Consider the following 72,089-nt stretch of genomic DNA (forward strand, 5'->3'; position numbering starts at 1 on the left):
GACTATATACCATTGTTTACTGACACTCTGTGTACACCGCTCAGCCAGACTATATACCATTGTTTACTGCCACTCTGATTCTGCTGGGAACAGTAGTACACCGCTCGCTCAGCCAGACTATATACCATTGTTTACTGACACTATATAGCAGACTATATAGCATTGTGTGTACACCGCTCAGCCAGACTATATACCATTGTTTACTGACACTCTGTGTACACCGCTCAGCCAGACTATATACCATTGTTTACTGCCACTCTGATTCTGCTGGGAACAGTAGTACACCGCTCGCTCAGCCAGACTATATACCATTGTTTACTGACACTCTGTGTACACCGCTCAGCCAGACTATATACCATTGTTTACTGCCACTCTGATTCTGCTGGGAACAGTAGTACACCGCTCGCTCAGCCAGACTATATAGCATTGTGTTTACTGCCACTCTGTGTACACCGCTCAGCCACACTATATAGCATTGCGTACTCTGCCAGTCAGTGTGTATATTGCTGGGATCAGTAATACTCCACTCACCGTCAACCACTATATGAGCTCAACATGAGTTCCCCAGAGACCTCCGCTGTGAGCAGCACTCCCAACAACAGCAACAGCCAACGCCCCACGCAAGCTATAACATCCACCCCAGCAGCCAGTGGTCAGCAGCAGCCCTCCCCGGAGGAGAACGTTGTGTCCATCAGTCCGTCGCCAGAGCGATTAATGAGGGCTGCCATTGAGGAGATGATGGGGCCTGATGTGGAGGAGGAGGTCTGGCTCAGGCCAGCATCCCAAGTTAATGTTGAGGACGATGAGGGGTCTGTGTCTGGGGATGTTGGGGTGGCAGAGGTGGTGGGTGGGTCAGACTCAGGAGAAGAGTTGTATGATGAGGATGATGATCGGGACCATCTGTATGTGCCTCAGAGTCCGACCCCGGAAAACATGTTGTATCGTGTGTTTAGGTACTAAAATCTGCGTTCCCTCCCAGTAGTGTTGGGCGAACAGTGTTTGCCACTGTTCGGGTTCTGCAGAACATCACCCTGTTCGGGGTGACTATATAGCAGACTATATAGCATTGTGTTTAATGCCACTCTGTGTACACGGCTCAGCCACACTATATAGCATTGTGTTTACTTCCACTCTGTGTCTGCTGGGAACAGTAGTACACCGCTCACCCGCCACTGTATAGCATTGTGCTCTGTGTCACTGCTGACAATAGTGGTACACCGCTCACCCACCACTGTATAGCATTTCTGTACTGCCACTGTACTGCTGCCAGTCAGCGTGTACTTTAAGGATAAGTGAAATGAGGAAGAAATCCGGTGAAAGAGGGAGGGGCAAGGGAAGAGGTGTTTCCCCTGACGGTTCACGTACAGGCCACAGGGGAGCACCCAAGAAAACCCACTCAATACTGCCCATGTTGTCCAGGACAACAACCCTCACAGATCCAAAAGAACAGGACCAGATAATTACTTGGATGACCTCTCAAGCGTCCAGCAGTGGGTTAAGCAGCACCAGCACATCACGCACGAGGTCCGAGTCCTCAGCCAGTTAAAGTCTGGGCTTTCTTTGAAGACTGCACTGAGGATGTTACCATGGCGATTTGCAAGGTGTGCAAGACCCGCCTGAGCAGGGGGAAAAGTATTAACAACCTCTCCACCACCAGCATGAGCCGCCACATTCTATCCAAACATCCCACTCTGTGGGCAAACGCGGCAGGACAGGGTACCACCAGCAACACTGCCTCCCTTGGGTTCACCAGACTCACCACCAGACCCGCCTCAGCAGCAGCAGTAGCCCAGCCATTGCGTGGTTCACAACATTCACAAACATCAGACGATGCTGACACTGTCACTTTCCGGACTAGTGCTCTTGAGGTCTCCCAGTGTTCATCAAACACAACAACCAACAGCCCTTCGGTGTGCAGCGCTACGGTTGAGTTGTCTGTCTCTGAGATGTTTGAGCACAAGAGGAAATTGCCAGCAAATGACCCCCGGGCCGTGGCAGTAACAGCCAGCCAGCATAGCCAAGCTTCTGGCCTGCGAAATGCTGCCATATCGAGTGGTGGAGACAAACAGCTTCAAGGGCATGATGTCAGTGGCCATCCCACGTTACGTTGTTCCCAGCCGCTACCACTTTGCGCGCTCTGCAGTGCCTGAGTTGCATGAGCACGTGGTCAGCTAAATAACCCGAAGCTTGAAGAATGCCGTTGCCTGCAAGGTTCACCTCACCACTGACACCTGGACGAGTGCGTTCGGCCAGGGTCGATACATCTCCCTTACCGCGCACTGGGTGAACCTTGTGGAGCCTGGCAGCGATTCCTCACCTGCTACGGCGCGGGTGTTGCCCACGCCGCAAACAGCTGGATAACAACAGCAGCACCTACCTCTCTGACTCCTTCTCCTCCAACGCATCTCAAAGCTGTACCTCATCCGGAAATGCTAACCCAGCACCAGCAGCAGTAGGATCGTGGAAGCAGTGCAGCACAGCTGTTGGCATGCGTCAGCAAGCGTTGCTGAAGCTGATCTGCCTTGGGGATAAGCAGCACACAGGGGAGGAAATTTGGAGGGGAATAAAGGAACAGACGGATTTGTGGCTGGCACCGCTGGACCTGAAACCGGGCATGAAGCTAGACACCTGGCACGAACTGGCAATGTACGCAATAGAGGTGCTGGCTTGCCCGGCAGCCAGCGTTATGTCGGAACGCTGTTTCAGTGCTGCCGGAGGCATCATCACAGATCGGCGTATCCGCCTCTCCACAGAAAATGCAGACCGTCTGACTCAAATTAAAATGAATCAATCCTGGATTGGAAACGACTACGCAACACTCCTGGACCCCAACCAAGTAACATGACCGATGAACATCTGGGATGGTTTAGCGTTTCCGGTCCCTGTTTATTGAACCTCTCATCTGTATTACATTTATGACTGCATGGCGGCAAAAAGCATTGCTGCTATATCCGCACGCTTTTTGTCCTCATGCAAGGCCTGGGTTGTTGTGTCTCACAAAGCGTGGCCTTCTCCTCCTGCGCCTCCTCCTGTTCCATCACGTGTGCTGCTGCTGCTGCTGCTGCTGCTGCTGCTGGGTTACCGTTGCCGGTCCCTGTTTATGGAACCTCTTATCTTTATTACATTTATGACTACATGGCGGTACAAAGCATGCTATCCGCACGCTTTTTGTCCTCATGCAAGGCCTGGGTTGTTGTGTCTCACAAAGCGTGGCCTTCTCCTCCTGCGCCTCCTCCTGTTCCATCACGTGTGCTGCTGCTGCTGCTGCTGCTGCTGGGTTACCGTTGCCGCGTGGTCCCTGTTTATGGAACCTCTTATCTTTATTACATTTATGACTACATGGCGGTACAAAGCATGCTATCCGCACGCTTTTTGTCCTCATGCAAGGCCTGGGTTGTTGTGTCTCACAAAGCGTGGCCTTCTCCTCCTGCGCCTCCTCCTGTTCCATCACGTGTGCTGCTGCTGCTGCTGCTGCTGCTGGGTTACCGTTGCCGCGTGGTCCCTGTTTATTGAACCTCTTATCTTTATTACATTTATGACTACATGGCGGTACAAAGCATGCTATCCGCACGCTTTTTGTCCTCATGCAAGGCCTGGGTTGTTGTGTCTCACAAAGCGTGGCCTTCTCCTCCTGCGCCTCCTCCTGTTCCATCACGTGTGCTGCTGCTGCTGCTGCTGCTGGGTTAGCGTTGCCGCGTGGTCCCTGTTTATTGAACCTCTTATCTTTATTACATTTATGACTACATGGCGGTACAAAGCATGCTATCCGCACGCTTTTTGTCCTCATGCAAGGCCTGGGTTGTTGTGTCTCACAAAGCGTGGCCTTCTCCTCCTGCGCCTCCTCCTGTTCCATCACGTGTGCTGCTGCTGGGTTAGCGTTGCCGCGTGGTCCCTGTTTATTGAACCACTTATCTTTATTACATTTATGACTGCATGGTGGTACAAAGCATGCTATCCGCACGCTTCTTGTCCTCATGCAAGGCCTGGGTTGTTGTGTCTCAAAGCGTGGCCTTCTCCTCCTGCGCCACCCTCCTCCTGTTCCATCACGTGTGCTGCTGCTGGGTTAGCATTACCGGTCCCTTTTCCTGGAACCTCTTATATGTATTACATTTATGACTGCATGCCGACAAAAAGCATGTTACCTGTGCAAAGAAAACAGACATTTCCCGCATTTAAAAGACAGTTTTCCCTTTGAAACTTTAAAATCGATTTTCTCAAAAACTATAAGCTCTTTTTGCTAAATTTTTTTTTCCTCTTGTACCCACTCCCAAGGTGCACATACCCTGTAAATTTGGGGTATGTAGCATGTAAGGAGGCTTTACAAACCACAAAAGTTCGGGTCCCCATTGACTTCCATTATGTTCGGAGTTCGGGTCGAACACCCGAACATCGCGGCCATGTTCGGCCTGTTCGGCCCGAACCCGAACATCTAGATGTTCGCCCAACACTATTAGCAATACCTCACCAGAGGAGCTGGTGGGTACTATCAGTACAGCGCCCCTCACCAAAGTCAAGGGCCCTCTGGTGAGAGTAGAGTGGTCAGACAGATCGGGTTTGGCAACAGACAGACAGATGCAGTACAAAATCGGAAGGCAGAGACAGGAAGATATAAACAGGCAGAGTCAGCAGCAAGATCAGATGAGCAAATATATCAAACTACCAAAAAAGAGGATAGGCTCTTGGGTGCATAAGAAGCTACAAAACAGTTTTTATTGTTATACAAATTTAAATATACAAGTAAATACGTGAGTGATTTTACTGACTAGAGTTTCCCTTAAAATCAATGGGTGATCTCCCCAGGCAACAGTGTTCAAAATGGTGAGGCTGCAGTCCTCACAAAAATAGGTAAAACAGAGAGTCCCACTCCAGTACCTAGATCAACAGTTGATGGAGGTATATACAAATAAGTTTGAATTTCATTATCCAGACAAAGGATGATTGATAAAAAACACCTCGTATAGTGGAAGTTGAGCTGAATCGATCCAATCACATATTGATGAAGCTTATTGTTGGATACATATCACACCCACATCATAAATTGGTATGTTGTAGTTCATATGCCATATCATGAAACATTCAGGCAATAAAACATGAAGCATTCCACATAAGCATGCAAGGCCTGTATGTATAGAGCCAGAGCGCAAATAGCAGATGGAAATCAGCAGGTCTCAATGTGTGTGGTAACACAGAGTAGCTTGCACAGTCCCCCAATCGCAGGGATAGATAGCCATCAGCAAAAGCTAGAAAGATGGAGCGCAATGGAGACATCTCATTTTGCTGCCTGCCTTTGAAAAAGCCGCTAGTGCGGCAAAACATGTCAGGCACCCTGGCAGCTACCTTCTCCTCCAGGCTTACACATGTGAGCCACTCCATACCCACGTTCAAACATCTGGACGTCTTCCACGAATGACAGGATGGTAACTATGAGACTCCATATGGCTTGCCTATACACTGCTGGCTGTTGAACTCTGCTTCTGTCATGCTCCATTGTGCTACATCTTTCTAGCTTTTGCTGATGGCTATCTATCCCTGCGATTGGGGGACTGTGCAAGCTACTCTGTGTTACCACACACATTGAGACCTGCTGTTTTCCATCTGCTATTTGCGCTCTGGCTCTATGCATACAGGCCTTGCTTGCTTATGTGGAACTAACCGACCCGCAGCGTAGCATACGCCGCATAAGAGGGTAGAGGGCAGGAAGGGGGTATTGGGCACAGCGGCGGGGAGGGGGGTTGGACCCCTCTCAACTGGGTCCCCCATGCGTGCTCTACCTCCAGCTTAAGCTCAGCAGGAACCCCCCCCTCACCTGGGTCCCTCATGTGCACTCCTCCTCCAGCTTAAGCTCAGCAGGAAGCCCTCCCCTGGGCCCCTCATGTGCGCTCCCCCTCCAGCTTAAGCACAGTAGCAGCTGCCACTATTAGTAAGAGGCAGCGGGCGGGGATGACTCACCTCTTCCGTGTTCCATCGTGCGTTCCACTGTCGTCACTTCCTGCAATGCCGCACGCTGTATTGGTGTAATTTGCCGTTTTAGAACAGAAGGAAATCTGCAATAATTCAGCTATAAGTGAACATTTGTGGTTAACCACAATGCACTGCTACTAAATATGCAAATTACCCCTTTTCCCCCTTGGTAAGCCAAGCAAGTATCCAGAGCCACTGGTGTATAGCAAGCATATAGCTTTAAATTTTACACAGCCATATCAAACCCACATGTGACAGCCTGTTTCAGACTTTTGGTCCTCATCAGTACATGGCAGGGATTGATAAGGCTGTACGGGATTGGGCTTGGACCAGTACAACAGAGTAACAAAGCAGCTCAGGGTGACCCAAACCTCTCAGAATGTATAGGGGGATAAAAAGGACCAAAAAGACCTCCTACTAAAATAAGCAAAGCTTGGTGTAATTTGCCTTCCTAAAACAGAAGGAAATATGCAAGAATTCAGCTATAAGTGAACATTTGTGGTTATACACATGAACTGCTACTAAATATGCAAATAATTCCTTTTCACCCTTAGTAAGCCAAGCAAGCATCCAGAACAACTGATGTACAGCAAGCCTATAGCTTTAAATTTTACGCAGCCATATCAAACCCACATGTGACAGCCTGTTTCAGAGTTTTGGTCCTCATCAGCACATGGCAGGGATTGATAAGACTGTATGAGATAGGGCTTGGACCAGTACAACAGGGTAGCCAAGCAGCTTAGGGTGACCCAAACCACTTGGAATGTATAGGTGGATAAAAGGGACCAAAAAGACCTTCTACTAAAAAAATAAAAGCTTGGTGTAATTTGCCTTCTTAAAACAGAAGAAAATCTGCAATAATTCAGCTATAAGTGAACATTTGTGATTACCCACAATGCACCGCTACTAAACATGCAAATTATTCCTTTTCACCCTTGGTAAGTTAAGCAAGCCTATAGCTTTAAAGGTAACCTTAAGTGTGGCAAAAAAATGACATTTACTCACCTGGGGCTTCCCTCAGCCCCTGCAGCCGATCGGTGCCCTCGTCGTGTCTCGGAGATCCTTCCGTCCTCGCCGGCGACCACTTCTGGTTTGGCTGTCACCGGCCGACAGGCATGAGAACGTGAGTGATTCTTCGCGTTCCCAGCCATAATATCGCCCCCTATGCTGCTATTGCGGCCTCCCAGCCATAATATCGTCCCCTATGCTGCTATTGCGGCCTCCTGGCCACAATAGCAGCATAGGGGGCGATATTGTGGCTGGGAATGCGAAGAATCACTCGCGTTCCCATGCCTGTCGAGTCCTGATGGCGAAACCAGAAGTGGTCACCGGCGAGGACGGGAGGATCTCCAAGACACATCAAAGGCACCGATCAGCTGCAGGGGGCTGAGGGAAGTCCCAGGTGAGTAACTGTCTTTTTTTTTTTTTTGCCACACTTAAGGTTATCGTAAAGTTTTACACAGTCATATCAAACCCACATGTGACAGCCTATTTCAGACATTTGGTCCTCATCAATGCATAGCAGGGGTTGATATGGCTGTATGAGCTAGGGCTTGTACCAGTACAACAGGGTAACCAAGCAGCTCAGGGTGACCCAAACTACTAAGAATGTATAGGGGGATAAAAGGGACCAAAAAGCCCTCCTACTAAAAAAAGCAAAGCTTGGTGTAATTTTCCTTCTTAAAACAGAAGCAAATCTGCAATAATTCAGCTATAAGTGAACATTTGTGGTTACCCACAATGCACTGCTACTGAATATGCAAATTATCCCTCTGTGCCCTTGGTTTGATATGACACTACTTCTTCTTCTTGCTTGGACCAGCCCTTTCTTCTTGCTTGGACCGGCCCTGGGGGCAGGGCGCTACTTCTTCTTCTTGCTTGAAGGTTGAGGCATGTACTCTATTATATATATAGATGCTTCATGTTTTATTGCCTGAATGTTTCATGATATAGCATATGAACTACAACATACCCCTTTATGATGTGGGTGTGATATGCATCCAACAATAAGCTTCATCAATATTTGATTGGATTGATTCAGCTCAACTTCCACTATACAAGGTGGTTTTTATCAATCATCCTTTGTCTGGATAATGAAATTCAAACTTATTTGTATATACCTCCATCAACTGTGGATCTAGGTACTGGAGTGGAACTCTCTGTTTTACCTATTTTTGTGAGGACTGCAGCCTCACCATTTTGAACACTGTTGCCTGGGGAGATCACCCATTGATTTTAAGGGGAACTCTAGTCAGTAAAATCACTCACGTATTTACTTGTATATTTAAATTTGTATAACAATAAAAACTGTTTTGTAGCTTCTTATGCACCCAAGAGCCAATCCTCTTTTTTGGTAGTTTGATATATTTATATGTTGGCATGATGCATGAGGAGACATTTATTTATTTATTTATTTATTATTGATGTTATTAGAGTTATGCCCTAACTTTGGTCTTATTTGACCACATTCCCTATTCTTCCAGAGATATTGTGATTTATAATCAGATGAGCAAAGGTACAGAATCACTGAGCAGGAGAGTGGTCAGAACGAGCCAGAGTCATGCACAAAATAATACACAGTAAAGTATAATCTTTAAGGCTAACAAACAATTCCTATCTTGTGTGAAATCCCCGGTTTCCTCCCGGATCAAAGCACACCGGTACTATCTAAGGGTCTGAGCGCTAACACCAAGTATTCGCAACAGCAGACAAGTTGCGAGTGATACAGCTAGGCTTATGAAGCAGAGGAGACCCTTCTGGCACGCCCCCTCCTATCAACCAATGAGGAGCGGCGAGCATCTCCTCTGACGTCAGCCGACCGGCCGGTCAGCTGACGCGCCTCCTCCCTGCATAAAGGTCCTGTCTGTGCGTGCGCGGAGACTGTTATGGTTTGGATTCGGAGAGTGAGCATCCGTTAGAATTAGATATCAGTTGGGGAGGGGGGGTCAGGTATTGTTAGGCATTGATAGAGGATGGGCTTGTGTGAGAATATGGTTAGGTTTAGTGTTATATAACAGCAGATTTTGGGGTGAGGGTTGGATAGGGTTAGGCATCAGTTTGGGGGGGGTCAGTTTCGGGTTAGACATCAGTATAGGGAGGGCTCATGTGAAAATAGGGTTATGGTAAGGGATAGTAAAATATTGGTAAAATTACCATTCCCCAATAGAAGAATATCAGTAATATTATGCATGGCAGGGAGCGTGGTCAGAAGTAACCTATTCAACTGACACCAGTAGAATAGGTATAGAAGCACCCTAATCTGGAATGTTGGGATCTGCCATAAACCGCGTAATCTCTGGACCTTGTATAGGCTCCCTACTACTGAGGTATGTATCTAACTTTATTTTTATATCACTTGAAGTATGGTTTAATGAAGCTAAAGAGCCAGAGTGCTGTATGTGCTTATATTACATGGTCTGCCTGTCCATGAGCAAGTAAACTTTAATGCCGTGTGGACCATTTGAAAATATGCACTTTTTGATCGTTCACTTGGTAGCTTAATCCTTGAGCTTTAACTTCATATCTGCTTCATATCTACAGGGTAAAACATAAATGTGTCCATAGCATTTAACCAAGAGAAAAAGAAAAGCTCTCAGAAATCCTCATCTGATCCAGGCAGACAAGAAAAACCTTGAAAAGTGGGGGCTATTTTGCTCTAAAAGAGAGAAAATATTCCTTTCCAACTCCTTACGGAAATCAGATGAAATCAACACAGCAGCACTTTGCTGTTTTATTTTGACAGAAAGTTTTGAATTAGGATTACACAATTTGCAGGCAAGTGGCTACACTTGAGAGATTAAAAATGTCCCCTTTAGCACATAGTAATGCCTTCTTCAGATTCCTACATCCTGAGTGGGAAATAAAAGTAGCCCTCAGTTTTGTTCCTTAAAGGGAAAGTTCAAGCAAAATAAAAAAATGAGTTTCACTTACTTGGGGCTACTACCAGCCCAATGCAGCTATCCTGTGCCCTCGTAGTCACTCACTGCTGCTCCAGTCCCCCGCTGGCAGCTTGCCGACGTCGGAGGTCGGCGGGTCGCATTGCGTACATTTTTACGCATTCCTGCTAGTGTTGGAACATTAACACATATGTTTTTACGCGTTGAACCAGTAATGCGTAAAAATGTATGTGTTACTGTTCCTACACTAGCGGGAATGCATAAAAATGTACGCAATGCGTCCTGCCGACCTCCGAGGTCGGCAAGCTGCCAGTGGGGGACTGGAGCAGCAGTGAGTGACTACAAGGGCACAGGATAGCTGCATGGGGCTGGTAGAAGCCCCGGGTAAGTGAAACTCATTTTTTTATTTTGCTTGGACATTCCCTTTAAGAGAAAAAAAAGGCTTTTTTTTCTTTAAAAAAAACTCTTTACTATAACCAATCGCTTTTGAAGACTAGTCCACATTAGCTTAGTCCTCTCATGTTAAAGGACCCTTTCCACAGTGATAGAAACGTCCCAAGGTGTTCTCTCAAGTCTTTCAGGGTCTCACTGCAGTTTTTTGTATGAGCTATGAGCTATTTATATATGTGAGGTAATCTTATCCGTAATGTACACATTTATTACAGAAATATGAAGGCAGCTGTCTTGACATCCTTCTAGAAAATGCTTTTTTTCTAGGCATAATGCTTTCTGACTCTAGCTGGTAAAATGATGCAGATAGGAAAGTCATTGGAGAGTCAGAACCCCGGTTTTGTAGATTAGAGATTCAGAAATTGTTGTAGACTAGAGATTCAAAAATCTAAAGATGACCGGTTAAATGCTGAAAATTCCAGCTTGTTTGCAGATGTAATGCACATTGTATGCAGATTTGAATCGAGACAATAAAATGTGCTTTTTGCTGATCCAAATGATTAGTACGGCCAGAAAACAGGAAAAGAACATTTTTTAGAACAGCTGTCTCCACAGCTCTCTGATGCAAGGTATACTTATACTTGAATCTCTTTTTTACATTTACATTTTTTTTACTGGTACTGTATCAGAAACAAGTGATATGGTTCATATAATGTTTCTACTCTTGCTTACCACTGACGTCCCTGGGATGTTGCAGCAGATTTCTGCAGTCCTGGAGCTGAGTTCAGCAGATAACTGCAAACTCTTCACACCTTCATGTTCTGATGTGAGCAGGGAATCCTTGGACCTACTTTTCCATGTTATTAGTTACTCTGCATCATGTGATGTACTGAGACGAGACATTGGTGTAGCAAAAGATTGCGGGGCCCCATAGCAAAACCTTCATGGGGCCATCAGATGGTGGCACTCTTGAGCAATGACACCTGCCCCTACCGCTATAGCTGCCAGTGGCATAGCAGTAGGGGGTGCAGAGGTAGCGACTGCACCAGGGCCATTAGGCCAATGGGGCCCCGAGGTGCCCACCCTCAACAACCCTCAACAACAGTGATCATTAACACACTGTTCCCCATCCCCTTCTTGCACCTCTTCAACTGTGGTTGTCCTCGATTAATTTTGGTGCACCGTATCAATTGTTATGTATATAGAGTGCTTGAGGGGGCCCCAAGGTAAAACTTGCACTGGGGCCCTCAAATTCTTAGCTACACCACTGATAGCACTATGGCTATTGCTATGCCCTTGAGTCCAGAACTGAGGAGAATAATAAAATCAGCACCTTTGCTGCCAATCAAACTTAAGGCGAATGCAGGCAAACAAACAGGAAATTTGATGCCCATATGATCACTCTTATTAAATCTGCTGGGTATCGATTCCCCCACAATGTATGATTATTAGAATTTTGATCCATTTTGACCAAAAATTGATTAAAAGTATCAGTTGGACAGGACAAAGAATTTCCATAATATGGACGTGGGACAGGAGCAGCAGTTGAGTGATAGGCCATATAGCATTTGAAAGGGAACATAAGCTGTTTTTATGGCTAATGATAAATCATTCCCTAAGTCAGGGGCGCCACCAGCGTACAAGCTAGGCACGCCCCTGCTTTTTGGGCCTTGCTTTGGAGGGGTCCTTGCTTTCCGCTGGCGGCCTGCCCTGTGCTCTGCGTGGCCCCTGCAACTTACGTGCCAGCATTCCATCGGCAACTCCTCTTACCTCACTCTCTCCTTTTGCCGGGCTCGGCTGTGTGTCCTGTCACCATGGTTACCTGGCGGCGCCTCTCATGACATTGGAGGTGCCTGCCGGAAGTAACCACAGCGGTAGAAGCAAAGCCACGCCCAGTGACAGGAGAGAGTGAGGAGAGCACTGTGAGAGGAGTTGCCGATGGAACGCTGGCACGTACGTTTCTAGGGGAAGCACCTGTACCTGTCTACCTATACTGGGCAACTATAACTTGCTACCTTTACTGGGGCTCCCCCTGTACCTGGATACCTATTCCTGTAGCTCGCTACCTTTACTGGGGGCACCACCTATTCCTGGCAACCTATACTGGGCATTTATAGCTTGCTACCTATACTGGGGCTCTACATGTACCTGGCTACCTATACTGGGCATCTATAGCTTGCTACCTATACTGGGGATCTACTTGTAGCTGGATACCTATACTGGCCACCTATAGCTCGCTACCTATACTGGGGCAGCACCTGTACCTGGCTACCTATACTGGGCACCTATAGCTCACTACCTGTACTGGGGCTCCACCTATACCTGGCTACCTATACTGGGCACCTATAGCTTGCTACCTATACTGGGGGAACCACCTGTACAGGGCTACCTATACTGGGCACCTATAGCTCGCTAGCTATACTAGGGGCACCAACTGTACCTAGCTACTTATACTAGGGACACCACCTGTACCTGGCTACCTATACTCTGGGCATCTATGTCTGGCTACCTATAGTGGGATGACCTATGCTTGGATACCTATACTGGATGGGGAAAAAACTGACACAGCGGGGGATAAGAGGTGACACAGGTAGACAAAAGAGGCATGGGAGAACAGGGGTGACACAGAGGGAGACAAAATACTGGCTACCTATACTGGCCACCTATAGCTCGCTACCTATACTGGGGCAGCACCTGTACCTGGCTACCTATACTGGGCACCTATAGCTCTCTACCTATACTGTGGGCACCACCTGTACCTGGCTACCTATACTCTGGGCATCTATGTCTGGCTACCTATAGTGGGATGACCTTTGCTTGGATACCTATACTGGAGGCACCTACACTTGGCTATGAGAGGGCACGGGGAAAAAACTGACACAGCGGGGGATAAGAGGTGACACAGGTAGACAAAAGAGGCATGGGGGAACAAGGGTGACACAGAGGGGGACAAAAGAGGCACAAACTGGGGTGACACAGAGGGAGATAAAGGAGAATGGATTCAGGGTCAGAATAGAACTACAGTCCCTATCTCATTTGTTCACCTGGGGCCTATATTTATTTTGCAAGTATTTGGCTTCACACACATCATGTCATGGCCAAGCCAACTGCTTCCCCGTGGATTGCTCCGCGTGCCGCTTTTTTCGGTGGTTGGGCCACACCCATTTTTGTCACTTTGCGCCACACTCACTGGTGGGAGGGGGCCCCAAATGATGGGCTTCTTGGGGCCACCAAAACCTTAGCTGCACACCTGCCCTAAGTGACATAGTCTGAGTTTAAATGCACTTTCATTTGTATAGCTCCAGTGGCAAGTAAAATGAATGACTTTTTACAGGAAAATCTAACTAATGTTATTGTTGTTCAAGGCTCTATGCTCTTTGGATCGGTCATTCACTAAATCTTTCTATCTAGTTACCTCTTTCACTCATTTAAAAAGCATTAGTTAGAGGGATAACAAGAAAAGAAGTTGAAAACATACAAAGAATGTGCCATTGGTCTATGAATGAAATAATAACATTTTTCATGTATTATACATATTAATTTTTGTCCTTCAAAAGTTATAAGTTGCAAAAGTTCTGAACAGTGTTTAGGCTTTGAATTCATACTAATGACTAAGAGAGATAATTAGAGAAAAATATAGCTTCACTGATTGACCCAATAAGTACAGAAATTTAGAAAAATAGTTTATCTTGCTTATCTTTGTTAGTAGAGCAGTGGGAACAAAATACTAGCCTAGCTACTAGCAGGTCACTTAAGTCTTCACACTAGATGAAACTTACCCAGGTAACCTTTTGGGGCTGTCTCAGTCAAGAATCTGACATATGTATAGGTGCCACCCAAACTTGTTTAGAGATCTAGTGCATTGTTGCCCCTTTACCCCGTCCCTAAATAAGCCATTCTATCATTTGCTGCACTATTATCCCTCCATAGAAACACAACACTCAGGTATAACCAAGAAAAATGGTTTTATTGTACTTTTTGCAAGGAATCGTCAGAAATGTCGATTCCCAATTTCGACAGAATTCCTCATTCTGACAAGTTTCTTTCTGATTTTTGCAGAATTCCGCAGAAATCAGAATTTCCGATTTCCAACTTTTTATTTATTTATTATTTTTTGTCAATAAAGTTAGTTAATTGTATAAAAAAAGGAATTTTGCAGAATACACTATTTTTTTGTGACTGTACACTGATATGGCTAATCCGAATTTCCGATTGGCAAACACGGTACACTTCCGCATTCTGTGATTGGCTTAATAATCCCGAGTCTTGTGACTGACCATTTTCCGCATACCAATGTCCGCTTCGGAAAGCTGATTTCTGATCGGAAACTTGGAAATAAGAATTTTGCTGAATTCCGAAGCTCATCCCTACTCCTTACCCGCAGTGTCTCTTGAAGGATGGAGCTTGGTCTTTATGGGTGACACTTGTGCCACATACATATGCACCTTTATCCTGTTTTAGACGGGAGTTTGAAGGCAGTGTATTCACTGCCTTTCAGTGGCTCTCATGCACCAGCCAGGCACTTGCTAGTGTTTGGTATCGAGGGTAAAGAGATGCCCCCCACCCATGGAGTGACATCTAAGTGCTCAGACGCAACTTGTTGCAATTTTCTTTCACCAGGTAACACCACTACATGTCAAAAAATGACACGTGGTGTTACAAATGCCATTCAGTTGCATTTTAATTGCACTGGAATGGCCGGCAGCTGTGAGTATGAACTGCCCAACAAGAGCTTAGTTCAGCTCGCCGTGTCAAAGTGACCTTAGACTGAAAGCATGATACACTAGCTTTTCAGGGGGCAGAAAACGTATAGGTGAACAAAAGTGTTGAAAAAAAGTTGCCATAAAATACCGTAAATAACTTATGGAATTAATTTATTTAATAGTTTGTGATTTCTTCTATAAATCAGTAAATGTAGTTGCTCCCTTTATTGATCACTTTTATGTGCCCTTTGTAGTCATCCTCTTCCCACCAAGGACATGCCTGTCATGACTCACAAGGGAATAGTTCCGGACTGTTGCTGTCAGGCTATTTGGGAACTTCTGCATCAGAGACTGAAGGAGTAGTTAGCACCAGGGGTAGAGAGAGCTTGCTAGGAGTGAGACACCTGGACCAGAGCGAATGTGGACATATGACTTGCCTGCACAAGGCACCTCCACTGCACAAACAGAATAGAAGCAGAGAGAGATGAAAGAATCAAAAATTACAGGTAAGAATGCATTCTTTATAGTAAACACTGGTTTGCTCTTCCTAGCATTGCTGTCCAGTTGTGAAGTTTAACACATTCTGGTTACCCTCTGTTCTTTCTGTCACTGGTGTGGTAGTTCTGGGGGTCGTGAACTGCGAGCACCTGGCAGCAAAGTAGTCCGCCACCCACTAGGGGTGATGGCCCGTCATCCCTTGCGGGGTCCACTGGTGAAGACCCGTGCTCATTTAGACTCCACGCCCTGGGGCTGCTCGCCCTTGACACCAGTGATGGGATCAACAGAAACCGACGGTTCGCAAGAACCCTGACATTAACACTTCCTGTGCTGGAAACAATATGCGACTCACATCTTTGCTACTTATGTTCTATTTCCTAGCTGTACTACACATAACATTCATTATATCATAAGTTTTATTTTTATTTCAGTTCCCCTTTAATTGCTCTAATGAAAACCCATACAGCTGAATGATGCGTTGGAGCTGTGGCTACATTCATGTAGTTCAAATGATTCCCGGGGATTCCACTTTAATGAATACATGTTAAGAATTCTGCTTCAACCCAGACAATGACTCAGCAACATCAATCACCTTTTACTAATCAGAGAGATGAGGAATGTTCAAACATTCTTTAATGTTACGTAAAGCAAACCTGAAGCGAAAATAAAGTTATAAGATAATGAATTGTATGTGTAGTTCAGCTAGGAAATAGTACAGTAGTAACAAATAAAAAACTCTCATGTTGTTTTCCATTACAGAAAAAGTAAAAAAGAAAAAAAAAAGTCAGTTGTTATCTATGCAAAAGAGCTTCTCTGAGCTCTTCTATACAGTCCTGTTTTCTGAAGCACTTGAACAGCAAAGAAACAGTGAGAGACAGGTTGAGATAAGGTTTTACTGCAGGAAAGTTCAAAGAGTTATTATTTCTTCTTTGTCTTATAGCTTAAAAGATAGTAGAAGCAGTAAAGTATTGTACTATGTTAGCCATGAGTAAAAGCAAGAAGTTTTGAATCAGGATGATATCATTTATTGGCTAACTTAGAGATGGATAAACAGTGAGCTTTCGACTTATAAAAAGCCTTCGTCGGACTGGTTCCTAAGCTTAGAATTAATGGTGCATGTAACCAGGCCAGTTACCATTTGAATTCGGAATTTACGATGTCTCTTCATCACTAGAGTCTGCTTTATATCATGTTGAGGATTCTATTGATCTTATCAATTTAGATAGGATGCCTGGGAAAGCCTCCTCAGTAACAGTTAAGGCATCTAATTACATTTATGTTTGCTAAAGAATGTTTCTCCTCTGTATGTCAGTGTATATAAGCTGTGCTTTTCAGTTTTGGTCAGGAACCAGTCCGACGACGGCTTTTTATAAGTCGAAAGCTCACTGTTTATCCATCTCTAAGTTAGCCAATAAATGGTATCATCCTGATTCAAAACTTCTAGCTTAAAAGATAGAGTGTGGTTTCTATACTTCAAATATGACAGAATGATGCAATGTTATAAAACAAAGCTATATAACTGAAAATAAAATTATAAGACTCTGTTCTTTGCTACGAATGTCCTTAATATATTTATTGCAGTAAGTACGATGATGTCAGATGTCTTCCTATAGAAGATTGGTAAATGCTTTTAAATGCTTTCCATGGCACTTATCTAGCTTGCTATGTGATTTTATTTCAGCATTATTCTGCAACATAATGCAACCATCATGTAACAGGACAATAGATTTTTTTTACATAAGATTATTTCACTAGTGTGAAGTTAGCCCGACTGAGACATTGCTTGCAGCGTCTTCTGACAGAAAGAAAAGAAGAAAGCTGTTAGTCTGCTCAAACGATCTGTCTTCATCCTTCTCTGTCCTTAGGATGACAGATCTCACGAAATAAAAAAGCATCTCTCTAAAATAAAAACACCCATCTGACATTTTCTTTAGTAACTCAGTTGTAATAATTCCCATAAACTAGGACTGTGATAAATCACATTTCATCAATTTAGTACAAGTTGATGGTATTCTTGCTTGCCAATGACACCATCTCTATATTGGACTTAGAGCACTATATGCAGATACAAAGAACTGCATTTGCACATTGTTATTCTTAAAATATATCGGTATTTAATCAAATGAATCCAAGATAATGATCATTCAATGTCTGTCTACCCATTTCCTGCAATAAGGCATACTTTATTATGCTATGTTTTTACTTTAACTCCAATCACAATACGGCCCCAGTTTTTAATCTTCTGATTTTATATTGGTGACAGTGCAAAAGTAAATCACGCTAGTTTAATGCAGTATTAATTCAGTTTCATTCAACTGTTTTTTGTTTAATATAACAGATGTTCTTTGCCAGTAAAAAGTTCGTACAGAGTTTAAAGCCTGGTACACACTTTTAATTACGATTGGCCAATCACTGACCAATTTTACTACTTCCATGTAATATAAGGGTTTACCTATTCAATTTGCCCATAGCATTCAATATCTGTTGACCATCATACTACATGGAGATGGTAAATTTGGTCAGTGATGGGCCAATCATAATTGAAAGTGTGCACCAGTCTTTATTCATCAGCTACAGTTTCAATTTTTATTTGCCAATTATTGGCCATTGTACCACATCCATGTAGTATAGAGGTAACCATACATCTAGCGATGCATGGGCAGATTCGACAAAGAGACACATTTATCTCTAATCAAATCTGATTAGAGATATTTTTTTTATTTGTTGATTATGCCCATACACTACAGGCCTATTCTTGTCCGATTTCAGCATGCAATCTTCAGGGAATCATCTGAGTCCACACCGCCACTGCCCCAATGTACAATGTTCCCCACCCCCCGTGTGTGCCTTTATACGTTACCTGTCCTGTAGCAGCCTCCGCGCGGTGTCCGTAATCCTCCGGGCGGCTATCCGTACACGCCACTGGCGCTTTGCGTTTGACGTCAGATGCTATGCGCCGACATCAGACACTATGAGCCAGTAGCGTGTGCGGAGAGCTGCCCGGAGGTTACGGATACTGCGCGGAGGCTGCTACAGAAAAGGTAACGTATAAATGCACACACCAGGCACATTTATACACTGCAGCGGTAGCGGCGTGGGTTTCGTCGTCTCATTGCCTGTTCCGGAAATCACCATCCGCCGTACCGCCCCACACCCAACCAACCAACTTCGGCCCGACATCTTGTGGCATGTGTGATCGACCATGCGACCAATTTCCGACCCAAAATTGGTCGCTTTATCAGTGGTGCATCCAATTCGATTATAATAATCGAATTGGATGGTCGATCGGCCACCAAGTCGCCTGATGTAATGCCATCTGAAGAGTTTATCTATACATAGTATTTATTAAAATCTGCTAGCCCTCATACTACATGGAGGTGGCAAAATTGGCCAGTGATTGGCCAATCAAAATTGGATGTGTGTATGCAACATTGGATGTGTGTATGCACTCTAAGTAAATCGTTAATCGTGATAATTTCAGACGATAACCTCAGCTAACTGCTCTTGTTATTTTTGTTTCAGCTCTTAAGGCATGCCCCTTGCTTGTTCTCTGCTTTATCCATTCCATCAGGAAAGATCATTTTATGTGATGGACACCTCTGTGTACCTAGCTTTTCAGTCAGCATGCAATCGTTATGCCATGAAAAATATTCAGAGCAGTGCACATAATCATTGGTATAATCATTATTAAAATTGTAATTACAGGCACAAAATTCAATTTATTTCATTGCTTACAGTGTACAAGTATGTAGATCATCCTACAATTAAAATACAGTATCTGCTGTGATAAAGAATTTCATAGTCTGACTATGCACTGCCTATGGGGGGATCAGTTACTTAAGGTACCTCTGACCTCACTTAAAATGTGTGAGATAAATAGATTATCTTTTATTTAATGTCCTGGCATTGATCAATGTAGTTGGGGTCTTCAGAACTCCACAGCTGCCTGGAAGTTCTTCCAAGCAGTGCAGAGCAATTATGCACAGGCGCGAGTTTGGGACTGCACCTACGCAAGGAAGGAAAGAGCTTGTCAACTAGCGATTAGCTTTTACTGTGTCTGAGTGATTCAAAACTACGCCTGCACAGCTCTCTGTGTGCGATGCAGCTTGGGATCTTCCAGGAGGGTTAAATTTAAGATTAAAAGGCTCGGGCCCAGGAAGGAAGGGGACCCCTATGACAAGGAGTAATGCCAGGTCAACATACAGAGGTGTATGAATCCAGTATGAACATACCTCTGGTCTTACCTTAGGTAGCTTTTCTCCATTTTAAGGGATCCCATTAGTTCCTGTATCAACCAATAGGAAACCCAGGTAGCAAATTCAAAGAGGCTTTTGCTGGGGTTACCCACAGTTCAGTGGAGATTGTCTGCAAAGAACTCATGTGTCTGCATGCGGCAAGTGTAGCAGGTACCAGGGGTGGTGTCAGGGCAGAGTGCTGTGGATGCCCCGGGTGTCGGGGAGAAGGGGGTGGAAGGGGGTGTGATACGTAGTGATGGGAGGTATAGTAAGCTCTGGCAAAGCATCTTGAAAAGTTGTTTGTCAGGGGATCTTCAACCAAGATGTCCAGAGGATACTGGCGTGAGACATTTCCAAGGAGATTGGGATGGTGTTAACTAAATATACGAATTTATGATTAATTAAGAATAATATACTTCTATCTGTATCGTTTAAATTTATTTTTTTTAACTCTTTGTGAAATGGGTAAGGGGTACTTCAGAACTCGTTGGATATGTTCTGGTGGCTGTGGTCCCCTGCATGTATGAGCATAGCCGTACTGCAAATGGCTGCACCTGTGTCCAGTAAGCCAAATATGCATGGGAAGTATGGCCACGAACAAGAGCTTCCAGGCTAGAATCGATTGGGTCAAGGAGGACACTGGAAGCCTTTGGACCGTCCAGAGGCTTTTCTCTACTTAGCATTCATATTTTCTTTTTATACAGGTTAGCTTTGTTAACCTTCTTGCCGGTTATCCTGAGCTGAGCTCAGGGTAACCTACGCAGGAGGATTGCTCAGGCCCCGTTGGGCCGATTTTCACAAATTTTTTTTTATTGCACGCAGCTAGCACTTTGCTAGCTGCGTGCGTAACTCGATCGTTGCTGCTCGCCACCGATTCGCCGCTACCCGTCGCTCCGCCCCGACCCCTTGCGCAGCCTGGCCAATCAGTGCCAGGCAGCGCTGAGGGGTGGATCGGGACTCCCTCTGATGTCCCGATGTCCATGACGTCGGTGATGTCATCGTGATCATTGCCATGGCGACGGGGGAAGCCATGCAGGAAAACCCATTCTGAACGGGATTTCCTGCTTGTGCAGATCACCGGAGGCGATCGGAGTGGATGGGGGGATGCCGCTGCTCAGCGGCTATCATGTAGCTAGTGCTAGGCTAGCTACATGATTTTAAAAAAATAAAATAAAAAAAAGTGCTGCGCTGCCCCCTTGCCGCAATAACTGGAACAGCAAGGGAGTTACAAAAGTCTAAGAGTAGGGATGGTCATAGTCATCCAACTTCGCTACGCTGGAACTACACATAGTTCTATGCAATTACGCTTCTCAATCTACGTTTTCGAAATCCAAACATTCGCTACGTTTTCATTTCGTAGACTACACATTAAAATACAAAAGCTTCACGTAGTGCAAAGCGTAGTGTATGCGGACACTTATGCCCTTATGCGTAAGAATTTCCACATTAATCCGCTAAATATGCGCATGTGTGAACTAATATATGCGTACATTCCACCTTCCAATGTGGAATTGTATACGTATAGAAGGGCAATAATATTTCTGCGCATGCGCAATTACAAACAATGATCCGTATAGACGCGGTTACCGCACGCGTAGTTGACTTTGCAATACATACATCAACTACGCGTAGCCGGCGAAGCGTTGAATAGCGGTACTATGACTACGCGTAAATACGTAAGCATAATTTTTAAACTTCACCTACTAACTACAATGCGTAGTTGCGGACTATGACGCTTATATTCGCACTGGCGTAGTTTACGAGCAACCCTGTCTAAGAGCATTGATACAAGTAGTCCATGTGCACAATGATATATCACTTTTGGTTTGGTTGCAACTAGCTATGAGGTCCTTACTATTACATACTTGTCTTACCTTATCAAAGAAGGAGTCACACTTGCCAAAATTGTGGCCATTTTCCCGCATTGCAAAAGTGCACGTGAATACAAACATAATGCTTCCCAAAGTACAATCACAGTGCAGTGGGAGCAATGTGCCTTTTCCCGTTGTGGGAAATAAAATACCAGCCGTGCTGCTTTTTTTTCGCACAATTCATGCAATTCCCTATTGCCAAAAATCATGAGCTCTCAGCTGGCTGTCGGCCAATGCAGCAGATACGTCCTCGGAAAAACACTTCCGTTTTTCCTTAGACTCAAGTGTAACCCCTTCCTCAAAAATTAAAAGGTTTATTGTTTTGAGAAAGCTGAAAACTAAATTTCAGAGCAATAAAAAAATAAAGTGGTGGGGTCATCATTACGCTTCTGCTTGGTCTCTTTTAGTGGCATCAGTACTCAGAACCAGAGGAATCCAGGAGGAGGAGACATGGAGGTAAGTTAGGTAAGTATGAAGAGTTTTATTCTCCTTTCGGTTTTACATAACCTACCTATAAACATACTGCTTACTTGTGAACAAAGGCATAGAAACATTTCAGTAAACCAAGGTAACTGTTTATATCTACAGTTCTCTCAGCTGTTTTTCTTTTTTTAAATGTATTCACTGTAAGGGTCGTATGCTAGTTTGAAGTGGCTGTAATAGAGTAAATGACCTTGAGCACCGCGCACATAACCCAGCTTTTAAAAGAACATAAATCTTTGCCTGTATGAATGGGAACAGACGGAATGCACAGAGACCTCATTGAAACCTTTGCTCATGTAATGTAACTCTTTTGTCGGTGTTTGTTTCAAAACAAATGAATTGGCTTCTTTCCAGTCTATCTTTTTGACATCTTTTGTCTTGTGCCTTTTTATGCAGTCATTGTCACAATGTTTCAATTGAAATCAAAGACCACGAGTAAACCTATCCAAGTGTCTAGTTCCTGTGTAGTTTAGAAATTGCATCCCCGATTGATGGAGAGTGCTTATTTGAATTCAGAGGAACTCAATAATATTGCATAGCGTAGTTCCTAGAATGCTTTTTTTTTGTTGTGCATAATAGGCAAATAAAAACAGCAGCCTTTTAAACAGATGAAAATGAGTGATAACAAGACTACTTCAAGTCACGGTGTCATTTAAGATAATCTAAATCCCTTGTTTTACCAATGAATATGCAAATTCTATTAGCGGTTTCTGCAACAATGCTCTCGGGCATCTGTGACAAATGGGATTAATATGAATTTAAGAGGCATTTTCTTACTCTACTTAATGGGACAGGGATTTCATTAACAGTGATGGCATTTGCTGTCACAGTGACTCAACAGAGTGCATTTTAACTTGGGAAGAATCTATTGGAATTCAGGTGTTAGTTCTCCCCAATGATAAGCCTTATCATCATACTCCTTTTGAGAGCAAGAAAACCAAACATCATCCCAATGACACACTAATCCTATCCTGTCATTTCCAACCAAAAAAGCATGTGGCACATCTATTCCTTTATCATGCAAGGCACGATAACATTAGTGCGTCCTCATCATATCTTGCCTTAATTATTGTAAGTATTGCCTCTGTGACTTGCCAAAAAACCATCTAGAACAAAGTCATTCATTTACTCAGCAACCTTTTCTTAAATGTAATTGTTTTATTTATTAAAGCCCCCAGCATGTGAAGTAAACCTGTGTAGCAACAGGGGATGAAGAGGTTGCAACCACACTGGGGGCCCCTGGACCAGAGGGGCCCACTAGGGGCCCTTCTTCATCCATCTCATTAGCTTTTCATTGGTGCTACGCTATAAATGAACACCTCTATATGTGCATTGCAATGCGGTAACCCTAACAAACGGTTTCCTAAATACACCTCTCTTGCACTGAAGCTGTCCTTGGTAGGTTTTGGGGCTCCATAACAGTAGAGTTTTTTTGGGCCCCCTGTTAAACTCGCACTGGGGCCCCAAGCTCCTCAAGTTACGCCACTGGTCAAATCGAACACCTTAAATTTGTATTGCTGTTTTAAAAAAATGAGGGATGGTAGAGTCTTGGCAGAACTTTCTGCTTTGGAGTTCTACCTATGGAAGTCCCAAGAACATTATTTAATATAGGAAAAATGAGATGAAAAAAAGTATCCATACATACCTTCCTCCAGCCCCATCAGGTCGTTGGCTTCCTTACCATCATGCCTGGCTGCCTTAATACTCCTTTGGCTGTCCAGGTATATCTGTCAGTCGCCGCCAGTCACCACGTTCTATGCATGCGTGGCCTGGTATGAAATCAGCATAAATGCAGTATTCACTCAGATAAGGTAGTTAAACAGAACACAACCTTTTACATTTACCCACATGTATTCCACTTATAGACCTGGGATTCTCATTACCAGTGTTTTAAATATTATTGGAATTCAATGTTAAAACGTATGTGTTTTCTATATTTTCAGTTATACCCCCTGTGTTTATATGTTGAGCTTGCCATTAATTCATCCTTTTATATTCCCCAAAGGGAACCTTAACTCTAGAAAAAAAAAATGAGTTTCACTTACCTGGGGCATCTACCAGCCCCCTGCAGCCATCCTGTGCCCTCGCAGTCAGTCCTCCGGTCCCCGCTGCCAGCTAGTTTCATTGCCATGCGTACCTTTGCAGTGAGTGACTACGAGGGCACAGGATGGCTGCAAGGGGCTGGTAGATGCCCCAGGTAAGTGAAACTCATTTTTTTTTTTAGTTAAGGTTCCCTTTAACTGCAAAACTATTGCTTTCACAATTACATTATTTAGGAAGTTCCTGTGAGAAAGCACGGAAAAGCAGCCGCTTGCTCTCAGAGCGTGGAGGAACCGCCGCATGCCGCATAAACAGCGGTGAACGCGGAGAAGCCGCCGCGTGCAGTGCGGCGGCTCCTGCGGCAGGCATCAGGGACAGTGCTGGTGTGGCTGGGACTCATAGTCCACCAGGGTTGAGAGTGACGCGCGCACGCGCAGAGAGGCAGGCCCTATATGGCAGCCAGAAGAAGGTCAGCTGACTGAGCGGGTCAGCTGACATTTCCATCGATCCTCATTGGTCCAGCAATTAGGGGAGGTACTGGAGAGTCCTTTTGTATATATACTGCTGGCTGTTCACTTGCCCGTTGTCTGGCGTTGCGATCATTACGTGGTAGAATGCAGACCTGAGTCAGATCCGAAAGTGTGCCGGGACCAGCTGGAGCTGTAATCCTACACTTAGCTAGATTTGTTGATCCTGTACTGTGTCATTGTGATACTCTGTTGCCGAACCCCGGCTCGTCCTTAGACTCTGCATCTGCCTTCTGATTTTGTACCTCGATATTCTGATACCCTGTTGCCGAACCCTGCCTGTACTTTAGACTTCGCCTCTGCCTTCTGAATCTGTACTTTACCTGTCCGTGTGTTTTCGACCTGGCTTGTCCGACCTCGAGAACCAACCTTACTGTTAGAGGCGGTTCCCAGTCCTGATAGTGACACTCCCCCTTGAGTGTCACTCTCATTCTGTCATTCCTTCTCTCAGCCTGACTCCTCCCTCCGGGAGAGTCCAGAAGGAATTGGGCAGTACTCCTTACTGCTCTGAGGCTCAGTCCTCTCATTATTACTGTTTGTACCAAACACTCTACTCAGGTGTCCAGAGGTTAGCTAGTATATCGGATTATCGGTGATACTGCAGATCATCTATAATCTGGTATATATCTGTATTCCCGGTGATACTGCAGTTCACCGGTAATCAGATCCTCTCTGTGTTACACCGATCGTTACAGAACGCCAGACCCAAAACAAAATGGACGCACGCACTGGTCCTCTGGGTGAACTTGCCACTTCGGAGGATAATGTCAATCGAGTGCTGGGTGAACACAAAGCATTGATTGAGGCTCTGTCAGGGTCTGTACGAACCCTCCAGACGTCAGTGGATGAGGTGCGATCCCCTCCTAGCGTGGACATACGTATGCCTGTTCCTGAACGGTTTTCTGGCCACAGATCTGACTTCCGCAATTTTAGGAGTAGAGTGTTATCATATTTTGAATTGAGACCACGATCCTCTGGTACTGAGACCCAGAGAGTCACGTTTATCAAAACTTTATTGTCTAGTGACTCCCAGACCTGGGCGTATAGCCTGCCCCCCGGAGACACAGCCTTGACCTCTGTAGAGGAATTCTTTAAAGCCATGGCAGTAATTTACGACAACCCGGACCTTGCCGCGACCTCTGAGCGGAAGCTCAAGCTTCTACGGCAAGGCAAGGGTCCAGTCGAAGATTATGCGGCCGAATTTCGTAGGTGGTCAGTTACGGCCAGGTGGGACACCTATGCCCTGTTGGATTGCTTCCTGTCTGGGTTGTCGGATGAGGTCTCCGACTTGATGTTAAGTCAGCCCGAGCCCAAAACAGTCGATGAGGCCATCTCATCGGCCATTCGAATCGACCGTAGGCTACGCCATCAGAGACAGACTAGGGGCAGTCATCGTGTCAGGTTGACATCTTACGCGGCGCCTCCCACTGCACCCCTAGTAACTCCATCTCCCTCTGTCTCGTCTTCTCCGCTCTTGCCTCCGCCTGAGCCGATGCAGATCGGTCGGTCAAAGTTGACGCAGGTGGAGAGAAGACGGAGAATGTCTGAACAATTATGTTTGTATTGTGGTGAAGGGGGCATAGGGTACGAAACTGCCCTAATAAGCCGGGAAACGCTACCGCCTAGGAGTTGTAGGGGGTAACACCCTAGGCACCCGATTCATACCCCTAGAAGAAAAACGGTTGCTTTTTCCCTGTACGGTTACATGGGAAGATAAGACCGAGACCACGGAAGCCTTAATCGATTCAGGCTCCGCGGCTAATTTTATGAATATTGACTTTGCTAAAAGATTGGGTATTCCACTCACAGCGGTGGAACCACCCATCCAGGTTACGGCAGTGGACGATTCTCCTCTACAGAGGAATCGTCCGCTGTCCCAGACACCACAGATAGGAATCACGGTGGGGGTCTTACATTGGGAGAGATTACAGTTTTTTGTGTTACACATGTCTACGTCCACCATTATACTTGGTATGCTATGGCTACGCCTTCATTCTCCGCACATTGATTGGGCCACCGGGCAATTAGTTTCCTGGTCAGAACATTGTTTCCAACAATGTTTAGGGAAGGTAACTTTGGGCCAAACCAGGATACTGGTGGAGGGGGTTCCTGAGCAATATTTAGATTATGCTGACGTATTTTGTCCCAAGGCAGCAGATAAGTTACCCCCACATCGCCCTTTCGATTGTCCCATCGATCTCCTTTCAGGTTGTATGCCCCCCCGGGGGCATTTGTACAATTTATCTGGGCCCGAAAAATTGGCCATGCAAGAATATATCCGTGAGAATTTGGCCAAGGGCTTCATTCGCCCATCCCGGTCACCTGCCAGGGCAGGGTTCTTTTTTGTTAAAAAGAAAGACGGATGCCTGCAACCCTGTATTGATTATTGTGGCCTGAATAAGATCACCGTTAAGAATTGCTATCCGTTACCTTTGATAGATGATTTATTTACACAGGTCACGAGAGCTAAGATCTTCTCGAAGTTGGATCTGAGGGGTGCATACAACCTGATCCGCATTAGAAAGGGCGATGAATGGAAGACGGCCTTCAACACACCCGACGGGCATTACGAGTACTTAGTGATGCCCTTCGGGTTGTGTAATGTGCCAGCCGTCTTCCAATAATTAATTAATGAGGTATTCAGAGAGGTGTTGGGCAGATTTGTTCTGGTATATCACGATGATATACTGATCTACTCTGACAACCTCTCTGAACACAGGATCCATGTCAAAATTGTGCTGAACAAGCTGAGACAAAATATGCTGTTCGCCAAGTTGGAAAAGTGTATTTTTGAGGTGACATCCGTCACGTTTCTGGGGTATGTGATTTCTACCTCAGGTCTGTCAATGGACTCTGCTAAAGTCACAGCTGTCCTGGAATGGCTGCAACCTGTGGGGCTGAAAGCCCTCCAGAGATTCCTGGGTTTTGCAAATTACTATAGGAGTTTTATAAAAGGGTACTCCATGATCATTGCACCCCTTACCAGTCTCACAAGAAAGGGGGCAGATACTACCCACTGGTCTCCTGAATCTCAGAATGCCTTGTCTACTTTGAAGGAATTGTTTTGTTCCGCACCGATCCTGAGACATGTTGACACCTCTTATCCTTTTATTGTTGAGGTTGACGCCTCGGAGGTCGGGGTAGGGGCTGTGCTGTCTCAGCGGTCAGGGTTACAGGGAAGACTACATCCCTGTGCTTACTTTTCTCGTAGGTTCTCTCCGGCAGAGAGGAACTACGATATAGGCAACAGAGAGCTCCTGGCCATTAAACTGGCCTTTGAAGAGTGGCGTCACTGGCTAGAAGGAGCAGAGCACACTATCACGGTTTTCACGGATCACAAGAATTTAGAATACATCGAGGGAGCTAAGAGATTAAGTCCAGGCAGCAAAAACGTTAAGGCAGACGCTTTGTCCAGGTGCTTTGAGCCAGAGACAGCACAGCCCTCCATCCCTGAGACTATTGTTCCGCAGAAATTGGTGCTGGCTGCAACCGATACTTGGGAAGACTGGAAGGAGACATTAAGCCCCTTCCAGCAGGACATCCTGGAAGGGAAGCCTGAAGGGGTTATGTTCATTCCCCTGCCCTTCCGTCTCCAGATCCTAGAGATGTTCCATGCGCATAAAAATGCTGGACATCCCGGAGCAGCCAGAATGCAGGATCTTGTAGCCAGGTGTGCCTGATGGCCCTCCCTGTCAGCTGATTGCAAGGAGTTTGTTAGGGAATGTGCAATTTGTGCAAAAAGTAAGCCCTCCCGGCTGGCACCTGTCGGTACCTTACAGCCTTTGCCCGCCCCGAGTGAACCATGGACCCACTTGTCCATGGATTTTGTGGGTGAGCTCCCCAGGTCTGAAGGCATGTTGGTCATTTGGGTGGTAGTCGACCGTTTCAGCAAAATGGCTCATTTCGTGCCCTTGAAAGGACTCCCCTCGGCCCAGGAATTGGCCGACTTATTCATCATCCACATTTTCCGGCTGCATGGCATTCCGGAAAACATAGTGTCTGATCGGGGAGTCCAATTCATCTCTAGATTCTGGAGGGCATTTTGCCACCAAATGGGCATGAAGTTGTCCTTCTCGTCAGGCTACCACTCACAGACAAATGGGCAGACTGAACGGATTAATCAGTCTTTGGAGCAGTTCTTAAGATGTTATGTTGCGGAGGCACAAAATGACTGGGTAAAATTTCTGGCCTTCGCAGAATTCGCACAGAATAATTTAAAGAGTTCTTCTTCTGGTTTTTCTCCGTTCCAGATTGTGACAGGGAGGTCACCCAAATTCTCCCCTTTGCCAGTTGCCTCGTCTTCGTTTTCAACCCTGGAAGCTTGGCAGAGGGCATTTAAAGACATCTGGTGGACGGTGAAGAGTAATTTGGAAAGGGCATTCCGGAGTCAAAAGGGTCAGGCTGACAAGAGACGCTCGTTAGAGTGGAGGTTCCAACCAGGAGACTTGGTCTGGGTGTCCACACGTCACTTGACCCTGAGACAGCCCTCAGATAAACTGGGTCCCAGGTTTGTGGGTCCGTTCCCGGTAGCTAAGAAGATCAATAATGTTACTTATTCCGTTGATCTTCCCGCCAGCATGCGTGGGGTAAGGTCCTTTCACGTATCCCTGCTCAAACCAGCAGTCCATGTGGGCCCCACTCCTCCTCCTCCTGTGATGGTAGATGAACGACCTGAATACGAGGTAGAGAAAATTTTAGATTCATGCATTGTACAGAACTCAGTACAATATCTGGTGCATTGGAAAGGGTATGGCATTGAGGAGAGACAATGGGTACCTGGGAGTTGCATGCATGCGGACGAATTAAGGAAGGAGTTTCACGCCTTACATCCCGAGAAACCTGGTAGGAGTTGTCCGGAGTCCACTCCTCAGGGGGGGTACTGTGAGAAAGCACGGAAAAGCAGCCGCTTGCTCTCAGAGCAGGGCGGCTGCTTCCGCGTCCTGCATGGCGGCGCGGCATGGAGGAACCGCCGCATGCCGCATAAACAGCGGTGAACGCGGAGAAGCCGTGCGGCTCCCGCGGCAGGCATCAGGGACAGTGCTGGTGTGGCTGGGACTCATAGTCCACCAGGGTTGAGAGTGACGCACGCGCGCACAGAGAGGCAGGCCCTATATGGCAGCCAGAAGAAGGTCAGCTGACTGAGCGGGTCAGCTGACATTTCCATCGATCCTCATTGGTCCAGCAATTAGGGGAGGTACTAGAGAGTCCTTTTGTATATATACTGCTGCCTGTTCACTTGCCCGTTGTCTGGCGTTGCGATCATTACGTGGTAGAACGCAGACCTGAGTCAGATCCGAAAGTGTGCCGGGACCAGCTGGAGCTGTAATCCTACACTTAGCTAGATTTGTTGATAGTTTAAAGTACTAGTTTGATTGTGATTATCTGTTATGACCTTCTGCCTGCCTGACCATTCTCCTGAACTCTGATCCTGTACTGTGTCATTGTGATACTCTGTTGCCGAACCCCGGCTCGTCCTTAGACTCTGCATCTGCCTTCTGATTTTGTACCTCGATATTCTGATACCCTGTTGCCGAACCCTGCCTGTACTTTAGACTTCGCCTCTGCCTTCTGAATCTGTACTTTACCTGTCCGTGTGTTTTTGACCTGGCTTGTCCGACCTCGAGAACCGACCTTACTGTTAGAGGCGGTTCCCAGTCCTGATAGTGACACTCCCCCTTGAGTGTCACTCTCGTTCTGTCGTTCCTTCTCTCAGCCTGACTCCTCCCTCCGGGAGAGTCCAGAAGGAATTGGGCAGTACTCCTTACTGCTCTGAGGCCCAGTCCTCTCATTATTACTGTTTGCACCAAACACTCTACTCAGGTGTCCAGAGGTTAGCTAGTATATCGGATTATCGGTGATACTGCAGATCATCTATAATCTGGTATATATCTGTATTCCCGGTGATACTGCAGTTCACCGGTAATCAGATCCTCTCTGTGTTACACCGATCATAAAGAAGTGGTTGCATCCGCACTCCAAATGTTCAAAATATATATACATATATGCGGCGTGCTAGCCACAGGACTAAGAGACAAGTTTGATAAATATATCCAAGGATAGGATATTTGGATTTTTTTGGTTTATATCCCTTTCACAGACTAGCTCAGACCCGGGTCTCACATACACAATGGTGGGCTCAATTCAATGAGCCCACGTTGAGTAATTTTGTTGGCAGCCATTAGGGTCCATTTTTAGATATAAGAGGTGAGGCATTTGTGAACTGTTTCCACATTTTATTGTATTGTGGTGATTTGCTGGGTACAGCTATCGTTTTTAAATGTTTTTATGAGCGTCCTGTGTGCCTCCCTCTACCCTCACTCCGTGGCTGCCTCCGTCTATCTTCCTGGGCTATGTATGTATACCTCCTAACTATTTGGTATCTGTGATCCTCATATGCACTGGTCACATTCAATTACATCCACCATTCATTATGGTTCATGAGCATATTGCTACATCTTAGCACGACCTTTTTTTTTCACTTCACTGGCACATATAGGATATTTGGATTTTTTTGGTTTATATCCCTTTCACAGACTAGCTCAGACCCGGGTCTCACATACACAATGGTGGGCTTAATTCAATGAGCCCACGTTGAGTAATTTTGTTGGCAGCCATTAGGGTCCATTTTTAGATATAAGAGGTGAGGCATTTGTGAACTGTTTCCACATTTTATTGTATTGTGGTGATTTGCTGGGTACAGCTATCGTTTTTAAATGTTTTTATGATGTTTGTGCAGAATATGTAATAAAGCTTTTGTTATATTGACCATTGGTGGTGCAGCCCTTTGTGCAGGATTGCTTCTGTGTTACACCGATCGTTACCGTTCCTTTGCAATAAATAACAATTAAAAATGAATAGTGTGATTAATTTTTCACATTATTTTTCAAAAAAAAAATGTCCTTTATTGTAAATATTTTGCAAAAAGTAAAACACATATCAAGATAGAGGCTGACAGGCCACTAATAAAGCAGGAACTGTTCCCCTGTCAGTGAGCCTTGGTCACTGCCGATTAGCCAGGCAGCGCTCATTTCTTTTATATCAGATAATATCAAGCAAAGGCTAAAAAAAAAAAGTCACTAGTGTTATAAATAAAACTGCTCACCTTACATGCAGGGAACACTTTGCATTCACAAGTATCCTGTTACTGATGAATAACAAAGGATGAACTTTTACGTGAGGAAATGCTTCTTCCACCTGTCAGCTGCATGTAAAGTGGCATGAATCTTAATATCAACCATTAAGAACCAACTATTCGGAAACAAGTAGCAGTGCCTTCAGACTCTCTGTTGGAAAATACTCTTTTGGAAAAATATCTAAAGTCATCCATTTTTATATTAGGAGGAAGCAAAAGTAAATTTGTAATGGAAAATCGAGTATTTTTGCTCATCACTAATCAGCGCTATAATTGTAAAGTATGCTAAATAGTATCTAAATAAGCCAGAGGATGGGGAACAAGTTCAAGGGCTACTGCACATGCATGGCCCAGACTATGTGCCTTCTTGATTGTGTTCCCATGTATAAAGAAGGTGCACAGCTGGGGCTGCACATGTGCAGTAGTCCGCAAATGGTTCAGTCGGTGAGCATTTGATGAGAAACTGCATAACAACAGAGCAGGCTGGGAATAAACGGAGGGACCTGTTAGTTTACGGAGACTGGAAGAAGGTAAGTCAAATTTTACCCCGTTTCAGGTACATTTTAAAGATAAACTTTGGCTTTCATCTTGTTGCATTTTTTTTTCTTTTACTCTTTCCAACTTTTTTGTTGACATGCCCCATCTCAGGAACACTTTAAAGGGACATAAGTTGAATCACTTTTTAGGATGGCAGCCACAAGATCTAAATCCCCTTTTTTATACCATCAAGAGATGTGGAAGATTCACCCAGACACCCTTGGTCATCATGCTACTGCTCCTCCTTCTCCTAAACTTCCATCTCCTTCTCCTTGCCCTGCCTCATTGATAGGAACAACCCTTTATATTGTCAACACCACTTTTTTAACTTTCAAAGTGCTACATATCATCCAGCATTGCACAAGTGGAACAGTGAAGCGTTGCACTAAAAGCTTACTTCCTTGGCAATCACTGCAACACAGGTCAACAGCATCTGACGATTGTTTGCAGGCTTAGTCCAGCACATTACTGACCCCACACAAGATACAGCCAGGAAGTAGAGATGGCCCAAATGGTTCGCACACAAACTTATTCATGCGAACTTTGGTGGTTCGCATTTGCGGTTAACCCACGAACCACATGCGAGTTCGACCCACCCCCTATACTACATCATTAGGGTCAACTTTGACCCTTTACATCACAGTCAGCAGGCACAGGGTAGCCAATCAGGCTACACTTCCTCCTGGACCCCCCTCCCCTTATAAAACGCAGGCAGCGTCAGCCATTTCACTCACTCGTGTGGCTGCAGTAATTAGAGAAGGGAGAGAACATGGCTGCTGACATAGGAAAAGCTTAGTTAGGCTCTTGTGTTAGGCTTGTTAGATTGCTCCTTCTTGCTGATCTTATTGCTAAAAAGCACTCCTCATCCTTAACAGCATTTTTGAGAGCTAATGTTGTTCTTGTGATCTATTTTTTTTCGTGTGTGTGTCCCACAGACACTTGTGTTGCATATACAGCCCTGTCAGTCAGTCGCAGCTGCTGGTGGGACCTTGGCCCCTTGGTAATTCCTAATGTGCCACTGCCAGGCCCAGCCCATTCAATGACTACCTGTGTGTGTGAGACAGCTACACATTTGTAATACCAATCACTGCATACCCACCTGTTCAGTACACCTACCTACCAACCTACGTGAGCGCACGCAGTGTCTCTGCACCTGTTCACGGTACCTGTGTGTGTGACAGCTGCATATTTGTAATACCAGTCACTGCATACCTGTTCACTGCACCTGTGTGACCAAACACTGTTTTATATACCAGTCCGTGCATACCTGTTAACTGCACCTGTTTAACCACACATTGTTTTACCAGCAGTCACTGCAACTTGTTCACTGCACCTGTGTAACCGTATATTGTATATTGTATTAGTCAAGTCAGTGCATACCTTTCACTTCATCCCCCCAAATATGGACAAAACAAGAGGCAGAGCCAGAGACAGTCCACCTGGCAGGTCTGTTCGAGGTCGCACTGTCATGATTTCATGCGGCCCTCAACCAAAGTACGATGTTCAAAAGAAGGCACGTGTCACAAACCCCCAATATTGTCAGGACGTAGTTGACTATTTAACACCGAACACCTCATCTTCCTCAGCTTCCACATGGAAGCGTGACATTTCTTCCTCCTCCTGCTCTGATTCTGGCACCCCACCTAACACTCCGTCGGCAGCCATCACCAAAGTGCCATCATCACAGGGCTCAGCGGTGTGGAAATGTTTTTGTGTGTCTGCCTCAGATGAGAGTAATGCCATCTGTACTCTCTGCCAATGAAGATTTAGCCATGGAAAGACCAAGACCCGCGTAGGGACAACTACCTTATGAAGGCACATGATTACAAAGCCCAAACTGCAATGGGATGACCACCTGAGGAAAAGCAGCACACAAAAGCAAAGCCACACACAGCAGTGGAAGATACCAGGCCACAATTATTTCTCAAAAAAGGTGATACCTAAACTGTACAGTGATGTTCAAAGGCAAGTGGTGTCATCTCTGGAACATAGCGTTAGGTCAAGGGTCCATCTGACCACGGATGCCTGGTCTGCAAAGCATGCTCAGGCCTGCCCGAAGACTAAGTCAGTCCCCACAATCAGTATCTCTGTCTGCACACCGTGTGACTGCCTGCCCCAAGACTAAGTCGCTTCCCATACAGCATTTCTGCCTGCAGGCCGCTTGACTGCCTTCTCCGCCACCACCAACAGGGTCCAGGAGTCCAGGCGGGTTCCTGAATTTTTAAGCCCGCTGCTAGCAGTGGCCGCTATAATAATTTTTCTGGTGCGTGTACATGCCTGCCTAATTTTTCTGGCTGCACTGCAGCTGCAACAACAAAACAAAAGGCATGTACATGTGTCAATCCCCCTTCTTGATCTTTACCTTGCCGTGGTGAAGGGGCTTGTGATTGCTTATCACAATTAAGCAATGACCGCCGGCTATATGAGTGTCTTGGGGGGCACACCCAAGATTATAACGTCGTTGCTTCATTGTGGACAGTCCAAATTCGATCAGCTGGACAGTCACTGTTGTTCTGTCATTGAGCTACCTCATATGGGCTTGAAAACCGCCACAGCCTACACTCTCGCCATGGTGCGCACCAGTCCAGCACGGCTGTCACTACACAAACAGCTGTTTGCGGTGCATTACACAGTGAGTTTGGTCTGTCAGTGTGAAGCAGTACTCTAATTACACTCCCTGATTTATGTATACACATGCAAGATGTTTTAAAGCACTTTAGGCTTTCAATTTAGCATGCAATGTGATTTCTGCCCTTAAAACGCTGCTGTGTGTCAAATCCAGATTTTTCCCCGGGAATTTTGGCGTGTATCCCACTCCTCCATGCAAAACCTCAGATGTTACACCGCTTGAAACATCTTTTCCATCACTTTTGTGGCCAGCATAAAAGTTTCTAATTTTCGAAGTTCGCCTCCCTATTGAAGACTATTGCGGTTCACGGAAGTTCGCGCAAACCAAACTTTTTGTGGAGTTTCGCGTTCGAGGTTCGCAAACCGAAAATCGATGGTTCAAGCCATCTTTACCAGGCAGTCATGTGTGACAATAGAGCAAATCTTTTGGCAGTCCTTTTCACTGGACACATGATAACACCTGTACTTTGCCCACATGATTAAACTAGGAGTTCAACACTTCCTTATCAGCTACCCAGTTTCAAGGCTGATCAAGCCGGGACAGAATGCTCTCATTTTTCTGTTCCTGCTAAGATTGCTGTTGGCTTGGTGACATCTCTACACATGATAATTAAACTTTATACAGTATATGCTTCAGTGACTCTGCCAACAACAGTCAGGTTTCATAGACTACCTGATTACATATGTGCTCATCAGAAACTTTGTGTAGCTAGAGATACTGGATGTATGCACTATCATAAGGATGAGTCTGTGTGTGCCTGACCTCCTGCTGTGGTGGTAATGGCTGTGTTCTGCCTTCCTTCTGAGTAATCCAGTTAAAATAACTCACATAAGCTGCTTGTGATGTCCCTAAATCATATTCTGGTATTATAAACTGAGTTTACCTTTGCCTATACCCTACAGCATGGCTGAACTCCTTATCAGTCTTTTTGTTGGAAACCTATTTATGTTTGAGATGTATTTACAGGCCCCTAGGGCTAAACCATTAGGATAACCACCTAAGGCTTAAATGTAATCCTGCAGGTTGCACAGCCTGCTCAAATTCCTCTTCCTCTTGTTATCCTAGATTGCCAGGGCTTGGCTGATGAACAGAAATACATTCTTCGTCATTGTGCGGGTTGCACAGCCTTGAATGCAGATCTCACTACTGCCCATTGCTATTTGTATGGTCATTGCTCTACTCCAGCTTCTTCTAACTTCAAAAAGAAGCTTGAACTTATCACATCAGTGGATTTTATTAGATATAAGCAATTTTATTTTTCCTTGTTTTAGGACTTGACTGATGGCCTGAATGGTGATTTATTTATTTATTTATAATGTATTTCTTTATTTAGAAACTATCTTGAAGTCTTCAAAGCACAACTTAAGATTTGAGACTCATTGGTAATGTGTAGCTTACCACATTATTCCTTTAGTGCAAAGTATTATGCAAAACTAGTTGAAACAGATTTTGATAAATATGAACTTAGGTAATGCAAGATCCACTTAATCCACTTCACTGCTAACTGTTTTTATTATCCTAAAGTTTGTGTGATGTTTAGTTTTGAATGCAATAAAAGCAATAATTATGTGTCACAAATGTTGAAATTGTTTAAAGCTAATAACAGCTCGGATTAGTAACACTAATTTCTGGTGCTCTAACAAAATATTGATGATGCCATTGTAGTGCATTAGTTTGCGACTCCAAAGCATAACTTTTAATCATCGTTCTAACTTATTCTGAGATTTAATGTTCTCTGAGAAACATGTACATGCGTACATCTAACATGTTTACTGAAAGACTGTGATACTTATTTATTTTTTGGCCCGTTTTCGCTTACCAAACTTTTTTTGTGGTATTGATGTATATTTCATGTTGAAATTTACCTTTTACAACATATATAATCTGTAATCGCCAACAGTCTGCCAGGTACTCTGGAATGCTTTTATTGATAGCTTTAGGTGTTTTATGCCACTTGGTATATATCTTATATTTCACTTCTTGAATATCGTATTTACTGAGCCTTTATGAGTCAGTAAAAGATATTCTCCCACTTAATCTCCTCCTTAACCAATAAAGTTGGTCCAATTGACCTCGATGCAATTTGCTAAAGTGTTTTGGTGAAAACTTCTGGTACAACCCGAAGCCCGAGAAAATTCCCATGTGACTGTAAGAGGCATTCTCACTCATCTCTAGTGTACAAACCCTTAACCATTTAAAGGGAACCTGAACTGAGTAAAATTATTTAAAATAAACACATGATGTAGCTGCAAATGAATATTACATACTAAGCTCGCTATCAGTTCCTCTCAGAAGCTCACCATTTTCTTCTTACAGTGATCCCTTCCAGTTCTAACAATATTTTGTAAGAACTGAAACATACCACTTGCTGTCAGTTATATATCAGCTGCTGTTAGTTTCAACTGAATGTTTCCCTATTGCTCAAATGGGCAATATTAAAGTTTAACAGTGTGCTGACCAGGAAGCTGGTAATGGCCATTTTTCAAAATGGAGGGCAGGCAATTCCATTGCAAACAGGACGCAGGAGAGGAGAAAGAGATTGAGGGGTAGACTACACAGGAGGTAAGTATGACGTGTTGATGTTTATTTTGACTTTATTTTGACTTTTAATTTTCAGTTCAGATTCTCTTTAACCACTTGAGGACTGCAGTCATAAAACCCCTTATGGACCAGAGCCTTTTTTTCCATTCAGACCACTGCAGCTTTAACGGTTTATTGCTCGGTCATACAACCTAACACCTAAATGAATTTTACCTCCTTTTCTTGTCCCTAGTACAGCTTTCTTTTGATGCTATTTGATTGCTGCTGCGATTCTTAGTTTTTATTATATTCTTCAAAAAAGACACACATTTTGTAAAAAAAAAAAAGATTTTTTTAACTTTCTGTGATAAAATTTGTCAAATAAAGTAAAATTTCTGTATACATTTTTGTCCAAATTTATTATGCTACATGTCTTTGATAAAAAAAAAAAAACATTTAGTGTATATTTATTGGTTTGGGTAAAAGTTATAGCGTTTACAAACTATGGTGCAAAAAGTAAATTTTCCCATTTTGAAGCATCTCTGACTTTTCTGAGCACCTCACACATCCCAAAGTATTCACTAAGAGGCATGGTGAGTTCATAGAAGATTTTTTTTTTTTTTTTTAAAGATTCTTTATTTTTCAAGGTTTTCAAAAAAAAGAACATGTACAGATAGATATACACATACAACAAACGCAGATATTAAATAGTCTTATGTTTGTACATAGTAGATGACATGTATAGGTGAGTCCTGTCCTGGGAACTATAAACTATCAGGTGCTAAAATCCTCCGCATAACAGTGCGGCCTATGAAAATTCCTGGACAAACAGGGGTAACAACATTATCCTGGGTAAGGATTATAATTGCAACTTGTGTTTACCTCCTGGGAGTCACCTCCTATATTTATGCTAATTTAATAGACATATCTAATCTTTGAACACTTGCGTGTAACAGAATTTGCACAGCACTTATGGGCCCAGAGGGAACATACACCAAAGTGCTTTCAGAGTAGAAAAATTGAGTCAAAGGATCTTAGAGGCTTCTCCCTAAATATCTAAATATCCATCATGTCACTTTATATTCATAAAAACTAAGGCATACATATGATCAGCCAGTGTATCCGTCATATGTGCAGTATAGTAAGGAAATAGAGAAGAGAAAAAAAAAAAAAAAGAAAGAAAACGATAAGAGTAAAGAAAAGAGGACCGAGGGAGGAACAGGAGCGAGCACCTAGGGGCATCCAGAGAGGCATCAGTTAAATGGGTAACACCCATCACACCAGAGGGGAAGATAACTTATTATTGGCAGAGAGACCTCTTCTGTTGCCGTAGTTCTTTCTTTCAGTTACATATAAGGGATTTATATTGTGATGTCTCTTTAAATTCGAACCAGCCAAACCATGTTTTCCAGAACTGCTCATGTCTGGAATGTATTGTGGCTGTAAGGTCTTCCATTGCACATGTAGAGTTTACTTCCGACAGCCATTCTTTGATTGTAGGAGGGGCTGTTGATTTCCAATGTCTAGTGATTATGGCTCTAGCTGCATTAATCAGATGTCTAGTTAAAGTTTTTTTGTATTTCCTGATTGACCATGTGTTGTGATGCAACAAGAAGAAGGCTGGTGAGTCTGGAGGGGAAAAATCAGTTAGAGTGTGCATAATAGCTCTTACGTCTGCCCAGTACCGAGACAACCTATCGCACGACCAAAAAATGTGCATCAATGTCCCGGGCTCCGCTCCACATCTCCAACACAGATTAGATGTATTCGAGAACATGGAGTGAAGTCTGTCAGGTGTCATATACCATCTTGTGAAAATTTTATAGCCAGTTTCTTGGCTTCTTGAGGAGATTGATGATTTTTGTGAGAAAATCAGGATTTTATCCCACTGTTTGTCACTGAATGTTAGACCCAGGTCTTGTTCCCACTTATCTCTGTACTGGGCAGATGGGGCACTGGAGTCGTTCAGTAAAGAGTACATTAATGATATAACGCCTTTCATATGTCCTTCCCCCTGACATGTGTTTTCGAACAACGTAAGAGCTCTATCAAAGCTGATTTTATCACCTTGTGTCAATAGGAAGTGTTTAAACTGAAGCCAGCTCCAGGCGTCCAGTTGTGGGGAGTTCAGTTCTTGCTGTAATGTCTGGAGTCCCACCCAGCCCCCATTTGATATTAGATGATGTGCCCGTAATTGAGTGTTCCCTCTCCAGTTGAGGTAGCTTTTAGGGTGAAGTCCCAGAGGAAAGGAGGGATTCTCAAGGATAGGAAGGAGCGGCGAAGGCCAAGGCGAGATAAGAGGAAGGTGTCTATATTTAGCAAATATCTTGGTGGTATGAGAGATCAAAGAGGCAGCTGGGTCTGAAATTTTCATATTTTTAGATGACCAAGGTATATTGCTTAGTCTACCTGAGACCAGCTCATTCTCCATTCCCACCCACTGTTTAAAGTTAATGTGTCTGTGCCAGTCAATTATCCTAGCCAGCACTGCTGCTGCATAATAAAGCCGAGGGTTAGGTACTGCCATGCCGCCCAATTCCTTGGGAGCAGTTTGGATACTATATTTCAATCTAGACTTTCGTCCGTTCCAGATGAATTTCGAGAATGCTTGAGTTATTGATCTGAAATAAGTAGCTGGGAGCGATATAGGGAGCGTTTGGAACAGGTATAATAAGCGAGGCATGACTGTCATTTTAATAATGTTCGTTCGACCAAACCATGAGAAGTGCGGCTTATCCCATATTCTCAAATCTTGTCGGATTTTTTCTAAAATAGGTGTAAAGTTATGGGTCATCAAATCTTTTGGGTTCGGGGTAAGATTGACTCCTAGATATTTCAGATATTTTGGTGGCCATTTAAACGGGAAATTGCCTTGCAGAAGGGATTTGAGAGAATGGGGAATTAAAATACCCAGGGCCTCACTTTTATCATAATTGATAGAAAGATTTGATAACTGCCCATAAGTGCGGAACTCTTTTAGTAAGTTTGGAAGGGAGATATGAGGATTGGTCAAGTAAAAAAGCATATCGTCCGCATAGGCTGCCACATTGTGTGTGGAATTTGGGAATTCTACTCCTTGTATATCAGGATTATTGCGAACAGTACACAAAAAGGGCTCCAGCGAAAGGGCAAAAATGAGAGGGGATAGCGGACAGCCTTGCCTGGTACCATTCCGTATACTGAATGTGTCTGAGAGCACTCCGTTTGCTTTTACCTTTGCATTCGGACGAGTGTACAGGGACAAAATTCGTTTGCGCATCTTTCCACCAAGGCCAATGTGGCGCAGCATGCATTCAATGAAGTCCCAGTCCACCCTATCAAAAGCTTTCTCAGCGTCTGTCGAGAGTAACAAAGTAGGAGTGGACCGGGACCTCACCCAGTACAAGACATCCAGGGTTCGAATGGTATTATCTCTAGTCTCACGTCCTGGAATGAAACCCGTTTGGTCAAAATGTACTAGTTTGGTAAGGGATGGTGCCAGTCTGTTAGCTATCAATTTAGAGTATAATTTCAGATCGACATTCAATAAAGAGATAGGGCGATAACTTTGGCATTGTGCCGGGTCCTTCCCATCCTTGTGAATTACGGTGATATGTGATTCCAGCATGGTAGGTGAAAACCAGCTTCGATCTTGCGGGAGTTCAGTAACTGCGTTAAAGGTCTGGAGCAAGTGAGGGGCTAATAATGATTGAAATTTCTTATAGAACTCTGTTGAGTATCCATCTGGACCAGGTGCCTTACCCGAAGGCATCTGGGCAAGAGCCACCCGTAACTCGTCCTCAGAGAATACCTCCTCCAACTCCTTGGATTCTTCCTGAGTGATATTAGGCATTTTCGAGTTTTTTAAGTAAGAGAACATTTTGTGCCGTCTGCTAGCGGATTGAGTGTCAGGTTTCGAGGAGGGGAGATTATAGAGCCCTTCATAATAGTCTCTAAAAACTTTAGAGATCTCTTCATATTTATAGTGTAGAGAAGAGGATTTGTCCTTAATACAAGATATATACCCGGAGGTTTGTTGGGTTCTTAGTGCTTTGGCTAACATAGAGCTACATTTGTTACCATATTCATAAAAGGAGCGGCGGCATCTCTCCGCTGCGCGCTTTGCTTTATGAAATAGTAGAGATTTAAGGCATTCCCGTTCTTTGGTTAGAGCTGCTAATGTTGATTGTGCCAAATCTCCTTTATGTTGGAATTCCAGCTCATTAATTCGACATATGGCATCCTTAATTTCCTTTTCTCTTTCCCTTTTGCGTTTTGCTCCTTCCCTGATAAGCAAACCCCTGGTAAAGCATTTAAATGTTTCCCATATCACCAGTGGGGACATGTCATCACTGACATTAATTTGAAAGAACTCCTCTATTTCTGAGTGGAGCTTTTGCGCTATTTGTTTATCTTGTATTAAGGAATTATTAATACGCCACGTGGAAGAACCCTGTCTCTGTCTCCCAAAATCTAGGTCCGTCCACACCGGGGCGTGGTCTGAGAGAGTCATATTACCAATACCCGGGGAGGCAGAAATTGAAAGCAGATTCTGTGAGACAAACACATAGTCGATTCTAGTATATGTGTTATGGGGGAAGGAGAAAAAGGTGTAGTCCTTTTGTGAAGGGTTATGTATCCTCCATACATCCACTAGTTGTAAGCTAGATAGGAGAGTTTTGCATTTACTAAGGAGTTTTTTAGAGATCGGAAACTTCTGAGAGGACGAGTCAATGAGCGGGTCCAGGGTCAGGTTTAGGTCACCTCCTAGAATAATGCTACCCTCTGCAAAATTCGTCAGTTTAGATATAAAGTATTGAAGAAAGGTGTGTTGTTGAGAGTTGGGGGCATAGAAGGAGCCAATTGTGATCGTCTGATTAAACAGGGAGCCCTTAATTAAATTAAAACGGCCCTGTGGGTCAGAGTATGCCTCTTGCAAAGAGAAAGGGATATCTTTTGATATTAGTATAGCTGTGCCTTTGGTTTTTGTATCCTGGGGAATGCTATAATAGGCTGTTTTGTAGTATTTGCTGTACATTTTTGGAGGACTTGGTCCCTTAAAGTGAGTTTCTTGCAGACAAACAAAACTGGCTCCTTCCTTATGACACATATTCAATACAGAAGACCTTTTTTTCCGGTATGTTTAAGCCTCTGGTGTTCAGGGAAAGGACCCTAAGTGAATTCCTGAATGTAGCAATAGTATGTCCGGCCTGCCCCGGAACCCCCGCGCTCACACCCATAACCCACCCCCGTAGGAAGGAAAGTAGAAAGAAAATAGAAAGGAGAAGAAACAAAGAAATTGGAGAAATGTGTAAGAAACCACATAAATGTCATAAACATTGCAATTACCTGGAGACCACAATGGGGTCCACAGATAAGTAATAACATCCAGTAAACACGGGAGTTTGTGAAACCCGTATTCATGGTGGCGTAAAGCCCTGGGGTAAGTGAGTCCACACTACAGAGTAGTGTGCAGCCCCACCCCCGACTACTCGTGCACATAGAACAGTATATTCAAATAAACATTACCCTTGAACATTAATTAGCATAATTTTAGCAAACCTTGATATGTAACTGTGATGGCCATATAATGACCCCAACAAACACCTAAATGTGAAGAGACCCCCTTGTAACCAGGTAGAGTTAAATATTACAGTGTCTCATACAGAATGTTCATAAGCGAGGTATCCCACTGAGCGTGAGCCCCCCCGACCCCCCCCCCCCCCCCCCCGCACCCCCCCGCGGGCTAGGAACCTAAACCCGGACCTCCCAGGCCAAAAAGTGGGCACAACGTCTCGAGAAGACTGCTATTATTTGTACGTATAGTTATATATGCATCAAACACAGAGTTCTATAGAGTGATATGGGAGGGTAGGTCCGGAGAACCATCATTACTTCCAGGGGGGCACGACAGAGCGGCGGATCACAGGGGCGCGCACCACAGGGCTCCGGTAGGAAGCCCCGCCAACCTAACTATGGGAGTCCTGATCTGCAATTGGGGATATGCGTTTGTCCATTCAGGTATTCCAAAGGAAGTGTGCAATGTCTTGCAGATAACATGAGCCCATTCTTAATAGAGTCCAATGAAAATGCTTGTTCGGGAACTCATCGGAACATAGTCTATGTATGTGAGGGAGAAGTTATAGTATGAGCCCCAAAAGAATGGGTTAGTCTCAGGATTATAATTAAAGTTATCCAATGGAAAGGTAGGTCACATTGGGCAGTGCAATAGGAGGACTAAGCGACAGTAAGAATACTCACGGAGCTTGTCTAAGTCTTTGAACTTTTTGCGGGCGGAACGCCGTAATGGCATCTGGATCCCATTCTGGCAAGGCCACAGTCGGAAGAGAGAGTTCATCCAGTACCGACCGGAGTTCACGAGGGTGACGTAAGATTGCAGTTTTCTGATCTTTCATCATTATAAGTTGAAAGGGGAAACCCCAATGATATGTAGCCCCTTCCTGCTTCAGAACCTGTATCAGGGGGCGTAGGGCCTTGCGTTGTATCAAGGTGGATGGCGCGAGGTCTTGGTAAAGAGAAATAGGAGATCCTTGCCATTCCATCTGCTCCTGTCTGCGCGCCGCTGCCATGATGAGTTCTTTTTCAGAGTAGTTATGCAGGCGGCATATGATGTCCCGAGGAGGTTCTTGATCCGACGGCATAGCCCTCAGAGCCCTGTGGGCTCTATCAAACTTCAGCTTGTTGTCCGGGGGTCTGTTTAATAATTCGTTAAAGATATTGCGTAATGTGGGGATAATATCCTCCGTCTTAAGCGATTCAGGCAGGCCCCGGATTCTGACATTATTTCGCCTCCCCCTGTTTTGGAGGTCTTCCATCTGCAAACGGAATGTTTGCGAAACAGCCCGCTGTTTCTCCCCTGCTTCTTTTAGGCGGGCTACTTCTGCTTGCAGTGTAGAGATGCTTGCTTCCGTCGCCGTCACCCGATCAGACAGACCGGTCAAATCAGTACGGATCACTGCGATCTCAGCTCTGGTAGAGGACACGATCCTTTCAGTCTGTTCATCCAGATCTTGTTTCGTAGGTAGACTACGGAGGTATTTCCAGATATCCTCCAGATTACATAGAGCCGCCGGACCCGCTTTCATCGATGTTGATGTGGAGGCCTGTGTAGGAGAGGGAGAGGTGTCCGCCATCTTGGAAGGCTCCTTCGCAGCACTCCGAGACTGGAAATATCGGGTAACTGGCCTTTGAAAGCGCGTTTTCGGGGTCCGATCAGTCACAGATGTTCTCCCAGCTTTCTTCATAACCCAGAGGGGCAATATAAGGTTCACTTCAGGGTAGTTATTGCGGCTATAGCATGCACGAGGTCGGGAGCTCAGCAGTCACACGTCTTCATCCCTCCATAGCTGGCTCCGCCCCCCGAAGATTTTATTTTTTGTCACAAGTTAGCGGAAAATGACACTTTGTGACAAAAAAATAAATAAAAAAAAGTTTCCATTTCTGCTGACTTGTGACAAAAAAAAAAAAAAAATGAAATCTGCCATGGACTCACCATGCCCCTCTCTGAATACTTTGGGATGTCTACTTTCCAAAATGGGGTCATTTGTGGGGTGTGTTTACTGTCCTGGCATTTTGGAAGGTGCTAAATTGTAAGCACCCCTGTAAAGCCTAAAGGTAGTCATAGGACTTTGGGCCCCTTAGCGCACCTAGGCTGCAAAAAAGTGTCACACATGTGGTACTCAGGAGAAATAGTAGAATGTGTTTTGGGGTGTATTTTTACCCATACCCATGCTGGGTTGGAGAAGTATCTGGTTTCAAGACTCCTCACGGTTTAGGGCCCCTAAAATGCCAGGGCAGTATAGGAACACCACAAATGACCGCATTATAGAAAGAAGACACCCCAAGGTATTCCGTTAGGAGTATGGTGAGTTCATAGAAGATTTTATTTTTTGTCACAAGTTAGCGGAAAATGACACTTTGTGAAAAAAAAACAATAAAAATCAATTTCCGCTAGCTTGTGACAAAAAATAAAATCTTCTATGGACTCACCATACTCCAAACGGAATACCTTGGGGTGTCTTCATTCTATAATGGGGTAATTTGTGGTGTTCCTATACTGCCCTGGCATTTTAGGGGCCCTAAACCGTGAGGAGTAGTCTTGAAACCAAATGTCTCAAAATGACCTGTGAAATCCTAAAGGTACTCATTGGACTTTAGGCCCCTTAGCGAAGTTATGGTGCAAAAAAGTGCCACACATGTGGTATCACCATACTCAGGAGAAGTAGTATAATGTGTTTTGTGGTGTATTTTTACATATAAATGACAATTTTTTGATTTTTTTTACACACAATTGTCCATTTACAGAGATATTTCTCCCACCCAGCATGGGTATGTGTAACAATACACCGCAAAACACATTATACTACTTCTCCTGAGTATGGCGATACCACATGTGTGGCACTTTTTTTTGCACCCTAACTGCGCTAAGGGGCCCAAAGTCCAATGAGTACCTTTATGATTTCACAGGCCATTTTGAGAAATTTGGTTTCAAGACTACTCCTCATGGTTTAGGGCCCCTAAAATGGCAGGACAGTATAGGAACCCCACAAATGACCCATTTTAGAAAGAAGACACCCCAAGGTATTCAGTTAGGAGTATGGTGAGTTCATAGAAGATTTTATTTTTTGTCACAAGTTAACGGAAAATGACACTTTTTGAAAAAAAAAACAATAAAAATCAATTTCCGCTAACTTGTGACAAAAAAATTAAATCTTCTACGAACTCACCATACTCCTAACAGAATACCTTGGGGTGTCTTCTTTCTTAAATGTGGTCATTTGTGGGGTTCCTATACTGCCCTGGCATTTTAGGGGCCCTAAACCGTGAGGAGTAGTCTTGAAACCAAATGTCTCAAAATGATCTGTGAAATCCTAAAGGTACCCATTGGACGTTGGGCCCCTTAGCGCACCTAGGCTGCAAAAAAGTGTCACACATGTGGTATCGCCGTACTCAAGAGAAATAGTATAATGTGTTTTGGGGTGTATTTTTACACATACCCATGCTGGGTGGGAGAAATATCTCTGTAAATGGACAATTGTATGTAAAAAAAAAAAAAAAGAAATGTCATTTACAGAGAGATTTCTCCCACCCAACATGGGTATGTGTAAAAATGCACCCCAAAACACATTATACTACTTCTCCTGGGTACGGCAATACCACATGTGTGACACTTTTTTTGCAGCCTAGGTGCGCTAAGGGGCCCAACGTCCTATTTACAGGTCATTTTCAGGCATTTGGTTTCTAGACTACTCCTCACGGTTTAGGGCCCCTAAAATGCCAGGGCAGTATAGGAACCCCACAAGTGACCCCATTTTAGAAAGCAGACACCCTAAGGTATTCCGTTAGGTGTATGGTGAGTTCAGAGAAGATTTTATTTTTTGTCACAAGTTAGTGGAAAATGACACTTTGTGAAAAAAAAAATAATAATAAAAATCAATTTCTGCTATCTTTTGACAAAAAAATAAAATCTTCTATGAACTCATCATACACCTAACGGAATACCTTGGGGAGTCTTCTTCCTAAAATTGGGTCACTTGTGGGGTTCCTATACGGCCCTGTTTTTTTGGGGCCCTAAACCATGAGGAGTAGTCTAGAAACCAAATGCCTCAAAATGACTGTTCAGGGGTAAAAGCATCTTCAAATTTTGATGACAGGTGGTCTATGAGGGGCCAAATTTTGTGGATCCAGTCATAAGCAGGGTGGCCCCTTATACGACAGGTTGTATTGGCACTGAAGTGCAGGAAGCGCAGGATGGTCTCAAATCGTGACCTGAACATGGCACCAGAGAACATGGGCATGTGATGTATTGGGTGCGTAGACCAATAAGACCGCAATACATTCTTTTTGACTAGACCCATGTTAAGGAGAAGGCCCAAAAAAATGTTACGTTCAGAATCTTGGAGTGGCTTCCACCGAAAAGGCTGGGCATAGTAGCTTCTCGGATTGGCGGTTGCGTATCGTGTGGCATAACGGTTGGTCTCACCACAATTAAGTCGTACTAGCAGTGATCAGAAAAAAAATTCTGTCACTTCGGTCGGGCGGGTGAGGGTTTGGCCGGGTGATCAGAAGCCCGCAGGGGGGCAGAATAGGGCCTGATCTGATGGATAGGAGTGCTAGGGGGTGACAGGTGGTGACAGGAGGTGATTGATGGGTGTTTCAGTGGGTGATCACAGGGGAGAATAGATGCAATCAATACACTGGGGAGGTGATCGGAAGGGGGTCGGAAGAAGGTCTGAGGGGGATCTGAGGGTTTGGCCGAGTGATCAAATTAGGGCCTGATTTGATGGGTAGGTGTGCTAGGGGGTGACAAGAGGTGATTGATGGGTGTCTCAGGGTGTGAATAGAGGGGCGGAATAGATGCAAGCAATGCACTGGGGAGGTGATCGGGGGTATCTGAGGGCGATCTGAGAGTGTGGGCCGGTCATTGGGTGCCCGTAAGGGGCAAACTAGGGTCTGATCTGATAGGTAGCAGTGACAGGTGGTGAAAGGGGGTGATTGATGGGTAATTGATGGGTGATTAGAGGGGAGAACAGATGTAAATAATGCACTGGGGAGGTGATCAGAGGGGTCTGGGGGCCTATCTCAGGGTGTGGGCGGGTGATTGGGTGCCCGCAAGGGGCAGATTAGGGTCTGACCTGATGGGTAGCAGTGACAGGTGGTGACAGGGGGTGACGGGGTGATTGATAGGTGATCAGTAGGAGATAACAAGGGAGAATATATGCAAGCAATGCACTGTCAAGTTGATCAGAGAGGGTCTGGGGGGCTATCTGAGGGCGTGGGCGGGTGATTGGGTGCCCGCAAGGGGCAGATTAGGGTCTAATCTGATGGGTAGCAGTGACAGGTGGTGACAGGGGGTGACGGGGTGATTGATAGGTGATCAGTAGGTGATAACAAGGGAGAATATATGCAAGCAATGCACTGGCGAGTTGGTCAGAGCGGGTCTGGGGGGCTATCTGAGGGTGTGGGCGGGTGATTGGGTGCCCGCAAGGGGCAGATTAGGGTCTAATCTGATGAGTAACAGTGACGGGTGGTGACAGGGGGTGACAGGGTGATTGATAGGTGATCAGTTGGTGATTACAAGGGAGAATATATGAAAGCAATACACTGGCGAGTTGATCAGAGCGGGTCTGGGGGGCTATCTGAGGGCGTGGGCGGGTGATTGGGTGCCCGCAAGGGGCAGATTAGGGTCTAATCTGATGGGTAGCAGTGACAGGTGGTGACAGGGGGTGACGGGGTGATTGATAGGTGATCAGTAGGTGATTACAAGGGAGAATATATGCAAGCAATGCACTGGCGAGTTGGTCAGAGCGGGTCTGGGGGGCTATCTGAGGGTGTGGGCGGGTGATTGGGTGCCCGCAAGGGGCAGATTAGGGTCTAATCTGATGGGTAACAGTGACGGGTGGTGACAGGGGGTGACAGGGTGATTGATAGGTGATCAGTTGGTGATTACAGGGGAGAATATATGAAAGCAATACACTGGCGAGTTGATCAGAGCGGGTCTGGGGGGCTATCTGAGGGTGTGGGCGGTTGATTGGGTGCCAGCAAGGGGCAGATTAGGGTCTAATCTGATGGGTAGCAGTGACGGGTGGTGACAGGGGGTGACGGAGTGATTGATAGGTGATCAGTTGGTGAATACAAGCGAGAATATATGAAAGCAATGCACTGGCGAGTTGATCAGAGCGGGTCTGGGGGGCTATCTGAGGGTGTGGGGGTGATTGGGTGCCCGCAAGGGGCAGATTAGGGTCTAATCTGATGGGTAGCAGTGAAGGGTGGTGACAGGGGGTGACGGGGTGATTGATAGGTGATCAGTTGGTGATTAATAGGGAGAATATATGAAAGCAATGCACTAGCGAGTTGATCAGAGCGGCTCTGGGGGGCTATCTGAGGGTGTGGGTGGTTGATTGGGTGCCAGCAAGAAGCAGATTAGGGTCTAATCTGATGGGTAGTAGAGATGTCGTGAACCGTCGATTTTCTTCGAGGAAGGTTCGGTTCGCGGAAAAGTTCACGAACCGCAATAGACTTCAATGGGGATGCGAACTTTGAAAAATAGAAAAAATTATGCTGGCCACAAAAGTGATGGAAAAGATGTTTCAAGGGGTCTAACACCTGGAGGGGGGCATGGCGGAGTGGGATACATGCCCAAAGTCCCGGGGAAATATCTGGATGTGACGCAAAGCAGCGTTTTAAGGGCAGAAATCACATTGAATGCTAAATTGCAGGCCTAAAGTGCTTTAATCACTTCCCGACCGCCTAACGCACAGGGGCGGCCGGAAGGTGGAGCCCTTAAGGACCGGCTCACCCACAGAGGCGGCGGTCCTTGTAAGGGCATGGGCGGAGCGATCGCGTCATCCGTGACGCGATCCTCCGCCGGTGCCTGTCACCGCTCGCCCGCCGCAACATCCCGCCGGCTATACGGAAGCGCCGGCGGGATGTTAACCCCGCGATCGCCGCATACAAAGTGTATAATACACTTTGTAATGTTTACAAAGTGTATTATACAGGCTGCCTCCTGCCCTGGTGGTCCCAGTGTCCGAGGGACCACCAGGGCAGGCTGCAGCCACCCTAGTCTGCACCCAAGCACACTGATTTCTCCCCCCCGACCCCAGATCGCCCACAGCACCCCTCAGACCCCCCCCTGCCCGCCCCCCAGACCCCTGTTTGCACCCAATCACCCCCCTAATCACCCATCAATCACTCCCTGTCACTATCTGTCAACGCTATTTTTTTTATTATCTCCCCCCCTGCCCACTGCCCCCTCCTGATCACCCCCCACCCCTCAGATTCTCCCCAGACCCCCCCCCCTAGACCCCCCCCCCCCCCCTGTGTACTGTATGCATCTATCCCCCCTGATCACCTGTCAATCACCTGTCAATCACCTGTCAATCACCTGTCAATCACCCATCAATCACCCCCTGTCACTGCCACCCATCAATCAGCCCCTAACCTGCCCCTTGCGGGCAATCTGATCACCCACCCACACCAATAGATCGCCCGCAGATCCGACATCAGATCACCACCCAAACGCAGTGTTTACATCTATTCTCTCCTCTAAACACCCACTAATTACCCATCAATCACCCCCTATCACCACCTGTCACTGTTACCCATCAGATCAGACCCTAATCTGCCCCTTGCGGGCACCCAATCACCCGCCTACATGCTCAGATTGCCCTCAGAAACCCCCCCTTATCAATTGGCCAGGGCATTATTTACATCTGTCCTTCCCTGTAATAACCCATTGATCACCTGTCAATCACCCATCAATCACCCCCTGTCACTGCCACTCATCAATCAGCCCCTAACCTGCCCCTTGCGGGCAATCTAATCACCCACCCACACCAATAGATCGCCCGCAGATCCGACATCAGATCACCACCCAAGCGCAGTGTTTACATCTATTGTCTCCTCTAAACACCCACTAATTACCCATCAATCACCTCCTATCACCCCCTGTCACTGTTACCCATCAGATCAGACCCTAATCTGCCCCTTGCGGGCACCCAATCACCCGCCTACATGCTCAGATTGCCCTCAGACCCCCCCTTATCAATTCGCCAGTGCATTAGTTACATCTGTTCTTCCCTGTAATAACCCACTGATCACCTGTCAATCACCTGTCAATCACCCCCTGTCACTGCCACCCATCAATCACCCCCTGGCACTGCCACCCATCAATCACCCCCTGTCACTGCCACTCATCAATCAGCCCCTAACCTGCCCCTTGCGGGCAATCTGATCACCCACCCACACCAATAGTTCGCCCGCAGATCCGACGTCAGATCACCTCCCAAGGGCAGTGTTTATATCTGTTCTGTACCCTAAACACCCACTAATTACCCATCAATCACCCCCTGTCACTGCTACCTATCAGATTAGACCCCTATCTGCCCCTAGGGCACTCAATCACCCGCCCACACCCTCAGAATGCCCTCAGGCCCCAGCCCTGATCACCTCGCCAGTGCATTGCTTGCATCTATTACCCCCTCTAATCACACCTTGAGACACCCATCAATCACCTCCTGTCACCCCCTAGCACACCTACCCATCAGATCAGGCCCTAATTTGCCCCGTGTGGGCTCCTGATCACTCGGCCAAACCCTCAGATCCCCCTCAGACCCCCTTCTTATCACCTCCCCAGTGCATTGATTGCATCTATTTTCCCCTCTAACCACCCCCTGAGACACCCATCATTTACCTCCTGTCACCCCCCCTAGCACTCCTATCCATCATATCAGGCCCAATACAACCTGTCATCTAAAAGGCCACCCTGCATATGACCGGTTCCACGAAATTCGCCCCCTCATAGACCACCTGTCATCAAAATTTGCAGATGCTTATACCCCTGAACAGTCATTTTGAGACATTTGGTTTCCAGACTACTCACGGTTTTGGGCCCGTAAAATGCCAGGGCGGTATAGGAACTAGTGATGGGCGAACACCTGGATGTTCGGGTTCGGTAAAGTTCGCCGAACATGGCCGAGATGTTCGGCATGTTCGGGCCGAACCCCGAACTTTCCGAACATCCAGCTTTTGGGGGCCATATGGGGTCGCAGGCATAAGGGGGGAGCATGCCCCGATCGCGGGGGGGGGGGGTCGGAAATTCCCCCCACCCCCTCCGCTAGCGCTCCCCCCTCTGCCCGCTTCCCCATTCAAAAGTTTAAGCAAAGTACCTGTAGTGGATGGCCTGGCAGTGGGCGGCACTGTGGAGTGAGGAGGAGGAGTCCGGAGAGTGACGAGTTGAGGGAGGCCGGGCAGCGGGCGGTTCAGCGGAAGTACCCTTGTGGTACTTCCGCCCTTTCTCTGACCTCACGCCCGCTGCCCGGCCTCCCTCAACTCGTCACTCTCCGGACTCCTCCTCCTCACTCCACAGTGCCGCCCACTGCCAGGCCATCCACTACAGGTACTTTGCTTAAACTTTTGAATGGGGAAGCGGGCAGAGGGGGGAGCGCTAGCGGAGGGGGTGGGGGGAATTTCCGACCCCCCCCCCCGCGATCGGGGCATGCTCCCCCCTTATGCCTGCGACCCCATAGGGGGGCAGTATTCGGCCGAACAGGGCCCTGTTCGGCCGAACAGGGGCCCTGTTCGGCCCTGTTCGGCGGCCATTAGAAGTTCGGGGCGAACCCGAACTTAAAAGGCCGAACACCATCAGGTGTTCGGCCGAACGCGAACATCACCCGAACAGGGTGATGTTCTGCAGAACCCGAACAGTGGCGAACACTGTTCGCCCAACACTAATAGGAACCCCAGAAACTGACCCCATTTTAGAAAAAAGACACCCCAATGTATTCTGTTAGGTGTATGACGAGTTCATAGAAGATTTTATTTTTTGTCAAAAGTTAGCGGAAATTGATTTTTGTTTTTTTTTCACAAAGTGTCATTTTTCACTAACTTGTGACAAAAAATAAAATCTTCTATGAACTCGCCATACACCTAACGGAATACCTTGGGGTGTCTTCTTTCTAAAATGGGGTCACTTGTAGGGTTCCTATACTGCCCTGGCATTTTAGGGGCCCTAAACCGTGAGGAGTAGTCTAGAAAACAAATGCCTCACAATGACCTGTGATTAGGACGTTGGGCCCCTTAGCGCACCTAGGCTGCAAAAAAGTGTCACACATGTGGTATCGCCGTACTCAGGAGAAGTAGTATAAGGTGTTTTGGGGTGTATTTTTACACATACCCATGCTGGGTGGGAGAAATCTCTCTGTAAATGGACAATTGTGTGTAAAAAAATCAAACAATTGTCATTTACAGAGGTATTTCTCCCACCCAGCATGGGTATGTGTAAAAATACAATTTTTGTGCCACAAGAGGTAGCGCTCACGGTGTTCACTTAACTCACCCTCCTGCAAAAAATTGATTAAATCACCCTTTGAGATAAATTACCATAAAAATACTAGAATACTAGAGGGTGGATGGGGGTGGATGGGACCTGGGGAAACCACTATTGGATTGTAAATGTGTGTCCAGTTATCCCTGCTCTATATATTATATTAATTTAATGTAATAAGAGGGGTGGGTAGGAAAAGGTAGTATATAGATTTGTACCTGAGGGGTGAGGGATGGGAAAGAGTTTCTAGGAAAGTATGGGGAGGTGGAGCGGAAATGATTGGACACACATAGGTGATATATTAGATGTGTAATAATGAGGAATCTTGTCAAAAGGAAGGGTTTCCTATATATATAGATAGGCTGATTTATGTCAACTTCCATGGGATTGTGAGTGATTGTGGGATGTATTGCCAACTGTAACCCCTAGATGGCGGCAGACCTGCAGGCTGCATAATACATGGTAATGGGAATGCATTGAGTATGGGATGCAAACTCTTTTGCAACCCCTAGATGGCGGTAGACCTGGAGGCTGTTTAGCATAGCCAGGGAGCATGTGTAGGAAAGGTTTTGGGAGCGTGCGCAGTGGGGCGAATGTCGGCATAAAAATCCCACCATGCGCATCAGGCTCCATGCCCCTGATGAGTCACTGAGTGACGAAATCGATCGGGCGGAGCCTGATGCGGAAGTGGGAACCTACGCTAGAGTGAGCAGAGGCGAGGAGGCACGTGTGGCATCCCAGCGTTCATTCCGTGCGCGCGGCGGAAGCGAAGGGGGAACACTAACGGGAGCCTGCCAGTCTGGCCACCAAACGGGGGAGAGCCCGTGTATACAAATTACTCAAACGCTGATTTTATTCAACTTCATGTGAGTGCAATTGCTTTTTATAAATAAATAGCTTTTAACAGTATTACGCTATGGAGGCTTTTTCTTGCTGAGGTACTCATCACATCAAGATAACTTCCTTTGGTGACGTGTGGAGAGTATACTTGCTGGAGTGGTGGGGGACGACCCGGGAACGGTCCCAAGGCTCATATATGGGCAGCACGGTGGCGTAGTGGTTAGCTCTCTCGCCTTGCAGCGCTGGGTCCCTGGTTCGAATCCCGGCCAGGGCACTATCTGCAAAGAGTTTGTATGTTCTCTCCGTGTCTGCGTGGGTTTCCTCCGGGCACTCCGGTTTCCTCCCACATTCCAAAAACATACAGATAAGTTAATTGGCTCCCCCTAAAAATTGGCCCTAGACTACATTACTTACACTACATAATATAGATATATGGCAATGGTAGGGATTAGATTGTGAGCTTCTTTGAGGGACAGTTAGTGACAAGATATATATATACACTGTACAGCGCTGCGTAATATGTCGGCGTTATATAAATACTAAATAATAATAATAATAATATAGACCATTGTTTGGTCTAGGACAGGGGTGAGTGGCACACAAAGAGTGCGGTGGAGGTGACCTGTCTGAAATTGATAGAAGTACTCTGGCAGCTGCTCCTGAGAAAATTTATGTGAAGAAATTGCTTTCTATATGTCATATGCTGATATCAGTTAGGTTTAACATGTTTTTTATGATAAATAGGTTTTAGGTCCCATGAACTTGGACTTTAAACTGAATAGGATAGCCCAAGCTTTTTTATGTTTATGATCTATAATCCAGTGTGCACAGGAATTTACTGGACGTTCAATGTATGCAGTGAACTCTACAACTATTCATTCTGGTCTTTTGTACTTGGCAATTCAATGTTATCTCTGATTTGATGGTTCTAGTATTTTTATGGTAATTTATCTCAAAGGGTGATTTAATCAATTTTTTGCAGGAGGGTGAGTTAAGTGAACACCGTGAGCGCTACCTCTTGTGGCACAATTTTTATCTTGTAAGAGGAGGCGAACAGGAGATGGGGTTTTTTTTTGGGTAACTGTGAGCGCTGACCTCTTTTGGAATAATGTGTAAAAATACACCCCAAAACACATTATACTACATCTCCCGAGTATGGCGATACCACATGATTGGCACTTTTTTGCAGCCTAACTGCGCTAAGGGGCCCAAAGTCCAATGAGTACCTTTAGGATTTCACAGGTCATTTTTGTTTCAAGACTACTCCTCACGGTTTAGGGCCCCTAAAATGCCAGGGCAGTATAGGAACCCCACAAATGACCCCATTCTAAAAAGAAGACACCCAAACGTATTCGGTTAGGAGTATGGTGAGTTCATAGAAGATTTTATTTTTTGTCACAAGTTAGCGGAAAATGTGTGAAAAAAAACAATTAAAATCAATTTCGGCTAACTTGTGACAAAAAAATAAAAACTTCTATGAACTCACCATACTTACCTTGGGGTGTCTTCTTTCTAAAATGGGGTCATTAGTGGGGTTCCTATACTGCCCTGGCATTTTAGGGGCCCTAAACCGTGAGGAGTAGTCTTGAAGCAAAAATGACCTGTGAAATCCTAAAGGTACTCATTGGACTTTGGGCCCCTTAGCGCAGTTAGGCTGCAAAAAAGTGCCAATCATGTGGTATCGCCGTACTCAGGAGAAGTAGTATAATGTGTTTTGGGGTGTATTTTTACACATACCCATGCTGGGTGGGAGAAATACCTCTGTAAATGACAATCTTTTGATTTTTTTATACACAATTGTCCATTTACAGAGTTATTTCTCCCACCCAGCATGGGTATGTGTAAAAATACACCCCAAAACACATTGTACTACTTCTCCCGAGTACGGCGATACCACATGTGTGGCACTTTTTTCCACCCTAACTGCGCTAAGGGGCCCAAAGTCTAATGAGTACCTTTAGGATTTCACAGGTCATTTTGAGAAATTTTGTTTCAAGACTACTCCTCACGGTTTAGGGCCCCTAAAATGCCAGGACAGTATAGGAACCCCACAAATGACTCCATTTTAGAAAGAAGACACCCCAAGGTATTCTGTTAGTAGTACGGTGAGTTCATAGAAGATTTTATTTTTTGTCACAAGTTAGCGGAAATTGATTTTTATTGGTTTTTTTCACAAAGTGTCATTTTCCGCTAACTTGTGACAAAAAATAAAATCTTCTATGAACTATACTGTCCTGGCATTTTAGGGGCCCTAAACCATGAGGAGTAGTCTTGAAACGAAATTTCTCAAAATGACCTGTGAAATCCTAAAGGTACTCATTGGACTTTGGGCCCCTTAGCGCAGTTAGGGTGCAAAAAAGTGCCACACATGTGGTATCGCCGTACTCAGGAGAAGTAGTATAATGTGTTTTGGGGTGTATTTTTACACATACCCATGCTGAGTGGGAGAAAGATCTCTGTAAATGGACAATTGTGTGTCAAAAAAATTAAAAAATTGTCATTTACAGAGATATTTCTCCCACCCAGCATGGGTATGTGTAAAAATACACCCCAAAACACATTATACTACTTCTCCTGAGTACGGCAATACCACATGTGTGGCACTTTTTTGCAGCCTAACTGCGCTAAGGGGCCCAAAGTCCAATGAGTACCTTTAGGATTTCACAGGTCATTTTGAGAAATTTTGTTTCAAGACTACTCCTCACGGTTTAGGGCCCCTAAAATGCCAGGACAGTATAGGAACCCCACAAATGACTCCATTTTAGAAAGAAGACACCCCAAGGTATTCTGTTAGTAGTACGGTGAGTTCATAGAAGATTTTATTTTTTGTCACAAGTTAGCGGAAATTGATTTTTATTGGTTTTTTTCACAAAGTGTCATTTTCCGCTAACTTGTGACAAAAAATAAAATCTTCTATGAACTATACTGTCCTGGCATTTTAGGGGCCCTAAACCATGAGGAGTAGTCTTGAAACGAAATTTCTCAAAATGACCTGTGAAATCCTAAAGGTACTCATTGGACTTTGGGCCCCTTAGCGCAGTTAGGGTGCAAAAAAGTGCCACACATGTGGTATCGCCGTACTCAGGAGAAGTAGTATAATGTGTTTTGGGGTGTATTTTTACACATACCCATGCTGAGTGGGAGAAAGATCTCTGTAAATGGACAATTGTGTGTCAAAAAAATTAAAAAATTGTCATTTACAGAGATATTTCTCCCACCCAGCATGGGTATGTGTAAAAATACACCCCAAAACACATTATACTACTTCTCCTGAGTACGGCAATACCACATGTGTGGCACTTTTTTGCAGCCTAACTGCGCTAAGGGGCCCAAAGTCCAATGAGCACCTTTAGGCTTTACATGGGTGCTTACAAATTAGCACCCCCCAAAATGCGAGGACAGTAAACACACCCCACAAATGACACCATTTTGGAAAGTAGACCCTTCAAGGTATTCAGAGAGGGGCATGGTGAGTCCGTGGCAGATTTCATTTTTTTTTTTGTCGCAAGTTAGAAGAAATGGAAACTTTTTTTTTTTTTGTCACAAAGCGTCATTTTCCGCTTACTTGTGACAAAAAATATTATCTTCTATGAACTCACTATGCCTCTCAGTGAATACTTTGGGATGTCTTCTTTCCAAAATGGGGTCATTTGGGGGGTATTTATACTATCCTGGAATTCTAGCCCCTCATGAAACATGACAGGGGGTCAGAAAAGTCATAGATGCTTGAAAATGGGAAAATTCACTTTTTGCACCATAGTTTGTAAACGCTATAACTTTTACCCAAACCAATAAATATACACTGAATGGGGTTTTTTTTATCCAAACCATGTTTTTCCACATTTTTCGCGCTGCATGTATACAGAAATTTTACTTTATTTGAAAAATGTCAGCACAGAAAGTTAAAAAAATCATTTTTTTGCCAAAATTCATGTCTTTTTTGATGAATATAATAAAAAGTAAAAATTGCAGGAGCAATCAAATAGCACCAAAAGAAAGCTTTATTAGTGATAAGAAAAGGAGCCAAAATTCATTTAGGTGGTAGGTTGTATGAGCGAGCAATAAACCGTGAAAGCTGCAGTGGTCTGAATGGAAAAAAAGTGGCCGGTCCTTAAGAGGTAGAAAGCCCTAGGTCATCAAGTGGTTAAAACATCTTGCATGTGTATACATCAATCAGGGAGTGCAATTAGAGTTCTGATTCACACTGACACACCAAACTCACTGTGTAATGCACCACAAACAGCTGTTTGCGTAGTGACGGCCGTGCTGGACTGGTGCGCACCTTGGCGAGAGTGTAGGCCGTGGCGGTTTTCAAGCCCATATGGTCGTCGGGCTGTGGTAGCTCAATGATAGAACAACATTGAGATGGGTTCACTCAACACAACAGGTAGTTAGATGCAGTGAGGTGGGTTCACTGAACAGTAAAGGTACTTAGATGCAGTGAGGTGGGTTCACTCAACACAACAGGTAGTTAAATGCAGTGAGCTGGGTTCACTGAACAGTAAAGGTACTTAGATGCATTGAGGTGGGTTCGCTCAACACAACAGGTAGTTAGATGCAGTGAGGTGGGTTCACTGAACAGTAAAGGTACTTAGATGCAGTGAGGTGGGTTCACTCAACACAACAGGTAGTTAGATGCAGTGAGCTGGGTTCACTCAACACAAAGCTGGGTATATGCAGTGATGAGGTGGGTTAAGTAAACTGAACAGGTACTGGGTATATGCAGTACTGGGTAGTACAATGTGCAGCTCCCTGCCACACACACAGGTAGTCACTGAATGTGCTGGGCTGCTGGCAGTGGCACACACACTATGAATTAGCAAGGCTGTGCATGCAACAAAAGTGTCAGTTTGACACACAGAAAAAAAAAAAAGTACAGGATGAGCTCTGAAAAGAGCGGTTGAGGGGTGCTATAAAAGCAATAATAATCAGCCAGGAGCAAGATAAGCAGCCAAGAACCTAACTAATCTGTCCCTAGAAGAACAAGTCTGCAGCAGCTGTCCCTAGTCTGTCTCTAGCAGGCACACGAGTGAGGCTAACGGTCGCCGGAGCCTGCCTTATATAAGGGGGGTGGGGCTCCATGGCTTAGTGTAGCCTGAATGGCTACAATGTGCCTGCTGACTGTGATGCAGAGGGTCAAAGTTGACCCTCATAGTGCATTATGGGGGGATTAGAACTTCCGCAAAAGTTCGCCTGGTGCAGGCGAACACGAACCACCAGTTCGCCTGGAACCGTTCACCGGCGAACCGTTCGCTACATCTCTAATGGGTAGCAGTGACGGGTGGTGGCAGGGGGTGATGGGGTGATTGATAGGTGATCAGTTGGTGAATACAAGCTAGAATATATGCAAGCAATGCACTGGCGAGTTGATCAGAGCGGGTCTGGGGGGCTATTTGAGGGTGTGGCGGGTGATTGGGTGCCCGCAAGGGGCAGATTAGGGTCTGATCTGATGGGTAACAGTGACACGTGGTGATAGGGTGTGATTGATGGGTGATTGATGGGTAATTAGTGTGTGTTTAGAGGAGAGAACAGATGTAAACAATGCACTTGGGAGGTGATCTGACGGCGGGTCTGTGGGTGATCTGAGGGTGTGGGTGGGTGATCAGACGCAGGTTAGGGTCTGATCTGATGTGTAGCAGTGACAGGGGGTGATTGACAGGTGATTGACAGGTGAATATAGGGGAGGATAGATGTATACAGTACACAGGGGGGGGTCTGGGGAGGTTCTGAGGGTGTGGGGAGGAGGAGCCCCCAGGGGGCAGTTAAGGGCTTAATCTAAAAAATAGCGTTGACAGATAGTGACAGGGTGTGATTGATGGGTGATTAGGGGGGTGATTGGGTGCAAACAGGTGTCTGAGGGGGTGGGCAGGGGGGTGGTCTGAGGGGTGCTGTGGGCGATCAGAGGGCAGGGGGGGCAGATCAGTATGTTTGGGTGCAGACTAGGGTGGCTGCAGCCTGCCCTGGTGGCCACTCGATCACTGGGACCACCAGGGCAAGAGACAGCCTGTATAATACGCTTAGTATACATTACAAAGCGTATTATACGCTTTCATTGCGGCAGATCGGGGTTAACAACCCACCGGCGCTTCCGAACGGCCGGCGGGTTGATGTCGCGGGTGGGCGGAGCTTATTGCCGGCGGATGCGCGCGCATCACTGCGCGCGATCCCCGGCCCGGAAGAGACCCAGGACCCGACGCCAATGTGCGTTACGTGGTCCTGGGCATGCCACTTTGCTGCCGCCAATATACAGTGAGCGGTCGGCAAGTGGTTAAGCACCAGCGATCTCTACCCCCTTAACCATTTCAGCCCGCAGGGATTTTTCATCTTATGCAACAGAGCAATTTTCCCCTCCCATTCATTCGCTAATAACTTTATCACTAATTATCACAATGATTTGATCTATACCTTGTTTTTTCTGCCACTAATTAGGCTTTCTTTGGGTGATACATTTTGCTAAGAATCTTTTTTCTAAATACATTTTAACTGCAATATTAAGAAAGAAATGGGAAAAAAATCATTATTTCTCAGTTCTCAGTAAAATAATATATGCTACCATAATTAAAACCTATGTATGTTATTTGCCCATTTGTCTTGGTTATTACACCATTTAAATTTGTCCCTATCACCATGTATGTCGCCAATATTTTATTTAGAAATAAAGGTGCATTTTTTTCAGTTTTGTGTCCATCACTATTTACAAGCTTATAATTTAAAAAATGTTTGTAATATATCCACTTTACATGCATATTTAAAAGTTCAGACCCTTAGGTAACTATTTATGTTTTTTTTTTTCAATTGTAATTTTTTTTTCCATAAAGAACTTTATTTGGGTTATTTTTGGTGTGGAAATAAACAGTTAATTTTAAATGTAATAATGTGTGTTTATTATATTGGAAAATGTATGTAGATGTAGTTTTACTATTTGGCAACAAGATGGCCACATTGAGATTTTTTTTCGGTTCTTCTCGCTTCCAGGAAACAAGAAGAGGACGGGAAACTTTTTTTTTTGCAGAAAGACCGCAGTCTCTGATAAGAGAACGGGAATGAAGCGCGCATCTGCAGCAGAGCAGCCACCTGGACGTGAGGATCACGCAACTGGCGTCACCACTAAACGTCAGGAACCTGGGCCACCCACTCTGTCGTCTCTATGATGGCAGAGTTCCTGTGAGCCGGTCAGGAGCCGCTTTCATTGGCTCCTGACCCTGTCTTTCAATGTAAGCCAATGGGAGTTTCTTACATTGAAAGACAGGGCGAGGAGCCAATGAAATCATCTCCTGACCTGCTCACAGGGCTCTGCCATCATAGAGACAGGCAGAGCGAGTGAGCTGCGGTAGAAGACCATGGGGAAGATCTGCGGGAGCAACGAAAACGGCAGATGTGCACATCGGCGGTGAGTTGAAATATACGCCATGGCAGCCAGGTAGCTATCAAAACAGGGTGTAGATTTCAACTAGCGCGGTCCTAAAGTAGTTAACCGCTTGCCGCCCGCGTCACGCCAGTAGGCGTGGCCGCGGCGGCAGCCCCAGGACCAGCTAACGCCAATTGGCGGAAAGTCCTGGGGCAGCAGTTTGCGGGAGATCGCGTGCATGGTGCGCGCGCATCTCCCGCTTGGTGGGCGGAGCTGAGCTCCGCCTTCAGTCTCCGAGCGGCGATTGCGAAACCGCCGTGTATTTACATGTGCAGCGCTGCGATCAGCAGCAGCGCTGCACTGGGGACAGCCGTGTGACACGGTTGTCTCCATGGGGGACAAGAGAGCGATCGGCTCTCATAGGCAGAAGCCTATGACAGCCGATCGTCGTGATTGGCCGGCTGGGGGGAGGGAGGGGATTTAGAAAAAAAAAAAGAAAATGTCCAAAAATATTTAAAAAAACAACAACAAATATTTATAAAAAAAAAAAATAAACATGGGGGGGGCGATCAGACCTCACCAACAGAGAGCTCTGTTGGTGGGGAGAAAAGGGGGGGGAGATCACTTGTGTGCAGAGGTATACGGCCCTGCAGCTTGGCCTTAAAGCTGCAGTGGCCAATTAATGTAAAATTAGGCTGGTCACTAGGGGGGTTTACCACCATGGTCCTCAAGAGGTTAAGCAAGCAGCACTGCACAATACCATGTGCAGTAAAATGTCTATCTTATGGTATAGTCTCTCTCTCTAGCAGCCTGAATGCTGCTGTGCAGAATATTACAGGAAATTGATATAAAGGATTTAGGGTACTTACACTGGATATATTTATTTACTGAATATTTATTAGTCCTTGATTAACTGGTGATATCTGTGTATCTTAAATGTGATTTTATATACATGAAGGGAAGAAAAACCTTACAGGAAAACCGTAGTGAAAAGAATATGGAGGCTGCCATATTTATTTTCTTTTAAACAATACTAGTTGCCTGGCAGCCCTGGTAATCTATTTGACTGCAGTAGTGTCTGAATCACACCAGAAACAAGCATGCAGCTAATCATGTCAGATCTGACAATAATGTCAGAAACATCTGATCTGCTGCATGCTTGTTCAGGGTCTATGGCTAAATTCATTAGAGGCAGAGTTGTCCTTTAGGAACACAAATACGTACAAATACAAATACATAGTGCCAGTGAATTCCATTTTAAATTATGAATGGAAGGGGGAAGCACATTCTAACAGCTGTAAATGTGCTTTAAATAAGACCCTTTATTGTACAGTGGCAGTTTGGAGGGCAGCCATTTCCTTATCAAATTTTACACACATTCAGGTACCAGTCAAACAAATCTCTATTACATTGTTGTATATCAATTCCCATCTCTATTAATGTGTCAATAAAATGAATGTAAGATTTCCAGCTCTCCCAAACATCATACATTACTGCATCATCTTCTCACATATATTTCCATCTCGCTGCTTACAGGTTCTCCTTATGACTTGGTTCTGGGATTAAGTCCAAGAATCAAAATAAATGTATTATGATGTTAAATCTCTTCGACTCTTATCGCCTAAGCAAACACTTGTTATTCTCGGCAGTGTGTTCTGTGCTGTACTACCTTGCAAGGAGAAGTCTGATATTTTTGTATGTTTTCCAACTACCTCAGGGAATGCACTCATAATTCCTGTTCCGACAAGTATAGCCGATACTGCAAACAATAGCTGGAGGTAGGAATGGCACATGCAATGTTTACTATATCAACCAAATACTTTAAAACGATTTGCGATGTTGTTTGAACTTGTTCTTTGTTTATGAGGAAGAAAAAAATAATAATAGGGCATTTGGTGACTATATAACAACAATTACATTAACCAGAAACAAATTAAGATAACACAAATGCTCAGAACTTATATACAAGCTACCTCACACCCAGGAATAAGAATCTCTCTCAAGCGCCAGTTTAATTTAATTTAGCACATATGTCTAATTTAAGCAAGCAGTTCCTGTTAGTGCAAATTGATAGCTTAAACTGTCACTATGTCTTGCACATTCTGCTAAATGCATAGCAAAACATGCTCATCACCAAAAGGCTTAACAACAAATCTGTCTCGAAGACTTTTAACTAATTAAGTACAGAGTCAGCCAGGTTAAGAAAATACATTTCCCTTGCAACTTGCATTATAGTTTTGGTGATGCAGTGGCCCTGTATCCCTGTAAAAGGGCATAATACTACCCTACATGTAGAGGTCCAAAGAGCCTTGCTCCATTAGCTGTTGGATTTCATGCTTAGTTATATAAAACATTTCTGTCATGCACATTTAGAAATTAAAAATGAAGGAGGGGTCATGTCATAGCAATGCATGTATAAAGATGCTTTCTGCTGAACACCTAATCCGGGTTCTAACATTACCGCCATTAATCTCAAAACGTATGTCATATCTCCTTTGGGGTGATGCTGGAGACGAAGTTGACCAAGGCACAGACCAATTCAATGCCTGCCAGCAACAACATTAAAGAGACACTGAAGCGAGAATAAATCTCGCTTCAGTGCTTATATTCAGCAGGGGCATGTGTGCCCCTGCTAAAACGCCGCTATCCCATGGCTAAACGGGGGTCACTTACCCCCCAAACGCCCCCCTGCAAAATCTACGACCAACTTGGTCATAGATTTTGCTGCTGTTGAGGAAGGGCTGACGGATGCAGCCCTGCCTCTCAGCGCCATCTATCAGCGGCGCATCGCCGCCTCTCCCCTGCCCCTCTCAGCGAAGGAAGACTAAGAGGGGCTGGGAAGAGGCGGAGATACGCGCTGACAGACGCGTGTGAGGCAAGGCTGCGGCCATTAGCCATGCCTCAATGCGGAAGTGATCCCCCGCTGCACGGAGGGGATTTTGGGAGGTAAGGGACCCCCGTTTAGCCGCGGGATAGTGGCGTTTTAGCAGGGGCACACATGCCCCTGCTGAATATAAGCACTGAAGCGAGATTTATTCTCGCTTCAGTGTCTCTTTAAAGACTTCTTTGAAGCAAACCTGAAGCAAAAATAAAATAAGCATTTGTAGAAAAGAAAAAGAGTATCATATTGTTTTCCAGTACTGGAAGAGTAAGGCCCCGTTCACACTTGCGTTTTTGGGAAAAACGGACCGGATGTCCAGACCGGATCCGGACCGGACCCGTACGGTTCCTATCCGGATCCGGTCTGTTTGCATACGTTTTTCATCAGGTATGAATACGGCTGCGATCCGAATCCGTTTTTTTTTTAAGAGATAACACACTTTATAAGTTCCTGGGGTCTGGGATGTCAGCAGAAGCGCAGGGGTCATTGTTGGAGAGAGCTTGACATGTGCAGACCATCCTTGGGTACAGAGACTGCAGTTTGGACCATGGATCCAGTGGTTTTGTACACTTTTTACCTGGGAATAGTCTCCTTTTTTGTGTTCACCTATTACTATGTGGGGAGAAGGCGTGCTCCTCGCAGGAGATGGTGGGTGCATCCTCTACTAGCCAGGAGGCAGAGGAAGAGAGAGTTCCATACCCTCTACCGGGACCTGAGATGACACCCAGAGAAGTTCTACAGTTATACTCGGATGTCCATACTCCTGTAAGTATCCAGACCTAAACACACCATCCCTAAACACCCCACAACGCCTCACCCCTGTATACCTAGCTAAACAAAATCCTGGGATACAGGAAAGTCAACATGACATGGCAAGGCCTAGGTTTACTTTGAACCATGCCATGTCATGTTGTAAAAGGTTTCCTGTCTCACAGAATCAGAAGGTCATGTCCAAGGGAGTGGGGTTGTGCATAGGACAGGTCTTGGTCCATTGAGGCCCGCAAAAGAACAAAAAAGTGATATATTGGCGCATAGGCCTACAAGTGCTAATAGTGCAATATGGCCATCAAAGCCAACAAGTAGAATGTGCAATATTTTTCAAAAGACATGCAAATGGGCCACTAGGCCAACAACATAATCATGGTGCTTTGACACTGGGCCCTATAAGGACATACAAAACCTAACCACTTGCACGTGGTCCTCTGAACCTTGGATGAAGGAGACAGGGCAGGAAAAGGCTTGGCTCTTCCAAGACCTGTCCAGGTCTCCTTCGTCCAAGGTTCCAAGGGTCATGTGCAAGGGTAAGGAACAACAACAAGAGAGTGAGGAACAAGAACAACAAACGGCAGAGGTGCTGGACATAGCTTGTGCAAAGGTGCAGGACATAGCTGCCCTAAAGGCACTCTTGTGACCCAGGTATAGTGTCTTTTGGGGACACCAAGCCCTAAATGTAAGTACTTTAAAAACCTAACCACTTGCACATGGTCCTCTGAACCTTGGATGAAGGAGACAGGGCAGGAAAAGGCGTGGCTCTTCCAAGACCTGTCCAGGGCTCCTTCGTCCAAGGTTCCAAGGGTCACTTGCAAGGGTGAGTAACAACAACAACAGGAACAAGAACCACCAACGGCAGAGGTGCAGGACATAGCTTGTGCAGAGGTGCAAGGCATAGCTGCCCAAGGTGTCTTTCGGGAAAACCAGGCCCTACGTTTAAAGGACTTTAAAAAACTAAGTACTTGGACATGGTCATCGGAACCCCTCTGAACCTTGGTTGAATGAAACGGGGCAAGGAACAGGATTGGCTAAAGCCCTGTGCTGGTCTCCTTCCTCCAAAGTTCAGAGGGATTCAGAGGACCATGTCCAGGAACAAGAGAAAATTTGGTCAAATGTTAAGGGTCTACAGCACTTGTTGGGAACATGGGAGGTGCTGCCTGGAACTCGGGACTGTCTTGGGTGCTGGTCGTGGAGGTGCTGGACCCTGACAGCAGCGGTGTGTATTGACTGCCTCTGTAGCCAGTGTACGACTGGGATGAAGATCGCCAAGGGGGCACCAATGCAGGTTGAGAATGTATAAATGTTGGCGGTAGGATCAATGGCATCTCCATGTGTTGTTTTATAGCATCAAGCAAACTTGAATGGCATGCCATCATGTTGTTGCTTGGCACCGTTTCTAAGAATGGTAGGAGAGACATGACTGTGTGGAATGCTGGGTGTGCCTGCAGTTTCAAGAGTTCACTACTTTGTTGATGCATCTGCTGCATCATCTGCTGCAGCTGTGCCACCGCTTGGTGATGTTCCGCACGCAGCTGGTCAAACTGTGCCCTGTGCACCTCGTGCATAAATTTGATGTCTTCCTGGTAGTGTCCGTGCACTGATTGTAGCTCACTTTGAAGTGAATCGATGTGTCTCTTATACTGTTTGATTAAATGTCCCCTGTCGCCATCCTGCAGCTGCCTGGTGATTAGTGCCTCGTGGCTCTGTAGAATGCCGAGAAGTCCTGAGACAGCACCAGACATCTCAGCTTCGGTCTCTCTTCTGGTTGGAGGGTGGACAGGGGCCAATCGACGCCTCACTGGGGGGGTAGCTTCATCACCCCGGCCTCTGCCTTGCGTAGGGGTTGCCCTGCGTGGCGGTTGTGCCCGAATGTCCTTTGCCGTTTGTTGTTCATCTTGGGTCGTAGGAGCTTGAGGAGCTTGAGCACTAGGAGCTTGGACACTAGCTCCTGCCACCTCATCTTCGTTGTCTTCCACCAACTCCAGGTCAATCGGGTCAATGTCTTCCACAAAAGGTAATGACGGCCTCCTCCTTCTTCTCTCTGGGACAAATGTGGCATCCCTCGTCTCATCATCATAGTCCTCCTCGCTGGTGTACGGTGCCTCTGCTTCCTCTTGCTCCCCAAAATTGTCTTGAGTCCTGTCGATGATAAAAACGATATATTGGTTTGCTAACCAACATCACATACAATGTGGCCTAAATTCACAGAGCTTTATCATACATTTATCAAACACTTTATCAAACGACATGAGGTAAATTAGCAAACTGTGAGAAAACGCGGAAAAGCCGCCGCGTGTACTGGCGGCAAGGCGGCTGATTCCGCGTCCAGCGCAGCAGTTTGTCAGCAGCAGCGTGCGTCTGGTGTGGCTGGGTCTGTTAGTTCACACAGGCTGAGGAGCTAGAAGTCAGACCTTTTAATACCAGCAGGAGATGTATCAGCTGATCAGGCCGATGAGCTGATTCCTGCTGGACTCCTGATTGGCTGAGTGGCTCGGGCAGGGCGGCTGAGTCCTGCAACTATATATTCAGGTTGCTTGCCAGTTGCTAGTGGTCTGTCATTGCAAACACTTATGTGGAAGCACTCAGACCTTAGTCAGATCCTACAGTGTGTTAGAACCAGGAAGACCTGGGAATTCACACTGAGCCAGATTACTTGTATTGTTGTTGTGTTATTCTTTAGACCAGTTCCAGGGTGCTGAGACCACGGACCTCGCACCCAAGACTAGGGAACTGTATTATCATTTGTGTTATACTCCAGACTAGTTCCAGGGTGCTGAGACCACGGACCTCGCACCCAAGACTAGGGAACTGTATTATCATTTGTGTTATACTCCAGACTAGTTCCAGGGTACTGAGACCACGGACCTCGTACCCAAGACTAGGGGACTGTATTATCATTTGTGTTGTATTCCAGACTAGTTCCAGGGTGCTGAGACCACGGACCTCGCACCCAAGACTAGGGAACTGTATTATCATTTGTGTTATTCTCCAGACCTGCTGGTGACGCCCATCTTCCAGGGGTCACTAGTCACCGGGTCTTCTTGCTATTCAGCCTGGGATGCCGCCCCCTTGGATGTCACAGGCTGCTGCAAGATCTCTGCACTTCCAAAGGGAGGTACTTCTCATACTGCCAAGGACCACCTGCTCCTCGGGTGGTCCTCACTCAAAGTTATTTCTGTCGCACCAAACACTCACACTATATAGGTGTCCAGAGGTTAGCGATATATCTGTATTATCGGTGATTCTGCAGATCATCAATAATCAGGTATAGATCTGTATTCTTGGTGATACTGCAGATCACCAATAATCAGATTCTCTCTGTGTGCTGACACCAATCGTTACAGAATGGCAGACCCAAACCAAATGGACGCACTGTATAGACATGTTGAAGTCCTGACCATCGCGGTAAACCATCTTTCCGGGACAGTTTTGAATCAACAGACCCAGATCAACCAGCTATTTGGGGCTATTCAGGAACTTCAATCTGCTATAAACTCAGTGCAATCTCCTCCTAGCACAGACATACGTATGCCTGTACCCGAAAGGTTTTCTGGTCACAGATCTGACTTTCAGAACTTTAGAAATAGAGTGTTGTCATACTTTGAGTTGAGGCCTAATTCATCGGGAACCGAGACACAGAGAATTACGTTTATTAAGACTCTGCTGTCAGGGGATTCACAGACCTGGGCATATGTTCTTCAGGCAGGGAATGAGGCCCTAGCATCAGTTGAGAAATTCATTATATCACACTTTTTTTTTTTTTTGCTTTAGGTCTGCTTTAAGAATGGCAACCCAGAGGAAGCCCCAAAGTTTTCTAAGATTGTGGCAATGAACACTTCAGATGATCAGACCTCTGAGCAGTCTCCCAGTCAGCCTGTATTCTCGGCGCACAGTGAGTAACCACCTCAGGATTCACAGGGCCCCCAGGAAGGTCAGGCTCTTGGGAGGAGGAGGCCAGAGGCATAAAAAGTGAAGTAGAGATTGCATTAGAAGTCTACCTACCACAGATGATCTTGAGGCCTTTGTGGTGAGAATTGAATGCTCATTCCAGAGAAAGGTGACAAGCTGCACAAAGATATTTAATTTATCAGCCACAGAGTTGTAGCTTTGGTGGAGGGAGAGAAGAAAACAGATGCACGCTCATTGGTCATGCAAGAGAAGCTTGATAACCAATACTCCTGCATTGTATCGCTTGTGTCTCAATAGGACAATCATGAAATATCTTCTCCAAAGGTCTCCCAGAGGCTACTCATGATGGGCACTTCAGGACGATAGCAATTTTAATATTTCTTAATTTACATCCGATATAGCTTTACAATAAACAGTGCTAAGTATAAGTTAAACCCACACATTTTATTTGCTCATCCATCCTGGTTATTACAACATTTAGATTATGTTCCTAGCACAATGTATTGTGAGTGACAATATTATATTTGGAATAAAATGTGTCTTTTTTTTTGTTATGTGTTTTTTGCTTTCTCATTGTACACTATCAATGATTATGAGACCTTATTTGCAAAAAATAATAGTAATACACCCTCATGGCATACATATTTAAAAAGTCAAGTTCCTAAGGTAATAATACATATTTTTTCTTTTATATTTTGTCACTTAGTTTTCATTTTACAAGTCTTTTATTTTGGCACAGAATATGCGAAAATGTAATTGCTTTTGATTCAGTTTGTGACTAAAAAGAATACACAAGACATGGGCCTCAACCCTAAAACTTTCTAAACTCAATTCTACTACTTAACAGGGTGTAACGTTTGTGGAATCGTTTTCGTGGTCAGCGCACAAGATGTGCACTGACACAACGAAAACCCTCCACACGCGTATAATTAGGTGAACCCAGGCTAGGTGCAATGCACCAGCAGAGGGCAATTCCCACCGGCAGATGGCGCTGTGGAGTGCAGACGAGCACAGCCTCTGCACGGCCACAAATTCCAGATGGGAATTGTACAGATCTAAGACAATGCGGGGCTGAACAGCCCTTAAAGAGAAGAGCACAGAGATAGACTAAATGTGTGTTCCCCAAACTAGTCGCCACCCAGCGACAGTGAACACACATTCGCAGAAACAAAGTATGAACGCGATCGCGAGAGAGGTGATCGCCAGAAGTGACACAAGACTGATCAGAACAGAACACAAGAGTATTAAAGGCACAGCAAACGACAATGAGAAAATAACGAAAATAACAAACGCTAACTAAACGCGAACACCGCAGTCATTCGCAACAGCGTTTACAGCGCGATCTCCGCACGTTAAGCGCAACAGAGACAAGCACGCCTCATTAACCACCGACAGACAAACACGAAACAGAGGACGTGAGCGCTTGCTTAACGGTTACCTCACCGAGCCTACAGCAAGCGTTCGTATCAGACAAGACAGACAAACGGACGGGAAACAGGATAGGAAAGATCCACCGCTCTTTCTGCCAGAGCGAGTGCGATCCAAGTTCAGGAACAGGATAGGGAAGATCCACTGCTCTTTCCGCCAGAGCGAGTGCAATCCGGGTACAGGAACAGGATAGCAGATAAGAAGGATCCACAGCCGCTACCACTAGGGGCCGTGCGATCCAAACACGACAGACAGATAAGGTAGCCGGTAGCAACCGCTGCTCCAGTTTACACTCCAAGAACATAGATCAGAAGGATCCACAGCCGCTACCGCTAGAGGCTGGTGCGATCCAAACAAGACAGACAGATGAACAGAAGGGGCTACCAGTAGCAACCGCTGCTCTGGTTAGCACCCCAGACAGACAGAACGATTTCCTGACAACCACCGTTGGTGACAGGACAATCGCAACAGAGAGGCAATACAGACAAAACAGATAACAACCTAAATGCTCTAGGAAAGCTGCCTAGTGCAGTCCCAAGAATTACTCTAAGATTACTTTAACAAGCAATAGCACGGCTGACACTCTAGGAGTGTTTCAACAAACCATGAAAGATGACCAGCAAAGGACTCTGGGAAAACATGGATTTTATACTGCCAGCCTACAAAGGAGGCAGCTAGGTGATTTGCATAACCAATGTATGCAAATTCCTCAGCAGCAGAGCAGATCAGAAACTTGCAAAGGAAAGACAGGTCTCTCTTCCAGAGACCTGCAGCCCACAGACTAGAGCAGGGGTACGGAACCTTGGCTCTCCAGCTGTGCAAAAACTACAAATCCCAGCATGCATTTTCCTTAATTAATCATGACTGTGGCTGTCAGACTCCTGCAATGTATTGTGGGACTTGTAGTTCCTTAACAGCTGGAGAGCCAAGGTTCCCTACCCCTGGACTAGAGGAATGGTCAAACAGCTGTCTGCCTGTGCAGCCAGCTGAGCGGATCATTACACAGGGTTAAAAGGTTACCACAAACTCTTCTAGTTTTGCTAAGAATTTTCCAAGCTTGATGATAATTTTGAAAAATACTTTTTATGTTTTTCCCCACCCATTTTTTATGTGACGTGTGTCCAAGCTTTAAGACACATCAAAATGTACTCTGCAACTCTTCACAGTTAAAATGATACCACATATGCCTCATTTAGTAACAAACTGGTGGTGCAGTCTCCACAACTACAGTGGACAAATATATTTGTCCAGTTAGGCTTAAGTGGTTAAATCAACTCTGACAGACATATTCAATCTGGTCCTTCAATGATCCCCTTTCAGTATCCTATAGAAATTACTGCATATAGAAACCAAACACAAACTTCAGTCAGTAGTGTGGTCAACAAAAATGTATGAATGTAGTAACAAATGTGACAAGGTCTTAGCTAACTCCATCAAGAAAACAAATAGAGTTCCTACATTTATCAGCTTAAAAATCCACAAGGCAAATTAAGCTAATCAAATTGCGGTCTTGTTCAAGGACTATTATTACTTTCTGCAATAAACAATGGGAGGCCTTATACCCCAATTAAACATTAATTAGTAAAATACCCCCAAAAATTATTTTTGCAATTGATTAGAAAAAAAAGACACACACACATAAATTCATAAAAAGGGTGCCACCC

The sequence above is a fragment of the Hyperolius riggenbachi genome, chromosome 2 (genome assembly GCF_040937935.1).
Source record: "Hyperolius riggenbachi isolate aHypRig1 chromosome 2, aHypRig1.pri, whole genome shotgun sequence".
In the NCBI taxonomy this organism is placed as follows: Eukaryota; Metazoa; Chordata; class Amphibia; order Anura; family Hyperoliidae; genus Hyperolius; species Hyperolius riggenbachi.